The sequence below is a fragment of the Mastacembelus armatus genome, chromosome 11 (genome assembly GCF_900324485.2).
Source record: "Mastacembelus armatus chromosome 11, fMasArm1.2, whole genome shotgun sequence".
Lineage (NCBI taxonomy): Eukaryota > Metazoa > Chordata > Actinopteri > Synbranchiformes > Mastacembelidae > Mastacembelus > Mastacembelus armatus.
Genome location: NC_046643.1, coordinates 4,338,278 through 4,410,366, shown reverse-complemented (window position 1 = coordinate 4,410,366; position 72,089 = coordinate 4,338,278). Strand labels below are relative to the sequence as shown.

The following is a 72,089-nucleotide window of genomic DNA, read 5'->3' as shown; positions in this document are numbered from 1 at the left end:
GAGCAAAACCATACAAGTGATACCCACTGACAGCTGGATGATGAATTACAGCAGTTATCTGAACAAGGTCATCAACTTTCTACAAGGAGATGGGTATTCTGTATGGTTCATCCATCCTTGTGTTTTTGTTTTAGAAGGGAAAAATGACATTTAACCTTTTTTGTTATTCTTTTAAACTCGAACTGAATTGCAAGAGGAATTTGGAGTTCAAAGTTCCATGGATTTAAAAATAGGTGTCATAAATGTCATGAAATCAAAAGCAAGACTGGTTTGGGGCCTCAGATGGAAAAATAAAATCCAAAACAGCATCAAACTACTGAAGCTTGGAATTCAGGAGACTTCTTTTCTGCTCACCTGTCTGACTTAGATGGTTGGTGTCAAGCCTGCGTAAAAGCCATTGAGCAGAATCGCTGCAGAATGACCCACCTGCCACTGAAGAACACTGTGGGCAGGCACTTTACAACATTTCCTTCATCTTATTGGTTTAGAGCTGAAACCAATTATAGAATCAAGGAACATGTCTCAATTTGGATTGAGAGCAACTCCATCACAGTGTAGATAGAGATATCTTGCTTCAAGGAAATTATTGATCTGCATTTTAAACAAGCAAAGAGCCTGTTATCTGTCACACTGAGTATCTGGAGCACATTTAAGAACTACTGAATGTCATTAGCTAGAGCAGTAAATTATTCTGGGTCATTTATTTACTCCAATGGATTTTGACACCAGACAAATTAGAGAATCAGAATCAGAATCAGAATCAGAATGAGCTTTATTGCCAAGTGAGTGTGCACACACACACACACAAGGAATTTGTTTTGGTACGGGGGGGGGGGGGGGGGGGGGGGGTACTCCAGTGCAAACAGACATAAATACAAATGCTACAAAGGGTCAAACAGTAAACATAAATGCTACAGAAATGCTACAAAAAACTAAAAGACTAAGAGAAAAATGCACAGATAACCTGAGAAACAGGATGAAAGGGGAACTAATTGGTGTGCAAAGAGCAAGAAGGTGCAAGTGTCATAGTGCAGGTGGTGGAAGGGAATGGTGGAGAGCTACGAGTTTAAGAGTTGGATGGCCTGAGGGAAGAAGCTTCCTTTGTGCCGGGCTGTCTTGATGTTTGGAGCTCTGAAGCGCCGGCCAGACGGTAAGAGCTGGAAGAGGTGGTGACTCGGGTGGGTGGCATCCAGAGTGATTTTCCGAGCTCTTTTTCTCACTCTGGAGGTGAACAGGACTTGGAGGGTGGGTAGGGTAACACCGATGATCTTCTCAGCGGTCCGGACTGTCCTCTGAAGTCTTCGGATGTCTGATTTAGAGGCAGAACTAAGCCAGACAGTGATGGAGGAGCACAGGACCGACTCGATGACCGCTGAGTAGAACTGGGTCAGCAGCGTCTGTGGAAGGTTGAACTTCTTCAGCTGGCGCAGGAAGTACAACCTCTGCTGGGCCTTCTTCGTGATGGAGTCGATGTGGAAGTTCCACTTCAGGTCCTGAGAGATGGTGGTGCCCAGGAACCTGAATGACTCCACTAGTGCCACAGTGCTGTTCATAATGGTGAGAGGGGGGTGGGTGGGGGCATTTCTCCTGAAGTCCACAACCATCTCCACTGTTTTGAGCGTGTTTAGCTCCAAGTTGTTGTGACTGCACCAGCGAGCCAGCTGCTCCACCTCCTGTCTGTATGCAGACTCTTCACCGTCCTGGATGAGACCAATGACAGTGGTGTCATCTGCAAACTTCAGGAGTTTCACAGAGGAGTCACAGGAGGTGCAGTCGTTTGTGTAGAGGGAGAAGAGCAGTGGGGAGAGAACACACCCCTGGGGGGCGCCGGTGCTGGTGATGCGGGAGCCAGAAGTAAATTTCCCCATCCTCACTAGCTGTTGCCTATCCGTCAGGAAGCTTGTAATCCACTGACAGGTGGAGTCAGGAACAGAGAGCTGGGAGAGTTTATTCTGGAGGAGTGATGGGATGATGGTGTTGAATGCTGAGCTGAAGTCCACAAACAGAATCCTTACATAAGTCCCTGGTTTGTCCAGATGTTGCAGGATGTAGTGCAGCCCCATATTGACTGCATCATCCACGGACCGATTGGATCGGTAGGCAAACTGCAGGGGGTCCAGGAAGGGTCCAGTGACGTTCTTCAGATGGGCCAACACCAGTCTTTCAAAGGACTTCATGACCACGGATGTCAGAGCCACTGGTCTGTAGTCGTTGAGTCCTGTGATTTTTGGCTTCTTGGGGATGGGAATGATGGTGGAGCGTTTGAAGCATGCAGGGACTTCACACAGCTCCAGTGATCTGTTGAAGATCAGAGAGAAGATGGGAGCCAGCTGGTCAGCACAGGTTCTGAGGCATGATGGTGAAACCCCATCTGGTCCTGGTGCTTTCCTTCTCTTCTGCTTCCTGAAGAGCCGACACACATCGTCCACACTGGTCTGAAGTATCAGAGCGGGGGAGAGGGGGTTGATGGATGGAGGTGTTAATGGTTGCTCTGGAGGACAATCAGAGCGGGTGGGGGGTGATTCAAATCTGCAATAAAACTCATTCAGATCGTTCACCAGCGTTTGATTGCCTATTGAGGAGGAGGATGGAGTCCTATAGTTGGTTATTGTCCTCAGGCCTCTCCACACTGAAGCAGAGTCGTTAGCTGTAAACTGGTTTTCCAGCTTTTTGGAGTAGCTCCTCTTAGCTGCTCTGATCTCCTTATTCAGTGTGTTCCTGGCCTGATTATACAAGACCCGATCACCACTTCTGTAGGCATCTCCTTTGGCTTTACGAAGCTGTCTGAGTTTTCCAGAGAACCATGGTTTGTCGTTGTTGTATGTTAAGAAGGTCCGGGTGGGAATGCACATGTCCTCACAGAAACTGATGTAAGATGTAACAGAGTCCGTGAGTTCATCCAGGTTTGTGGCAGCAGCTTGAAAAACACTCCAGTCAGTGCATTCAAAGCAGGCCTGTAGCTCCTGCTCTGTTTCCCTGGTCCATCTCTTGACAGTTCTCACTACAGGCTTAGCAGATTTAAGCTTTTGCCTGTATGTTGGTATGAGGTGGACCAGACAGTGGTCAGAGAGTCCTAAAGCTGCTCTGGGGACGGCGTGATATGCATCCTTTATTGTGGTGTAGCAGTGGTCCAGAGTATTCCCCTCTCTGGTGGGGCACTTGATGTGCTGCCTGAATTTTGGCAGTTCGTGGCTCAAGTGTGCTTTATTAAAGTCTCCGAGGATGATAAAAACAGAGTCCGGGTGTTGCTGCTCCGTGTTTGCGATCTCCTCAGCCAGCTGATGCAGCGCGTCGCACACGCGCGCTTGCGGGGGAATGTAAACACTGACCAGAACGCACGAGGAAAACTCCCGCGGTGAGTAGAAGGGTTTACAGTTAATGAAAAGTGCTTCCAGGTCAGGACAGCAGATCTTCTTCAACACTGTTGCATCTGTACACCACCTCTCATTGATGTAAAAGCATGTCCCACCACCGCGCGATTTCCCCGTTGCGTCTGAGTTGCGGTCCGCTCTGATCAGCTGGAATCCGGGCAGATGGAGCGCGCTGTCCGGTATGGCTCCATTAAGCCAGGTCTCCGTGAAACACAGAGCAGCAGAGTTCGAAAAGTCCTTGTTTATCCGGATAAGCAGGTGTATTTCGTCCATCTTGTTGGGTAGCGAGCGGAGATTCGCCAGGTGTATGCTGGGCAGCGCTGTCCTGAGGCCGCGCTGACGAAGTTTCACCAGCGCACCAGCGCGCTTCCCGCGTTTGCGCTTTCTGAGAAGCGCAGCTGCTCCGCCAGCTAAAACGCTCCACAAAACGTCCGAATGTGCAAAAATTGGAGGAAAAATATCCTGGGAGTGCTGCCGAATGCTTAGCAGTTCAGCCCGAGTGAAACTTAATAAGTTGCAGAAACAAAGTGCAGGACAAACTAACAAAAATAACAAAACAACTGGAGAGCTCCAGACCGAGGCAGCCATCCGCGGCGCCATCTTGAATATATCCAGACATCAATCACTGAATGCAGTGAAGTTAATTATCATTTTAACTTCATACACCACATGAGGTATGTCAGAGCTAATAATGCAGAGTTAATAGGAATTGCTCTCAAATATGGCTAAATGTGTGTTGATGTGTAAACATGATGGAATACACCACAGACTAATGTTCAAACATAGTGGGTTTTGAGAAATAAAACACATGTAAACAAAACGTGAGTTAAGAAGATGAATGACAAATTTGGAAATGTTAATAGTGGATTTGTAGATAATATGAGCTTTTGCATTTTAACAAATGTTGCCTCAGTCACATTTAAAATGACTGTATGTTGTACCTGTGATTTTGTACGCTTTCTTCACGTCATGGATCTCAGTGTTTTATCACAATGCTTTAGACTCATGTAGTTCAAATGGAAAAAAACAAAAGAAAATAAGGAGAGACAACACAATGCTTGGGGATGGGTTTATTCTGTTTACAGAGTCAGACGTTTGTATGTGGGTTGACTGCTGAGCTGGCAGATGGACAGATACAATAAATAATTGTTTCTCTTAACAGTAGGATATATTCCTATATATTTTCTTACATTGGCTAGTCATTTAAAGTGCGTTGCATTGTATATACCTGGTCTCTGGTTTGTCTAAGTGAGGCATCTGTCAAGTGTGCAGAATATCTCTTACTTTCAAAAAAATCAAGCTGTATATGGTCAGAATGTAAAGAATTAGTTTTCCACAGGTAATGACAAAGGAGTACAAGCTATATTTTGACAAAGGAGCAAAAGCTAATTATGTCTAATGAACTGTTAGAAAAATGAAACTCTGCGTGCATTCAGGGTATTAAAGTGTGCATGTATTTTCATTTAATTATTATATGGGGATGGCTAAGTGTAAATATAAGTCATAAAAACCTTTATCAAAACTTTTTTTGTAGGGTACAGAACAAGATCATCACATCAGGAAACATCTACCAATGTTTTTTGCAATGAAAGAACTCAGGAGGATCAACTGGTTCCTGAATTACAAGTAGTTTAGCCTTAAGGCTCTACAGAGAACTTACATAGAAGTATAATTGAATAGATTAATCTGTGTTGTGATTATTAAAAAGACAAACATTAATATGATGTTAGTGACAAAACACAAACTCAGGTCTCCTACATGAAACAGGCTACTTCCTGCATTGCCATGTAGTGAAGGCAATGTAAATAAATTGTGCTGAATTACGGATATAATTCCAGGGATACTGTGTTACATTTCTTTATTTTTTTTATCACAGTTAATCATTAAATCCAGTTTTTGTCACGTTACAATTTAAACTGTAGTTTATGTAGTGATTACTATGTGTGAAAGTGTTTATAGGTTGTGTGTTTGAGGGGTTTGGGTAGAAGACCAGAGGCTGTTGCTCAAAAATGTCAAAGAGGATCCATGTGTACAGGACGTGCTGAGTTCAATTACTGCTACCAGACAGTTAAGATTCCTTGATTGTGCCTTTAATTTGTCTCCTTTGTTCAGCTCTTGTTTCATTTTGTAGCTTTGTAATTACTTTGCATTAATATTGATGACTATTGCCATTTTTCAAATCCATACACAGTTGCTTTGCACTGTGAACTAAATACTGAAACGCCTGTGTGAATATCATATGTACATTTGTGTAAATTGTGCTAAATTGTTGTATAGACCACTGGCTGCAGTACTGTGTTTACAGCAAGTACTTGACATTATACTAGTTTTTTGCAATGTTAACATGCTACTTCTTTCTTAGCTTCTTCATGTGAACCTGCTGTTCTGAAACTGTTCTATTGCAGCAACTGTGTTTCAAACTCAAATTACTGGCAAAAATGTATCAAATAAAATTAAGCTGAGAGAAAACTGCATACACTCATTTCTTTTGAAAAGTTTTGCTTTACTGGAAACAAGAGGTAATGAGATACCACATGATTTTCTTGAAAATGATTGAGCTCATAATGGAATAATCGATCTTACATGACCATGATTCAATTTAAAAGTGGAAACTGCTTCAGAATAGTCTGTACTGACATCAGACTGCAAAGTGCATTTCCACCGACACTCAGACAAACACGAGATTAACTGAGGCTGCTCTGAGTCCCAGACTGTGCTATACACCACTATCAGAAAATTAAACATACAACTCTGCAGCTCCTCTGCAAAGACAGACCAGCATCTTGCAGTCACCATGGAAACTGACAGCACCGCAGATTGCTCCAGCGGGAGTCTTTAAATTTAATTATGTAGGTTACTGTCAATAGCAGCCATCTATCAATTACCCTCATTTCTCTACCCAAAACAACAGAGAAAGTGCTATATATATATGTATATATATACATATATAGATAGATAGATAGATAGATAGATAGATCAGTCTTAGAGTGATAGACCAGTTTTTCAAATGATCAGATATCATTTGAAAAAATGTTGCCACTGGACTTAATCAAAGCTGCAGAAAGAGGGTCCTTGAGTCTAATGCCTTCCAGAGCCATTTATTAGCTGCAGGTATGCGCCTGTGAGCTTCAGTGAAAAAAATCTGGATCAGAACTTGATTGAAAACATGCTGTACAAATGGTATTTTGCTCTTTTCACTGTGTGGAAATTAAAGAATAGCCGTGGAGAAAAGACTACAGTATTAGCAAAAAAGTATAGTGTTAGAGGATAGGAGAACAGAAAAAGTAATGAATAATGTATGTCCAACGTGTGAAAAATAATTCTACATATCCATTCTGTTTCAGCTACCTCCCAGTTGTGTATAATCATGTATTGTGATATAATGTAATTAGATGTTAAAATAAGCCAATACAACACACCAGCAACTTTATCACAACCGTTAACATGTCCCATTAATCTCAGCTTCATTCTCAAGGGGTTACTGCCAGGTATTAAATTTGCACCATAACTCCTTGTGCATCTGAACTACCTGCCCCCACAAATGGATTTGTTAAATCCTGGGCAAGGGATTTTGTTTTACTTGTTATGAGACAAACTTTTACCTCAAACCTTTTTTCCACCAAGTCAGTTTCTCACTCCAGTCCAGTGAGCTGGCTGACCACTTTATATTGCTGCTTTGCAGAGCCATGTTAACAAACACATCAATCAGTAGTAGTAAACACCATATAATTGCAATAAAAGAATCAATACTTATTCATCTAAGAACATCTGTTCTGTAGTAGTCCAGTTTTGTCTTAATTTGGGTTCACTTTGGTTCAGATTTTTGCCAAAGGAGCAAAGGCCTAATCAGTTACAAACCCCAAACTGCATGTCCTCCACTGCTCTTCCAAGCTTCTACATGTGAGGACCAGCATACATTTTGTTTATTGGGCAACTAAGGCCGCAGAGGCCTCAAGATATTGTAAACAAATAGTTGTTTTGTATGTTACAAACCCATTAAATACCCATTATCAGTAACCATCACCTTATTTATGGTCCACAAAGGACAGATTAGACCTACAGGTACCAGTGAGTTATTAGGTTACCTCTAGTGGAGCATAACATGGGTAAAAAGCAAGAAGGCATGCATAGAAAGAAACAGTGACAGAGTCCACATAGGGAGACGCTCTTGGTGGTTTGGTGGGGCAGTAGTTGTAAAATCACTATCCATTAAAGTCACTCATTTCACATTTCACTCTTCTGTGAAGCTCCTAAAGTATGAGGACAGCACCACAGTCATTGGTCTGATCCAGGACAGTGATGAGTCATATACAGTCATACAGGCAGGAAGTGGAACAGCTGGGCCACTGGTGCAGTCAGAACCATCTGGAGCTGGACCCAGTCAAGACTGTGGATTTCAGGAGAAACCCCCCAACAAGAAAAGACTGCAACAGACAGTCTGGTCTGCAGAGAGGGTCATCAGGGCCGATCTTCCCTCTATCCAAGACCTGAACCGGTCTATGGTCAGGAAACAGGGAAGGAGCATCTCTGCAGACCCTTCACACCATGGACACAAACTGTTCAGAGTCCTCTCCTCTGGTAGGTGCTACAGATCACTGTAGCCCAAAGTGTCAAGGAAAATTCTCCAGCCAGGGCCAAGTGAAGCCGTCTTAACTCCCACAGACACTTTTTTTATATACATGACATTAACTCTAAAACTATACTATATAAAACTAACTATAACTATAACTAAGTATATAAAATTAAAAAGAAGACTTTAAGGTTACATAATAAATACATATATTTCAGAGTTGCGCATTCAATATCCCACAAAACCCAGATGGCACAGAGACAGTTTCTTCCCCCAGGCTGTCACTCTCATTAACTCTAATGTCATAGAGGGGCAGAGACTACACCAGTGTAATAATGTTCATCCATCCACCCATTATCTATACCTGCTTATTCCTGTTTAGGGTCCCAGGGATCTGCTGGAGCCTATCCCAGCTCTCTTTGGGTGAAAGGCAGGGGTACACCCTGGACAGGTCACCAGTCCGTCACAGTGCACAATAATCAATGGTTACATATTTGTACATCTTTACCTTTCTAGTTAAATCCTTTTCTAGGCTTTTTATTTCTTTTTCCTTTCTTTATTTTAAGCCTGTCTTCCTTTCTTAAAAAGCTGAACTTAATTTAATTCTTGTACATAGATAGAGCTTAGTGAACTGGAGTCAAAATGTCTTGTTTCCACAAACTTGGCCAATAAAAATGATTCTGATTCTGATTTTTTTTCCTGTTGCCACTACTGACCTATCCTGGGCTAACCACTGCTCTCCATTAACGGCAGATATAAAACAAAATACAGGTATGTATTAGTATTGATATTAATATCTCATTGTTTTTTCACAAACTATTTTCATTAACTAAACATATTAATTGAGCCACACGACATCAATAAAGGTTCTGTTCCAAGTATAAGATTAAGGCATGAGATTGATTTAAGTTTTTTTTACTTCTGACAAAAAAACTGGGAGTTTGAGTTTTACATCTATTACACTGCAAACACAACAGGACAGGACAGAAACCCTCTCTGAACCTGGCGGAGACACCCATCATGGGCGCTGGCTTGCATCATCTTTCTGTTCAAGCATTCATGCTCGTGATCAGGACAAACTTACTAATGAGTCTCTGCAGCCAACTGAATATGCTCATCATGTGAAATCATTAGACACAAACGAAAAAAGGAATTCAAGTGTCGAGCCGTATTTTGTCACAAATGGCTGCAGATGAGCTGGTGGGAGTTGGGGGAGTTGGAGGAGGGGGGTGCGCCACAGCTGCTTGTCCATCAGAAAAGGTACTGAAGGATTTTAAAGATGACACAGACAAGAAGGAAATAATGTCTGTATTGACATTTAGAGTTTGTATTATTATGAAAGTCCACCTGGTCCATTAAAAAGCCTCCATTAACTTCCACCAACATTAAGTCATTGTGCTAGGGTTTTTATCAGGTGTGTAATGAAACGAAGCTTCTAATTCCAGCTATATATTGAATAGATATGTAGGATTGTCTATCACAGTCAAATGAGGAATGAACTTTTAATAAGTTTTAATCCTCTATTGCATGTACTTCCTTAGATAGGTTGGACAACCTTCAGAGCAATTAGGCTTTGTTAATTCCTCTAGAGTATCAAAGTTAAGACTAACTCACTGTTAAAATTATAGAAGTTTCTTAGGGCTTACTTTTACCCATTCAGACATTTATAATATGGAAAAACGACTCTCAGAGAGCTCCATATTCCTAGAATGTGCAATTGTGAATATGAACATCTCTGTTAGTATATTAGAAGCCATACTGTAGCCTAATGACTGAAAAAACACAGGTGTACTTGTAAAGTAGCCAGTTCACATGTTGATATGATATTTATTTACTCACATTCATTTGTGCTGGTAATACTAGTACTTACAGTATCTGTTTAATATTAGGAGAAAAATGCCTGACCTTTCATTAGTCAATGCGAGTGCTGTCCGGTCTATTTAAGTAGCTTAATGTTGTGATCACTTTCATTCCTGACATTACTGTGTTCATTGGGGGATGTGCGTGCATCTCTAATGAGACAAACATTATACCTCTAAAAATAATAGTCATTTAATATTTTCCTTCTACCCTTTTTGTCTTTCCAACATTTTATTTAAGAAACTCCTAAGGAGGATCAGAGGAGTGTTCACAGGGGCTAATATATTTTGTAAATAACTTTCATCTTCACCAGGATGCTCATGTCAATCCCCTTTCACAGTCATGACAGAATACAGTAGGGGAGAGTGGGGTGAGTTGTGCCAGTTTTTACTTAAAGTGACTTTAAAGTGAGGCCATGATAGTAAGGTCTCCAACTACAAAACAAACTTAAATTTCAGGATGTGGTGTATCTCTGGGAACAATCACTTTTGACCTGAAATATAGTACTTAAGAAATATAGCTTTCTGAAAAAAAGTGGTCTTGTGGCACAACTGGCCCCCGGAGCGGGGTGAGTTGTGCCTTTGAAGAGAATGCATTGGGGTAAATTGTGCCATTGATTTTTGAAGTAAAATGGTATATTTTGATCTCAGAAACTGTAATACTTTGTAAAAGCTAGACAAATTCAATACAAAATTATTCTTATAACGTTTATTTAAAGGTATTTTACAACATCAAAGGTCAATTTTCTGAAACAAGGCCTCGCGCTTCATGAACAAATTAGAGTTTAGTTCAAAGTTCAAAATGAAAACTTTGAATGCAATCCTTTTTACAGATCTGGGCTACTACATAACATCCCACTTGTCAATGCTACAGGGGAATATAAATTTCTGCTCCCTTCTGGCTGTGCCTCCAAGTTTTTGTGGTGCGGGTAGTTTCTTACGCACATCTTTTCTAGGGATGAGTCCTTCATCATTTTCTTTGAAAGTGACGATGGGTTTTCCATCCAAAGACTTCTTACTACTTCGCCTTAGAAACTTTGCATCGATGTCGGCACCATCTACCTTCTCAACCAATCCAATGTAGTTGTAGGATTTGGTTTTGCCTGCAAAGTTCACAATGACAAAGTCCCCAGCAGACAGATCCTTGTCACCATCATCATCATCATTCTGGACATCTGAACTCTCAGTCAGTGGTGTAGTTAAGTGGAATGGAAATGTCACTATCTTCTGAGCTACTGGAGACAACCACTTTCTTTTTTGGTTTGGTTGGTTTATTCCCTCTCTTGTTGTTTTCACTGCTTTTCTTCTTTTCACCCCTTTTCTTTTCTCTGTCATGTGTGTTCTCCAGGTCATCCCTGCTTCATCATTGTCAGTGGTGTCATTAAGTGGAATGGCCATGATGCTTTCTTCTGAGCTACTATACACAACCGTTTTCTTCATTTTCTTGAGTTTAGTTTGATTTTTTTTTGAGAGCCATTTTCATCTGCCTTTCATTCTTTCTTTTCCTTTTCAACCATTTTATCTTCTCTTTCTTTTTGTGCCCTCTCCAGTTCCATCGTCTCAGGTGTGTCAGTTATGATTTTTGATTTTCTTTTCTTTCTTTTCATTCTGGGCTTTCTTGCTGTGGCTTTTGGCAAGGGAAGTATGGCTTGTAGAGATACATAACCCAATTGGGCAGCACCAGTTAAACCACTTGAAAAATATTTATAAGTTGGGTTAAGTTGTGCCAGGCCCTTTGGCACAAATCACCCCAAACCCACCATTTTGGAAAAAATGCATCACCCAGCAGTTTTGAGCTAACATCATGCTAGCTGTATAGACTCATAGTGTAGCTTACCAAAGCACTAAAACATGTGTGAAATGTTTTCAAACTTGTCTATAACTGTTCAAACACGATAATCAACAAAACATGATCATAAAAATTTTACTTTGAAAGGCAAAAAACAGTTTTTTGAGCTTAAATGTGTTTACCTCCCATGCAATAAGGTTCTCAGGATGAGTGAAATGGCTGAGTCTTCAAAAAAAATTGATCACATGATCAATTTCTTCTATGGTTCCCTAGAAACAGGGGGTGGCACAACTTACCCTATGGCACAAATCACCCCACTCTCCCCTACTCATGAAATTACAAAATGACTCCAAGGGCCCATGGCTATTACGCCTGACTTTATTTACACTCAAATGTTTTTATGTCTTTATTTGTGTTGCTTTCATTTGTTGCATTTGTTAAATTTGATCATTTTTTATTGTTTACATTTGTAACTCGACATAGTAACTGTGAGCCAGTCTGGTACAAATGAGAACTTGAGTCCGGTCAACCAACTTCAACTTCCAGAAGACTGTTTTAGCTTGTTTGTTCTGTCATCATGTCATGCAGATGATCAAGGGACACCTCTATACTGTCCAGCATGTCTGTGATGTTTATGTATGAGCAGTTAGCATTTATATAATACTATATGTACATATACATATCCATATATACATAGTGCACTACCTCATCACTTTTACACACTTTACCTACACAACACCTGTATAAACTGTTGTACCTAGACTGCTTTGCTATTCTTCTTATTCTTACTAGAAAATGTCTATGACCTATAACATCAATACACTTGAGCAATTATTTCATACATAAAACACTTTGATATGTTATTTTTGAATACATTGCCAAAGCAGTAGCTGACGAGACGCATCTTTAGCCCCACAGGATTCTATTGTATATTAATATCATTTTAAAACCTTGCAAAAAATCACACCTTAGTTACCCAAAGTAATAGCACACTTCTGAATGAACTGCATAATTTGATATTCATTTGATTTCACTCACACAAACCACTGAGCACAAGTTAGATGCCGGTGATATGTGCTATAATAAATAAAGAAGAATGGTTGACTAGAATCTCAACGCTGCCCCAGCACTCACTCAATGGCGAGGCAGATCACACCCAGCTCTTTCACTCTGCACACAGATGAAGTGCAATTGACAGTAACAAAGACGAGTGAAGTTCATTGAAGCTGAAGATTTGATCATTTTAGGGGAAGAGTTTGGGACCCCGTGGCATAGAAGGGCACAGTCGCAAATAGTACTTTATTTATAAAAGCTCAACATATCTGTCTGCATGGATTGACAATGATAAGGCAGAGTTATGGTATGGTATCAGGGATTTTAATTTGCATGAGACTGTTGTTTAACTACCATAAAAGAAATGCCTTTAGTTCAGGCAGGCCCTTGTACTGGCTGACAGATACTATACCATCTGTTTTCAATATGCTTCACAATCATTAGTCCAGTCACACTTGTCGAGGCAAAATGTAGTAACATTAATTAAAAATGATCACAGAAATGTGTTCTTTTGAGGTAATTTCAAAATAGTAAAAAACAAGCAAAGATGCAGTATTTACTGCCAAAGCTACAATTATCTGTAAATTGAAAATATCAGCTTTGATGTACTGACATTGGTTATTGTGTTATTCCACATATTTAAATAAGGCATTAGATATCTGAGAGAACTTATTTTTTTGGCAGATTCTACTGTATTAAATGAAGCTGATCCAAAAGCAGCACAGCATCTGCATTTTTTAAGTATTTCCTGGGTTCTATGGCAGTGATACAAAAAGGACATAAAATGAAAACATTACAAGCCTTAGTATCTGTTTTATGGTTAGCAGTCCATCTTGAAAACTTTAAATCCTTTTTGGTCATCTCCACTCATGTAGTTACTGCACCCTCCCTTCACAGGACAGCACAGCTGTGCGACTAGTACCATCAAATAATATTCATGAAGGTGCAAAGTACTGGCATAATAACCTGACAACTTAAAACGCTGTGCATTAGCTTGAAACACTCACACAAAATCTGTTTGCTGCCAAAGTTCCCTCTACCTCATGCGGGACCTTGGTGGTGTTGATTTTACTAAGCGTTCATAATTGTTTATAAAGAGGGTGATACAGCGTATTCTCTCAGCAGAAGCAGACCCTTTGGGGGATCCCTCAAAGAATCTGATCCTCTTGGGCCACATATAATTCAACTATGATGAATTGCTATAATTGGTATACCCTTTGACGTGTTGTCGCTCATAATTAAATATTTCAATACATGATTAAAATATGTGCACTGACTTATTCATTCAGAACAGTGAATTACAGTAATAAGTCTCTAAAGCTGTCTGACTCACAAAGAACAAAAAACTAACCAATATGCTGCAGTAAATATTGCATACTGTTAACATGTAGGAGCATTTCATCTTGCAGTAAAAGCTTTTTCCTCATGATGCAATGATTTCCTGCACTTGACAAAGATACAAAGATGATAAAGCTCTGTTGGCATCAAGCCGCACACTAATGTACAGTTGCTGTATTGACATACACATACATAGATTAATGCATCAAGTGCATTCATCCTTTATTGCTACATTTATTACATTGAGTGTTATTAGAAGAGTGGTTAGAAGGCTATCAGCTTGGGGATTGATTATTGAATTCTGACTGATTAAAAGAAATATGCATTCAAAGTCTGTCCTAATCTGCTCTGTGCATCCCTATTAACAATCATTGCTGGTGGATGGCGCGTGTGGTGCTGCTACTGCGACGGCCAATTATGGGTGCAGGTGCTCAGGGAGATTGTTTTTCTTTTCCCACCCCATTTCTCTACAAAGAGCTTTATTTGTTGCTGCTGTTAAGTACAGATGGAGGAGAATACAAAGAACAATTTTAGTTCACTATGAAGACAAGACAAGCCTCACATGGAACCACTGAAAACCACTGCTATATTAAACTCATTAAAACCTTTACATACAGCTTCATTTTTACATTACTTTTAAAAGGCAGTCATAAAAAGTGATTTACAGCACCTTTCTTTAGATGTTTCTTTAGACCTAATCTCTCTACTGTGTAATGTCTCTAAAAGAGTTGTGCCCAGACTTTAAACTACAAACTGCTATAACCCGTACAGATTCAGAGCCTAACACTGGTCTTTGCTCATTGTTGCAATGTGGGCAGTGACTCTGTTCTAGTTGAGGAATGTCCTTACAAAAAGGGGATTTCATCCTTTATGGATTTGAAAGAGGCTATCCATCTTTTTTATCATCTCATTTGGATTTCTGGAACTCATTTTACATTCATTCTTCTTTGGAAGGCAGTAACAAAGATAAATAAAGAGCTTCATTGCACTGATTACCAATGTTGAGAATTTATTTTGAGACTTTAGCTTGCTCATGCTTATTCTTGTAATATAAAGTAATGGTACTTTGTATAAGATTGCTAAGAGGTTTAATGAAATGGGACGCATAAAATCTGTGAACACAATTTAAAATATTTGCTCTATAATGCTACTAGTAGTCACAAATGCCATTATTTTTGCTGCCTTTTTCATTTTGCTTGTGTGGGTTTTCTCCAGGTACTCTGGTTTCCTCCCACAGTCCAAAAACATGTATGTCAGGTTGATTGGTGACTCGAAATTGCCCATAGGAGTGAGTGTGAGTGTGTGAGGTTGTTTGTCTCTATGTGGCCCTGTGATGGACTGGTGACCTGTCCAGGGTGGACCCCTGCCTTTCACCCAAAGAGAGCTGGGATAGGCTCCAGCAGATCCCCATGTGTAATAAATACCAGTAGACACAGAGGTAAGCTGAGTTCGAAGTTTTACTGACTGATATAAAGACAGGAACAGACGAGGAACAAGGAAGCAGGATTGCTTAGATGATTGTGGTGATGAGGTGCAGGTGATTGTGATTAGAACTCAGGTGAGGTTGATCGTTGTGATTGTCTGATGTGGGAGCCTGGCCGATCCGTAACACCATGACCCTAAATAAGAATAAGCTAGTATAGAAAATGGATGGATTAAGATGACCAAAGTGGTAGTTTGTATACAATAGATTTACAGCTCCAGTGTCAGTGAATATCCTGTTTATTAAAAATAATCACTAACACAAATTTTTTAGAGCCATAAGGATGATCTAATGCAATTTATTTGTTAAGACCCAGAGCAGTAGTATTTGTTGTGTTCGTGTTTAGGATCTAACAATTCATCAGCATGACTATATACTTTGAGACGTTTGCATCCTCTCTGGAACTCAGCCCTCAGCCTACTGGTTCCTACTGAAGAAACAAACAAACAACACTTGAATACTGTACATACTTACAGATGGGTACTGCTGTTTTCAATTAAACATTACTCAAATAATAGGAAATAGTGTATTTGTTAAGGATTATTTTTAGATGCAGACTTTTAGGCATAGGCCACATACAGGCTTGTCTAGGGTACCATCAACTCTAAGGGTGTTTTTTTATGTTTAACAAATCCTTTATCTCCATGGCACACCTTGTGCATATTGTCTTTTTGAATAAATCTGTTGGCACATACACACATAACTGAGCTCTGTTCTGCCTCAACTGCAGTTAAAATGAAGCTCAGAGAGGACAGGAGCTGCCTGCACTGACTTTGGAGAGAGATGCTGTGTGAGGAGGGAGGGGAAGCACTGATAGACAGCAGAACATGGACAGAGCAGAATAATACACTTTTACTGCTCTTGTCAATAGTTGGGGCAGCAGGACAGTATGTGGATTGAGTCAAAATAATCCACTGGAAGTATTCAAGTATTGAGCCATTCTAATAAAACAAGAAAGTAAATATGATAATTGGCTGGCATAGCATAAAATCAGTGGATTCTAGAATTACAGTTTTTGCTCATTGTCACCCAGAGAATTTGAAAATTTACAGCATACACAATGTTTTATCAAGGGAAACCTCAAATTAAGCAGCAGACACCTTCTTATTCCTGGCGCAGTCAACTGTGTGTATTGTGTTCTGAATTTCTGACACAGCAGCAAGAACATTTTGTGCTGCCAGAGAAATTATAGGCATTTTCAGCTCAGAATACATTCATAAAGGTCAATAAGCTGTACGAAAACATAATGTTTTAAAGAGCAGACCTGAAAAGAACACAAAATCCAAAGATCTCATACTGTGTATGTGACAGCAGCTCTGATTATTGCTAATGTAACTACAGTATAGTCATTAATAAGGTATGTTGGTGCAAGCAACAGGTGCAGTAGGGTGTTAACAAGCTTCTGATTTATGTTAATGATAGTCAGCAATGAAGTCTTATATCAAATATTCATCGTTTTACCCTTGATAGTTTATTATAACCTCTACAGGCATTACAGAGGCTCTCATCAGAAACACTCATTTGGATAGCAGAGCTACAGTCAGTATGTATGCATTTGTATGCCTTCATACCTTGTCCTGTATATATTCTATTTACATCTCTACAAACTGATATACACCCATTAAGGTATTTAATGTAACTGACTATCATGCATTTTCATCCATTAACAGGTCTGAAATCCAGGGAGGTGGGGACCTGGAGATAAATCCCAGTTGATATTGGGCATCATACTAACACCTACTGACAATTCAGCATCAACAGTCAACCCAGCCTGCATGTGACTGGACTGAAGGAGGAAGACAGAGTACCTGGAGAAATCCCACGCAGACACAGGGACAACATGCAAACTCCAAATAGAAAGGACTTGGTTGGCCATTGGTTGAAACCCAGAACTCTGTTGCTGTGGGGAAACAGACATAACCACTGCTCCACGGTGCCTCCCAGGTCTGAAATCTGCAGGACAGTAGAGCATTAAAATGATGAAATGCAGTAATGTTACATACTCATACAAAATAGCAGTGATAGGAAGTTAGATACACACAGTCAGGGATTAACTATTGAGTACAGCCAAGGTGTTTAGTTCATATGCAAACAAATCTTTACCAGCACCAGCAAATTTTACCCTCAAAGTGACTCATTTTATCAGTGGAGCAGCAGCCATTAATTCCAGTCAAGTCATTAAATGTCTGGATGCAAATTACTACATGTCTTGAGTACTCCTGTAAAGTGATACACTAATATTTGGGTATTTTATCACTGCAAGCTTTAAAAGGTCACAGTGAAAATGATTTTCTACTGTGACAATTTTTCCGTCAACATTAGAAAATGTCTAAATGACATTTTAAAAACTGGCCCACAGAAGAATCTGCTACCACTGGCCATCTGTGTTGAAACTCAGTGACATTACTTAGAAGGCGCAGACAAGACAACATCATAAAATCAGTTTAAAGGTAATGTAATGTGCATTGAGCAAGAGAATTAATCATTCAATTAACATGTTGCATGGACTTAATAGATGCTAGTTTACGTCAAAGATCTTTACCTTTACTTAATTTTATGATATGAATTCAGCTTCAATATTGCTTGCCCTAATTATTCTGCTGCTGTTTTATAACTGGTTTGGTGTTTTTTACCCCTATGATGTTGTGTTACCACATCAAGCTGAATTCAGTCCTTTGCAGGCTGACATATTGTAGGCTAGCAAGCAATACAAGATCTTCAGTATGGCAACTACAAAGAACATTAAAGCAAATCATCCATTCACCTCCAAACAAATGATCTGTTATTTGTTATTATGGGTCAAAAGATCAAAATACATCTTACTAAGTACATGAACAAAACATATCTGACATTAATGCAATATAGAAGTCTTGTGACAATGAGGAAACACTTGCAGAGAGTTAATGAGAAAACCGATACCACAGTCATATGTTTCTGTAAAGGTAGCACCACAAGGTGGTTAGGTTATCTTACCTTAGCCTACAGACTTAGAGTGTGGGAAGGAATTAGTATTTAGTTTAGCTTCACATTCAGACTGAGAGCAAGAGCCTGTCTGGTTCTCTTTGAGGGTGAAAAGCTACTGGGCTCTCTGATGCTTGGTAACTAAAGGAGTGTCACATTTTCAGAGACATGCTTAATGCACTCTTGCTGAGATTTAGATCAGTACCACTGTTATATCTGTAAATTACAGCCAGCTGCTTAGACTGGAAACAGCAAACCTGGCACTGACATTTTGTTGCATTTGGAGTAAATCAGGTTAGCTGTTTCCCATGTTACCAGTCTTTGTGAGAAGCTAGCTTACTGTTTATAGTAGGTTGATATTTACCAGATAGATGACTGGTAGGCCTCTAGCAGAATAAGTCTTTTCAAGCAGGAAACTGAAAACAAATTGTTCCTCAACACGTCAATGAAGCAAAGGGGCAATGAGAACTCCCCCCAGGAATCTGAGTATGCCTGCCTGTGTGCATTGTCCCCAAGGATTCACCTGTTGGCAGCACTGAGAATATTTTAGACATATAACAGTGATATTTTATCAGAAGGTAGCTAAATGAAACACTTCCCTTTTTGGTACTGCACTGTAATATAATAAATGTGCTCTTATGAATGTCTGCTAAGAATTATTGATCTACTATATATCATGATGACTGGAAATCGACTGGCGCTGAGGATCAAATCAGTATTCCCTAAATTTGAGCAGGTGTGGGTTGTAAATGACAAAATGAAAGACTGTCTGACTCTTGCAAATCAATGCATCTCCATCAGCCCCAGCTAAAACATACTTAGTCAGACATATTGAAGGACACTGATGGACAGTCCTGTGATGTTGTGATGTCCATTAGAAAACAGAGAAAGACAGTTGCCAATAGGTGTAACTCAGCCATGGCCAGTTGGAGGTTGGGATTTGGAGAGGAGTTCATACATGCAGGTACTATCAAACCAAAAATGTGTTTACATATGGTGAGCATTTTATTCACATCACTGCTCAGCCTGAGTGCTTGCAGTGAATCTTGTTTACACTGTATGGTGAGCCAGACCCATCACCAGGAGCATCTGCCCTGCAGTCTTGAACTACGGCATCGCTGTCGTCCGAAGAGATAGACTTCAAAACCTCAGTGCACCGGTGACAGCGTCCCTGCTGAGGTTCCACCCAGACTTCCAGAACCTCAGTGCACCGACGACAGCGTCACAGATGAGGTTCCCGTCCTGCTTTCAGAACCTCAGGGTGCCGACAACAGCGTACACACTGAGGTTCCCTTCCAGTCTTCTGGAGTTTCCAGCAGGCCTCTCACCAGAGTTTCTGGCTAGCTCCTCGCCTCAGTCGCCAGCCAGCTTCTCGCCTCAGTCACCAGCCAGCTCTAACTGAGTTTCCAGCTAGCTCTTCGCCTCGGACTCCGGCAAGCCCTTCGCCTGAGTTTCCAGCAAGTCTCTCACCCGAGCCTCCAGCCAGCCTTTCACCTCAGTTTCCGACAGGCTTCTCACTTAAGTTTCTGGCTATCTCTTCATCTCAGTCTCTGGCCAGCTCTTCACCTCAGTCTCTGGCCAGCTCTTCACCTCAGTGTTCAGCAGGCCTCTCACCCGAGTCTCCAGCCAGCTCTTCACCTGAGCTTCTGGCAGACCTCTCACCTGAGTTTTTGGCTAGCTCTTCGCCTCGGTCTCTGGCCAGACCTTTGCCTGAGTTTTCAGCAGGCCTCTCACCTGAGTTTCTGGCTAGTTCTTTGCCTCAGTCTCCAGCCAGCCCTTCACCTCAGTCTCCGGCAGGTCTCTCACCCGAGTCTCCATCGAGCCTTTCACCTCAGTCTCTGGCCAGCACTTCACCTGAGTCTCTGGCAGGCCTCTTACCTGAGTTTCACAGTCCACAGCTAGCCCTTTGCCTGAGTTCATTGCCAGACTTTTGCGTCAGTCTCCAGCTCTCCTCGGGGATCGTCCTACTGAGCAGTCCTAGAACTTTTGGTGCCTGAGGGGCTGACCTCCAGAGCAACCCCAGATATTCAAGGGGTTGCCCTCTCGGTCCGCACTGCCTTTTGGGCCAGTATGGGGGCAGACCCCCAGACCTTGGACTGTTCCCCTCCTCCCGCCCTGGATCGGTTGATGGACTTGGGCCGTTTGAGGGTACTGTCATGATTACCTTTTGGGACTTCCTGCTGGGGACCTTTAATTTGTGTTGCGTTCCTCTTTTCCCTGCACTGGTCCCTGGCAGCTTTATTAACCTTTATCATTTTACCTGTTCCTACTCTGCCTTTTGTTTGGCTCCCTATAAAGACTTCCCTCTCTCCTTTATGTTTGCGGGAGCATTAACTGATGACACTGCTTACCAATTGCTAGTTTCTTTTTTTTTTTTTTCCCTGTGCCCTGATGATCCCTGGAGGAATAAAGCCTTTTTTTGTGTCCAGCATCTGGGTCCTACGCCTCTCCTTCTCCAGCACACCACCGCATCATAACAAAACCTGAGTAGTATTGATCTTCTCATTTAACTTTTAACAAGAAAGTAAGTACACAGATTTCCCAAAGTGTTAAATTATTTAAAATTTAATGAGGAAGGCTACTTTTGTATGTCTACTCTTTTATTTTTGCTTTCAACTCAATCACTTCCCATTTCCTTGACAGCCAATCAGTTTTTGCCACAACCTATGGTATCCCAGCAGCTTGTTGCTATCAAAAGTTCATATGGTTCCTTTCTCTGCTCCATTGCTTTCATTGAAATTACCCAACTGCATCCTTCCATTTCCACTTTATGTGAGCCAGCCTTTGGATACCTGCCCTCGTGGTCCAGTTAATTCACTAAAGGCCACCACGACAAAAACGAGGCCTCAAAGTAATCTCAAAAGGCTTGTGATACTCATCCCTTTACAGTTAGATACATTTTCTATATGCAGAGATGATTTAGCAGTATGCTCAGAGAAGAGTACCCTCGTTACAAAAAGAAAAAACATCCACATATTATGGTGCTTGATTACATGGGACAGTGTGTCAATGGAGAAAGCCTTTACTCAGAAAAGAAGATAATTAGTACATGGCTGAAATTTACCTAAGTTTGCAGAGGGCGCATCATAATTTGGGGCTGCTTTGCTGGCTCACATACACACACACACTATATTTTATGTCCAATTAGTGCAGAAAACCAGACAATTTGAAAGGGTCTGCATGCACTGTAAAATAATTTAATGCATGCTTGTCTTTTCAACTTAATATAAGTACATCTTGTTCATTTCAAGTTACAAAATGGCTTCAACTGCTGGACTTGTACATTCTTGTCAAAGGAACTGATTAATTAAAATTAAAATTGTCAAAGGAAAAGAAATCCTTCTGTACTGACTGTTCATGTCATTAATTTTACAACATATTAAGGAACTGTAACATAAAAAACTCCCAGAAGAATCAGCAAACCTCCTCAGACATTCAAAACAAAGTCAGGAAGTAGTTCTGTACTCTGAAATCAACTCTGCATGAATGTATAATTAACTATGCATCCCAAATGTTGAAAGCAATACTGTTTAGCATTGAGTTATTATGTTCATGCAGATAAAAAAAACAAGCTGAACTCCACATCTTCCTGGATATGAGCATTGAATATTTATGACTGCACTGGGGCAATGAAAATTTTATGTCTAATTTGTCTTCCTGAGGATTAATCGATTCATTGAGGTCTGGGAGCTACATTTAGATAACACAACTCCATTCGAGACAATTCATAATCTAACCACAATATGAATGTTTTACTAACATTTAATGTGATCACTTTGCAACACAGGTTTTGGAATGAACCATTAAAAATGTTAATTAGCATTTATGTGAAAGTCACATCCCAATTTCTAAGGATTATAGTAATAATAATAATCAAATCCTAGATTGTTACAGCAACAGCACATACTTCATTCTGTCCACCCTCTGCCCCTGCTGACAGAGCACAAATGACTGGTTGCTGTAAAGACAGCATCTCTGGGGAAAGCTGTTTTAGAAGCAGCATGAGATGGATTGTAAAAGAAGCTGGGGGGTGCAGGTGTGTGTGTGTGTGTGTGTGTGTGTGTGTGTGTGTGTGTGTGTGTGTGTGTGTGTGTGTGAAGGGGGAGAGGGGCATCACTGAATCATTAGAAAATCCCAGGAGTCTACAAACAGGTGAGAAATGCAAGACTGTAATTACCTTTCCTGAATATTACAAGGGTGATCTGGGGATGCCCTGCTGGTGGTTTTTGTTGCTTGTGCCACTCATGGATGTAGATGCTGCAGGGCCTCAGACCAGCAGAACTTGTGGTGGAGGTTGATGGCAGAAGAAAGAGAATGAAAGACTAAGAGCCTAATATCAAAACACAATGACAGTTTGAATAAGAGGCATATATTCAACATTAATACAGTGCAACAGTGGGAAGCACTGTCTGTGTGTGTGTGTTTGTGTGTGTGTGTGTGTGTGTCTGTGCAGTGCTTTGCTTCCACTGCAGGCACAGTGTGCGTATTAACTGTTTTTAGGCTCACGCTCTTTACTGATTGTTGGGGCCTTGTAGACGAAGCAGATGCACAGAGTGAAATATGGCATTAATTTGATTGTGTAGTCAGGGAAAGCCCATGGACGCTGTAAAGTCCGTCTGTAAAAAATGTTTCAAACCAACACAAATGGAGCCAACACATCCAACTTGTTAAAGCATCTTGCTGACTGACATTCTGACTTGTACAAGTAGAAATGACAGGATTGCAGAGAGATAACATATGCCAAGTCAATGGAGTGTGATTTTATTTTGTGACAAGCAAACCTTTTTCACCATCAGAGTTTGATGGGGAAATTAAGGGCAACTGAGATATTTAGCTATTTATTGGTATATTAAAATAGTTGGCAACAAATGTATTTATTGGTTAGTTACTGTAGGTCTAATGATGTGGCTGTTTTGTGATGACACACTGTGACACCATGAGCAGCTGCAGAGATGAAACTGGCCAAAGCAGAGAAGAGTGAAAGTCAGATTTTCCATAGTAAACAATTTTTACACTGTTATGTGGATAGTGGTGGAGCCTTCTTCTTCTAGTTTTCTGTTATGAGGTGAGAATAATCAGTTATCCAGTAAAATGTTTACGCTTCTCAGGCCAATGGACACAGTAACTTGTACATCTCACTGAGCAGACAGACTGCTGTTTTATCTGATGGCAGTCCACAATGACTCATGTCACCCTTAACATCACACACACACACACACACACCACTGTTTTGATAAATCTGAAGGTCGGAGTCAGTGTGGACTAAATGTTTGTTTTCACTCCAGACAGTGTCATGATAATCCAGAGATCGTCTGGAGCTGTCCTTTTAACTCACTCAACACACAGTAGGAGATTGTCCGAGTGAGACGCATTCTCACATGGGGAGAAAACGAAGTTGATTTCAGTGAGGGGCTGTGTTGCCTTTGTAGAGCGTCAGGAGACACAGCTGACTTTTTATAATGAAGCTCTTAGGAGAAAAGTCCAGCTAATGTCTGGTCCATGTTCTTCAGACAACTGCGTTTCTAAGTGCAGCTCACCAGGATGTCAAACAATGTTTAAGTGTGTGTCTGAAAGCATGTTGCTTCATCAGGGTTAATGTGCCACAAACTTTGCTTTAACTATAAAATCCTAGTAAACAACCTCCTTTTTTAAGTGTAATAAAATTGAAGATCTGTTTAAATGTCATATAAAAATAATTTGAGTTTGTTTTAAATTTTTTTTTTTTTTACATTACTTTGTTTAAGATTGTATTTTGACACTAAAATGCTGGAAACAGACTTATCTATATTCTTTTGTAAAAGTCTGATTAATCAATTAATTGAAAATATAATGGAAATTAATCGATTAATCGATTTTTGTTGCAGCTCTAATTGGTATCAAAGTGATAGTTTTGGTATTGTGACAACACTAGTGTGTTTTATTACATTCCTATACACTCACTACAGGCACAGGTGTGAAGATGTAATAGTGTACACGCTTTTAAAAGCTACGTGTACAGGCAGATTTGTAATAGTCAAACTATCAGTGCAAAACAAAACAGAGACTTCAGCATTACCAGCATATACGGACCAAATGTTGATGACCGCTCCTTCTTTCATCCATTCTTCACCTCACTCTCTGCTCACTCTGAGCCAACATTTATAATAGGACATGACCTCAGCAACACAGGTTGACAGGCTCAGTACAGCAGTAAATCAGCATATCTGGCAGTCTGTAGACATTTTAAAACAATACATGCGTAATTTTGGTCCCTGCAGCCTCATGTTAGGGAATACACATCCTTCTCACCAGTTCTCACTCATGTTCATATTAGATTATTTCTCAGTCAGTAATTCAATCATGCTGGATATCACAAACACTCTGATTCACCCTATCATTATCAGTGATCATGCATCAGTCTCCATTCGTGTGACCAGAAAAAGAGATGCACCGTTGAATAGATCTTAGAGATTTAATACATCATTATTCATTACTTAGAGACCAAGATTTTATTAACTGTGAGTGGGCAATATTTCTGGAAGCTAACGACCTGCCAGAAACCTCAGCATGTGGTCCCTGGGAAGCAGCAAAGGCAGTTATGAGAGGCAAAATAATCTCCTACTCGTCACAGTTGAAACGCAAAGAGAGATCACTAGAAACAGAACTGGAACAAAAAGTTCAAATGTTAGAGGTTGCTTATGCTGCTTCTCTAGAAGAGAATACACTGACCAATCTCAGAAAGTTCAAATTTGAATGAAATGAAATAATTGAAAAAATGGACCCAGTTCCAAATGCAAAGATTACACCTAGAGAACTTTGAACATGGCAACAAATCTGACAGATATCTTTTGCTAATTAACTAAATGAAATTCAGCTGGGAATATCACACCTGACCCTGAAGAAATAAATAAAACAGTACACAAAGACTTATCAATATAACAGACAAGCCCACCATTAATAAATCAGAAACTACTATTATCTCTTTAGATGCAGAGAGGGCATTTGACAGGGTTAATTTGGTAATACCTTATTGTCACATTACAAAAATTAGATTCGGAAACAAGAACAAAAAATAAAACAACTTGAAACAAGATCTACCAAAAAAAAAACAGGAGAAATTGGTTCAACACCTCTGAGAAAAGCAGCTCTGTTGGCTCATCAAGGCATCCAGCTGGACAGGACAGGTATCTTGTAAGTAAAAAGTAACATAAAATGAAAATAGAGCGCTATGCTTTTAATAAAAAGCTAATGTCAGCGAGCTAACATGGTCATGGAGATAATATAGTCATAGAAGTGTCTTAGCCTAGCCAGTTAGACATGCTATCTTTTGCCAACAGAAACCCAAAGTTGAAGCCTAAATGACAGGTTCTGTTCAGGCAATAAGAAAACAACAACAAAAACATACAAGCTAATGTTCATGAATTTGCTAATAACTACAAATATGTTAGCAATAGATACAAGGTACGGTTGAGGATGATGAGATTGCAGCAGTGAGTAGTGGTGAAATAGCTACAGTGTGTGAAGAACACATGACATAAATATTGAGGTTTACCACGGTGGTTAACAGACTGCTTTCTGAGTCACTTTGTTATTCTCTGTAACTTTACCCACAGTGACATGCCGCAGTACAGGTGACGCTTAAAAATGCTTACGTTAATAGAAGTGTAAAAATATATTATTATACTGATATTTAAAAAATATCATATATAGCATCTCCATTGTGCAGCTTCCACTTGCTTCAGTCTTCACCTGGCTGCTGAAACCGAGCGCTTTTTGGACTCTCTCCTGTTTGCACTGAGAGTCCTTGTGTGAAATTGCTTTTTTACAAAAGGAATGGGAGCTGCACAGAAAAAGAGAAAGGCAGTGGTGGTTAGCATATGAAAGCTAGAAATGAAATGAAATAGTGAGACGTAGGCTGAAGCACTAAAAGCTGTGTTTATACAGACTCTCCCTCCATAAAGGCTGCACTGCCTCCAAACAAAATGGATCTCCAATGACAACCTATCAGCTCTGCTATTAGGTGGGGAACAATTTGCTGCCCAGCAGTACAAATTGAATACATTTCACACAAGTGTAAAAAGCAACTAATTTCATCTGCTTCGTCCAGCTGAGCTTTTTCACAACACAGCCTCTAGTTTTATGCTCGTATTTGTTTGAGCACCGTAGTAAAATCTTCACCCGTGAGCCTGAGTGTGTTAACCACCCACAATTTAGTGGCACTGATGAGCCCCTCTGTCCCCACTTTAAAATACCAGGGGAGCTGCAGCAAGGAGTTGAGCTCTGGTTCAGTAGCCATGATGATAACTGTGGTGCAATTAGCAGAATGCCACTGCATGCCCAACTACCTAGACTAATTAGCAAAGCTTTACTGAGTCCTCATTCCTTAAGGGCCCCACACGAAACAAACAAAAAATATGCTGAGGGCTAAAGCGACGTATAAATGTTGTTGATTCACTATCTGCTTTGTGAGTGACGCTTAATGTGGCTTTGTATGCCAGGTTCATAAGCACATACTGCAAAACATAAGACTTTTGTAGAGCAATTAGAAACTGTACTGTTCCTCAAACTGATCTGTCTAAAAAACAGGAATGTTTATTTTCATCTGGTCCATATTGTTTCTATTCATTTTAGATTTAACTGATACTTGTGTCACCTTCCTCTGCAGGTAACGAAATGTAAATGTCTTTTTTGAAGCTTATATTTTATTTAAGAGAAATCATGGGTAAGAAACATCTTTAATTTCAGGATTCTACAGTTTTCAGGAGCAAGGGGTAAAGTCAGCTTTTCAGTAGTGATGATGTTTGGCAGAGTGCCATATGTCTACTGTCTGAACATCACCTCTCAGTCTCAATAGGAAAGTTCATCTTTCTGTGTTGCTGAGATTGAGTTTTTGAGTTACAGCTTTTTTTGCTGCGGCAATACAAACTCTTACAATGTGAAAGATACGTATCATTTCCTATTATCTCACAGGGCAAGTCATCCAAAGAGAACGTTAAACAGGCCCTCCCCTTCTCGTCAAAACAGTGACTGAAATTATAAACATAAAAAAAAACCCTTTGGCAATGAAAAACACGTCAGGAAAACGAGAGGATACTTCTTTGGCTCCATATCCTGTATGATTTACCAAACAATTTCCCAAAATGTCTTGATATTTGATATTTTTGCCCTTTAGGAGTAATAAAGTTCATGTGTTGGTGAGAAACACTGGCTGTTCCTCTGTTTCCAGTCTTTGAGCTCAGCCAAAGTAACAGGCTACTGTAGGGAATCCATATTATATTTAACAGTATGGCTCCTCTTAAATATTCAGACCTTCATTTGTTCAGATAGCGGTGAACATTTAGTTGCTAACAGTAATGTATTGTAGCTTACTCTGTCTACCCTGATAGGAGATAAGATCTGGATGCTATCATCCGGATTTAAATCTGAAGTGGCCCCTAACATCAGTAAAGTGCTCTCTGTCGGCCCTGTAGATACATGTCAGTACAACACTGAAATTAGTTGATCAGTTCTCTTACTCAACTCTTAGCCAGCAAGGACTTTCCTGTTTGTGGGAGGTACACAGAAAGCATATCTGTAAATAGGCTATACAATGTACCAGAATGTGTTATTTTTCTGATTTACTTTTTTTAATACACGTGGTGTTTACCACGTGTATTAAAAAAAGATGACTGAAAAATGCTTCCTGTGTAGAAATGGTTTTGCATTTGAACACCGGACTCTAGCAGGCTTTTGCGTTGGCCTCATCCACTTTTTTTTTGAAACACCATACTGCTCATGACAGTTGTAAGATAAGTAACATTTTCTTTATTCACTTCACTTCACTTCTACATGAATGCAGAGCCATCTGTGGGATTTAAGGAGTACTGTGAGGGCAGCTGGTTTCCACTCCATCTCATTCTTCTGTTCTCTGTGAAATACACTCTGTTATTGAGGCATGAGATCAGTTTTGGCAGTATAAAACTTATCTGCATGTCCCATGATAATGAAGCTGCTGTCATTATACCATTTGTCACATGTCTCAGTTGGCTCCCCATCTCCTGTTGATCATCGCTGTCTGCACGTCCCAGGTCACGTCACTATTATAGCTTGCGCTTCTTTCCAACTTCAGTCCTTCAGGATCATAGGTATTGCAAAAGGAGGAGACTGCTTCAGTTACTACTGAGAAGTGTTGTTTTAATTCTTCTATTTGAGTTTACAGTTTCGTGATTGATCAATGATCCTTCTGCCTGTGTTTCCTTAGACAATTAGTCCCTCAGACATTTAGACTCCACTGAAAGGATCCATCATCCACCCTCTGGCTCTTGTCCACCACCACTCCAGGGGGCCATGTCCTGTCGTCTGTCTCTATTGGGTCCAAGGCTTAATGAAGATGTTTTTCAATAATGGATTTTAATCACTAGAACCTCTTTTGCTAGCTCAATAAATATTCTCATATTCTCCCAACTGATCTCTACTTACTGAAAGACCTCACCTATACTATTTGTCTTTGCTCCTGCTGGCTATATTTTTCACATAAATCTGCATTTGATATTGCATAGCCAGTTTTGATTGATTGATTGATTGAAGTATCGATTACTGATTTGTTTAGCTACCAGACATATTGATCTGATATGTACCTGTTTGCTTTGTCAGGGGTCATTTTGCTCTAAGTATTGTTCTTTGATATAATGCCTTTTGACCTTTGTTTTCAGTGAGGTTGACTGTTGGTTTTAGTAAAAGGTTTCCAAATAGTGATATTAGTGAAAGGCAGAGAGAGGATGAAACAATAATATACTCTAAACAATGCTTTTGCTGTCTTACACACTGTCTAACCACACTGTCTAGTTTGTGCAGATAAAATAGGTGTTTTATTACTTTGGCCCTGCCTCATCACACACATCTGTACAATGGTATGCCAAATTAACAGTGACATAAGATTCAAGGTGCATGTTCAATTTCTGAAAGCTTGTTCACCTACAATCAAGCTGAAAAGCACAGAGCCTTACTGATGGCACAGAGCAAAGTGAAAGTGCTGTTCAGTTAGTGCTAAAACTATTATGTGTGTGTTATTATTGCATTTCCCTACAGTTTATTTTTCCTGTTAAACATAGAGATACTAAAACAATATCTAGGATTTTGCTTTAGTATGTAATAGTTTTGATGTTATATATGCAGAAATATAAAGAAATATCATGTTTTGACCTAGTCAACTAACATACAAAGCTTAGAACCTACTGTATGGTAATAGTCACAGCACCTACGCAGTGTGTGCTTTCTGTTTCCCCATTAGTTCTTAGCAAAAATCTGAGCACCCAGTGCTAGACAAAAGGTAGCAATAAATAAATAATAATCACTATTTAGCTGCACTCTGGCATTAAGAGAAATAGTCAGGAGATTCAGCAAATACCTTTTAGTAAATTAGCTCTCAAGAACAATGCCCATGCCTTGGTACTGGGATTTATGTAATTTTACTCTCCTGCTAAACATCAAAGCCTTTAAAGTACCTATCTTAGAGAGGCTGTTTCTCAAATGGTTTTAATTCTACCCTTTTATTTAAATGTAGTCAGCAGGAGATGACATATATTTAAAACCAGAGTGTGCCCACATACTGTAAATAAAAGTGAAGACAAGTTTGCAGTGGATTTGAATATTTAAAGGAGGGACTCCTATATTTTCCTTACTATCTGCAATGTACAGCACTGTAAATTAAGCTTAAACTTGCTGAATTATTGTAGAAATTGTCCTTGTTCTGTTAAGTAAATAATATGTTATGAGGCAAACAGCCTTAAATACTTCCTTTATTTGCTTTCTCAAAGAAATAAACTCAAAGAAGACTGTTAATCCCATTAAGGATGCTCTGCACCCCAAATGCAATCCTGAAGAAACAAATAAGTAACTGTTCAATTAATCAAACATCTCCATGTGTGGTTGTATCTGAAGTGTGCAGCGGGTGAATCCAGGCAGAGACAGACTGTTATGAAGCAGCATGACACAGGAGGGAGAGGGGAGGCAGGAGACTAATGCAGCAGACACACCATTGGTGTTACTCACAGCTGAGTGCCATCATGGCTGATGATCAATCACTGCGCCGCAGTGCACTCTTCATCTTCACTCTCACAGAAAAGCTGTCTCAAATCCTCCGGTCCTCTTTCACCTGCTTACATAACGTTCTCATCAGCAGTGGTCTGGGTCATTTTTAGGTTTGCATGACACCAACATTTCTCATGTCCCAGTATCATGGAGCACTGCTCAGTAGCTGGATGGCAGGTGGGGAGTTTGCCACTGGTTGCTTATTTAAGTTATTTGGCATTTTCTGACCTGACACTCTAAAGACAACATAGTTTGCCAGTGTCTTCTGAAATGCTTAAAAAACAGCAAACTGTGCTCAAGTGAAAGGTCTGACTATTTCTTCAGCCACTGATGTTGATGTGAAGTGAGTGATTTTAGCTGTTGGCTACAGCGAGACAATCTATTTATGGACACTTTTTGCAATGCACATATGGATGTAGAGACAGCACAGTGACAGGTTTAGGGAGTAAATGACTCAATGACTTATGCAAGTTAGCCCTTACTGCCAGGGCTGCTCTGATGGGGCTGATCACTGAAATCAGTATCGCTGATACCGATCATGCAGAGTCTATTTGAACTTGAAGCTTGCTTAACACTGTATATTAATCATAACTAAATTAAGAGATTAGAGACTATCATAAATTGACAATTTTATTTACCAGAATATGCAACATTACACTGTCCAGACTCAACTTAGTTGCACAACTAATGTACCGTTCTGTAGAAAAGTGAACAATGAACAATTTTGTAGAATAAAATAGCAATATGTGTATAATCTGTAACATTCAAGGCTATCTTTAGTCAACTTCAACAAAATAGCTGCCAAGGGCTGCTTTAGAACAAAATGTATGTGTTCAACAATCCACCAAACCACCACCTGCATTTTTAGCTGTTAGCTTGTTCCTCTTGTCATCCACAATATTTCATCAATCCATCCAGTAGCTATTTGCAATTTTTCCTGCAGAGGGTCACAGGTACGGGTGGAGGAGCTGGAGCTGATCCTATCTGACATTGAAAAGGTTTGGGTACACCATGGACAGGTAACCAGTCTAAGGATGAAATATGTTCATTGAAATAAAAATATGGGAAACAAAAAAGGCAAAACTCCTGCCTGTTGTCTGCACCTATGAGCAGCCTTAACAATAGCTAATCCAGCTGCAGTGCAGAATGTGTACAGGAGCCACCTGATTCACCTGTGTTTATTTGTTGTTTTGTGTTCACATAGGGTCAGCTTACCTGCCTCACCAGCTTGTTTTGTTACCTGGTTCTCCTGTCATGTGCTTATTCTACATGTGCTTCCATGTTAATCTTCCCTGTAGTTTCCCCCTCCTGTGCTTGTCTTTTCTTGTTCCCTTTGTTCCTCGCTTCACGTTTATTTTCTGGATTCCTCTCCCAGGGTATGTTTGAGTTCTGTATTTATTTCCATTTCCATTCCCTGGACACTTTGACTTTACCATTTGGTTTTAGTTAAAACATGTCAACAACCCCGGGCCCGTCTGCGGGCCGAAACTGTATTTCCAGATGTATTTCCAAAGCTCCTCAGCCGAAATTGAAAAATGTCAAACAAACTATATATCATATGAAAGCAGAAAGTCTCATTGATTCAAATGGTATACATTTAGGATTTAATTATCACAGTGACAACAGTTCCTTAATGTTTAACAAGAGTACAAATACAACAAAACAACACTTCTTACCTTTGCTGATGTGGACAGATGGACATGGACATGGACTGAAACAGCAAGTGTTGCATATTAGTCTTATCGTAAGCTTTAATCCCGTTTGTTTGATTTCACCATTTATTTACCACAAATAAACAAACAGACGGTATATTTACATTCTGCAGGCTCCTGTGAATAAAATAAGCTCACAACCAAGCATGTCCTTCAATCAGTACGAAAACCAATGGCAGTCACGACTCACAGGGAGTATAACAACTTCTAATGACACTCACATTGTTTGTCAATGATGACATATGTTGTAGCCAATGAAATAACGTTTCCAATGACACACCATTGCCTGCTATTTTTGGACTCTACAAATGGCACAATAAGGTCCACCTGGACATAGTCTTACAAAAAACAATGCAGAAAGTTGAATTTTATCTGATTTGTGACAAAATCTGGACCTGGACTGGTCCACAAGTGTGACACTCAGTCCATTTTGTCACTAGGTTCACCAGAACAACCTACATTTAAGGCTTTCTAGTCAAAAACACACAAAAAAATTTTGGGTGAGGATTATTCAATTTTATAATAATTTTTACCAAGTTTGTGTCTGTGTAAGTTTAGTAAAGTATAACCTAGCCAAATTCTGACTTTTTCACAATAAACTAGAAAGTGTTTCCTTTCCAATGATACCAAGCTCATCAATATAACCCTTAAAATGTAAGGACAACAGCTAGTTTTATTTGGGTATGCATTTTTCAGGCTTGTGCACAAAAAAAGGAGCAGGTAGGTAATAAACTATTGTTCTCTCTACCGGCTTTACCTCCTGTGGTCTCCCAGCATTTTTGAGCCCTGCCTTGACTACCTGTTCAAAGAAATCATGAGTTTTTACTGAAATAGGTGTGAAATCCTATGAATCATTTTCAGCCTTAGAAAAATAAGTTCGCCTAACAAGATAAAATTGTTCAAGGAACTTGAGCAACCATATTCAGTTTAACTTGAGATATCAAGTTTAGTCATCTGTTTAATGTGTTATATAAGTACATAATATATCAAAGAGTAGTCCAGAATCAGAGCTGGCTGCTGCCATGACTGCTCTGTGCTCACAGTGATTTTACTTCCTGCTAAGCCAAACAAACAATTCATTAATCATTACAGTTTTAGTAACTACAGTCTCTTACACTACAGTTGGTTTGCAACCATTCAGTGTACAGCTCCTAGGATACCATGTGGCCACTGTGGCTTAAGTGTCATTACATTACATAAGAGAAATATATAGTCATTTAGCTCTAAGTACTAAACCTAATGACTAACCAACACTGTCATCTGCAGAGCAATACAGCTAGCCTGGTCAACCTCGCCCTGTGAGACTGTTGAGGCATAGTTAGCTAAGGCTAACCTCAGAAAGCAAACAATGTGAAAATGCTGGTGTTATTGATAATTCATTTTGCGGGTATTTGGACAAATGCATGAACCTGACTCAGCTATTGAGGTAAAATGAGGTGATCACCAAAGTGAATACAGATAACCCTGGTGAGGGCATGAATAATGTGAACGTCACAGTGGCACTGGAGGAAAGTCAGGAACTCAGCAGACTGTAAGATTCATCCTCTCGGGACGGAACCAACATTTAATTGGATGTCAAGATATTTCAGTCGTTTCAGTGTGTACTGAGGTGGTGGAGCAATCCACTCACCCTGTGACATGTCATGTTGCTAGTATGGCTAAAAACAAGACAAGGAAATATACAAGTGTACTGAAGTCCTTCCGCATTTAGGCTACCCACCAAAATGTCAACAGCTCTAATTAGTTCCACAAATGTGCATTTGTGAAAATGAATTGACAGTGTGATAACAAGCTAACCAAAATACTGACCAAACCTGACAGGCTGCTTAGAGTTAATGTATTTATGAGACTCACTGAGGCCGGTGCAGCATTAGACACCTTACCAAACCTACACGTTGACCTGGTACAGCTTACTCTAAATCAGGGCACACCTAACAACTAATTTTAAAGCGCTGACGGCTCCATTTTGTCACAGATGGCTTTATGGATTTGCATTGAATCATTACTAATGGTTTGACATTACTACAAATGATTGCTGTCAGTGGGATTCAGTACGTGACGCAAGATGACACGATTGTCAAAGCCAGTGCCTCTCACTCACTGTGGTATATCCCTGGAAGTCATGCTGCCAGTAGCATGAGAGCAGAGTAGAATAGTCCTATCTATATAGATATTTCATTCATATTGAATAACTCAAACTACACCATCTATCTTACATTTTGCATTGCACATCAAAAAGAAAGCCATGACCTAAGCATTCTTTAGGTCAAAAGCCCCACAAGAGCAATGTACTGTAATGGATTTTGAGAAACTTTTTTCTTCTCTGCTGTTCCCAAGGCTAGGAACAAACTTTAACAATACTCTACCAGAGTCCTTAAGAGTGCTCCAAAATCGTATAAACTCCACACCAGCAGTAAGTAAGATTGCTTTGTTAGCTGAAATCTTAAACATATCAAAGATATTGGCAATCATTCCCCAAACAGTGTTTTCATGCTAACTTGCAGCAGCAGTAAAAAATAATTATAAAATAAATTAAAAAAAATAAAAATCTGTTATAAAAAAACTTTGGAAGATATCCACTTAATGCTGAATCCTCATGCTCGCTTCTATAAACCTATCAGGCACTTTGGATTTTGTCCATTCCTTGCCATGGGACAGTGTGAACAGAAGGAATAACTTATTTATATAATAATTCACACACACATACAAATATGTGTGTGAATCACATTGGCACTTAAATAATAGCATATGGGCTCAATATCATTCTGAAATAAGTTAACAGTCATGTTAATGAGCATTTGTTAAAAGAAATAAAAAACAAACAGTAGCCTACATGTACTACTTTTGCACAAGCATCAGTACCTGGGTAGCTCAGGATAGGTACTGTGTGTGCATATGGTACAACCACTCATCCATCCATCCATTATCTATACCCACTTCATGGGGCATCTGCTGCATTGAGGATGATGAGTTAATGTTAGTGCTGAGTAGGATCTGAAGGTGTAAAAAAAAAAAAAAAAAAAAAAGAAAAAATGAACAGCTCGAAAATACAGTTTTAATCATCTGATAATCATTTCACATCCAGTGTCTGAAGGCTAAGTGCGGGCAAGCTAAAGACATCCAACCACAAAGATCCAGCATTGTTTAAGTAAAGAAAGAATCATAGATTTCTCTGGCTTGGACCATATTTTTGGACTGAGGCTCCTAAATGATCACCGCTTTGTTAATTATAGAACACTGCCCTCATCTGGTCACTTTAAGAAGGCATTCACTTAATGTACCATTTACTCCAAACATCAAATTTATTTCTCCAGCAGACACGATTACAGTGAAGAAACAATCACACCATGTTGAAATGAAAATCACGTATTTTAATTTCTGAGAAGAGTCTATACAGTGTGGTTTCAAAAGTTTTAAAGATCTCTGTATCAAAAAAAATATTTTGTACCATTACTGCTTAGAAACAACATCTGAGATATACTTTACAATTAAAACATGTCAGTATTAATGTAGATATACAATATAAAGTCAATCAAGTCTACATATTGAGCTATACAACTGCAGCCAATTACTGACATATAAAGTATCATAAAACTGACAGGAAAATAAAAATATGTACACCTTCCTGTTTGGATATTTCAATTATAAACAGAGGCTCAAAACTTTTATATTTTCTATACACCCAATTAATAAAGATAAGGTAACTCATTAGAAAACAAACTATGATATGTGTGATATGTGCTCCATCAGAATCATTTTATCGAAAATACAGTAAAATGCACATTATGATATAAGGTTGGAATCAGAGCTTTGCAGGTCTACAGACAGAACTCAGCATTGTATAAATAAGAAACATATTACTCTGCCGAAGTATTTCACTTGTAGTCTGACCCTTAAATTACACAGATCATGACGAATAAGGCTGATGCTGTGTAGCACCTTTGAATAGATATTTATACCGCAGTACCGAACAAGCATATAAACACCTTTTACATCCAGATCAGTTTGGTGGTACCATAAAAAGTACTGATTGGACCTACAATTCTCTTTTTGTGCAGCCTCCCTGTTCTGCAAGAAAGGGAGAAAATACAGTATATTACAAAGGCAGGTAAAGGTATAGTGTTTTCCCCTGAGGGAGACAGTGTGATAACCCTACAAGAGTTATCCTTTCAGTTTCATCTCTTTAAGCCCCCAAAATAGAGGTGGAGGGGGAAGTCCTCATTCCTTTAGTGTTGGCACCAGGCGCCTCCAACATGGATGCACCAACATACTCCTCCAGTCCTGAATTCCACAGTTTAAGAATGGGGGTATGGCAGAGAACCAGCTGTGATTGAACTATTCTGTGCCGTTGTTTACTTTGGTTCCATTGGTGTCTTCAGCTGAAGCTGGGCAGCAGGCTTTCACCAAATGAGCCACCATTTACAGTTCATGGTGGGCTGACCTCCTCTCTTGTCCCAAAGTGCTTTACTGGTTAACATGGACAGTTAAGGTCGATGGAACCTGGAGAAAAAAGGTTGAGGTAATTTTAGAGGCTTCAATGCTACAAAAACAGGGGGAAAAAACTAAGGTGTTGATGATTCTGCAGTATAACTAGGATAACAATGGTGGTAAATCGTCAGTGGGTGCTGTATACAGGCCTGACCGGGTATAGATCCTGCTGTCTTCATGAACCTCCATCTCTGAACTCTTAAATTCATTGAGCTCTTTGCGGATGGCAGCCTGAGTGGAGACATGAAAGAAAGAGCACTTCAGTGGGAATGACTTTCTTTGTTTACAGCAAGGCACAAAAGAAGAAAGGTATGTGAGTAAAGCTCTGTACATTCAGAATATTTTTCACTGTTACTATTGCAGAAAACCTCAGAAAGGGACACTTGGTTAACTTGTACAACAAATTTAGCGTGTACTTGAAACTATGTCATTCCCACCATTACCATACATTTCACTTCTGTACTTCACTGGAGCTGATGATACACTTTGTACAACTAAAACCAGCCATTTAACAGTATCTTTACAGCATTCCTTCAAGTCTTCCCCGATACCGATCCTGCCTGGAATACAAATTCTCTTGGAGCTGACCAAAGTAAAAGACGGTGCTGTTAAAAGCACTCTGGGCTTAGGCTTACTCTTGCTAACGAGCTGTAATTCCGAAAGAGTTCTGTTTATATGAAGCAATGTATCGAAAGTGTTTGTGAAGGCAAGGATCATTTGAGCATCACCTTGTCAGCAGGAGTGAGTTTGGTCCATGGTTTATCTGCTCGCCGATCGTAGTCGTGGGCTTGGGTGCTCTCAACATACTCATGGAAACGCAGGATCTTCCTGGCCTGCAGTTCAGCCACTGTGGGTCTCTGGGACAGCTGAAGGTAGAGTCAACAGGAAAAGTGAAGCCATGTGGGAGTTTTTACTTTGAGAGTAAAGATCATAATTGACAATTCTTGTCAAATGTATGAGGCAGTTGCGGTGTTGCATCGTTACCTTTCTGGTGAGCCGACGTTTGATCTCAGATCTCTCTAGCCGTCGATCCAATTCATTCTTGGCTGCAGGAGGAAAAAACATTCTATGAGAGAGAAAACACTGCAGATTTCATCTGAGCTGCAGTACTGGGAATCTTTAATTGCTGCTCGCTCTGCACAAGGTGCTTCATTGTTTTAATGTGGGTGTGAAGCATCTTCTTGGCCCAGGCATTTGAGGACAAGTGAGACTCTGTGGGGTACTGTTCAAATCCTGGATCACAGCTTGTTGACAAATTCGGATAAGTATTATTGTAGTGGGCTCTACTTTTTAAACATTACCTAAAAAGGACAGCTTAGTCTTAAATTGTGTTTTAGTTACGTAGTTGAGTTTATTTGCATTCATTTAAACAGGGTGTCAAATCTATGTACAGTCAAGGAAATGACTTAAGCAAAATGAATATATATCAAAAACTGTCCAAAGGACAAGAATCCCCACCCAAATACTTCTACAGCCAGGGTCAGACAACACCTTCTCCGTTGTCATTTCTCTTCCCCCTCATGTGGGGAAAATAGCTTCCTTAAATACCCCCTTAGCCCCTCCCATGGGCAAACCATCCCAATATCCTGTGGGGTTTTTTTTAAATAAGACTACATTTATTTATATTTAGAAACCAAAACTTAATACCACCATGTCATCAAATGATACGATAACAGAAATGCCCTTCATATGGCTTTAGACCCAACACCTCAAAAGAAAACACAGTAAATATATAATGGGCCCATCCTTGGGTCACATGACCACCAGTAGCATGCAGAAATGCAATATTTAGGCTGTGACTATGAGGTGCCCAGTTTGGCCAGACAATCCGGGAGTGACACGACCGATAGCAGCTTATTTGCTGTGTGTGCTTGTGATTGTAGCATTGAATGTGCACCCTCGAACACGCTACAGACTGGGGACGAAAAAAAAAACCAAAACATTTTTACCTAAAATTTATATACAGATGTCGGGGACATTAGTGAACAGCCGTGCACTTCCTGGAAAAGATTGTGTGGCACGGCTCAGCGTGGTCTTAGCACCTGCTTCTCCTGTGGCCGAGCGCACGGGAGAGGAAGAGGCACAAGAGAGCCCGGTGAGTGACGAGGCATTAGAGGTGCTCCGTCACAATTATGTTCATACTTTGTTGTAGCAGAGTTCTTCTACACTCAGTCTGCTGGTGCACTCGGCTCAAAACAGTTCTGTTATTTTTACATTTATTTGGTCCACCTGAGGCCCCAGGCTGCTTTCACAATCTTTGTCATCAAGACAATCCAGAATGTACAAATGCTTCATAAAAAAAATTACTGAATGAAAAGTGGGGTGTGGCCACATCACTCTTCTACTGTACCATGGATTTTTAGTAAAGTCCAAACCACTGAGTATCAAGCATGTCTCCTGTTTCAGGACAATGTCCAAATACTCAGTCAGAGTTTAGTTTAGTACAGAAACACAGCTGCACTGTTTATGGAAATGTTATTCTGGGCATGTTTCCTCACTTTTTTTTTTCCTACATTACCTTTTTTCCAACTAGTGTTGCCCTCACATCAACATTAGCATCAAGAATAACAGCATCAAAATTATTCTGATGGTACATTGACTTGTAATATGGGGAATTCCTGCTACTGCACTATGTAACTTTGGTTGACTGAGCAGGACACCTCTGCTGAAGACAGATGGTGCCACTTTTCATACCAGCAACTATGTATGTGTGTATATGTGTGGGATGACTAAAATTGCTGCTGCAACTAGCTAATTTCCTGTCAAGGTTTAATAAAGTTATATTCAAAGCCAAAGATAGTTTCAGAAGTCATGGGTGACCTCGGGTCCTCAACCAGTGGCCTGGGAGTTTGGGAGTTCTACGTAGTATCATAGCTGTAACTAGAACCACAGCTCCAATAAACCACATGTGGCTCATATCACACATTGTTTATGAGGTGTTAGAATATTATAGAAAGCACCTTAATAAAGTGACATCACCAATGCTGCACAGTGCCATATGGTTATTGACTATCAAATGCCTAATGCAGACTACTGATTTTAGCAGACATAATGAGAATAAAAAGATGTTTTTTGACCTTGTGGTGAGAATTTAAACCAAATAAACACAGCTGGATGAAGAAACTGGGAACAAATATAGGAAGAGTGTTACCCTGAAGGATGTTCCTCTGCTCCAGCTCTTCTGCCGTTGGTCTCTGACTGAGCCGCCTGAAGATAGAAAACACTGGTGACCAAACATTTTTAATGCCTGACATGGATCAATCTACAAGAAAGCTACCATCTTGACAGACTAAACAGGTGAGCATTTTATCCTTAGGTTTGATGGAGAATCTCATACAGTATGGATTACACCATAAATAATGGATGCAATCAGTTAAACTGTGTGACGGCTTTAAGATCGGATGGATGACACTGACTTGACACATTCTATGTCATAATAAGGATATATACTGCATCATCCAGTACACTGGTTTGCTGATATGATGAGAGTCCTATACCGTGTCAGTGTTGTGCCGATCTTGTTCCTCACTGCCATCCACTGCTCCTTGTTGTGCCAGCTCATGCCATCATGGTTCTCCTGAGAATCCCTCACCTCTCTGTCTTGTCTCTCCAGCTTTAAGGCCAATGTGTCCTTCCGCTTCACACGGCTCGCCAGACCGCCTGTTATACACATGATCCACATAGTCTTGCATTTTTATATATTATATTGCATCATTATTATTACATCAACATGAGTAGATTTTTACAATTTGTAGTCAAATGTAGTAGAGCTAATTTTATTTTAGATACTGGCTGGCTTCAGGCAACCCTGAACCATCCCTTAGTTAGTTATGCTGCTATAGGCCTAGACTGCCCGAGGACCATCGGTGCACTGAGCTCCCCTACCCTAACCCCCCCCCCCACCCCCTTCTCTCCCACCTCATGTATATTCCACCATTGAATGTTACTAACCTTGTGCTCTCTCTCTCTCCCCTAGTTTGTGCTCTCTCTCTCTCTCTCTCCCTCTCCCTCTCTCTCTCTCTGTACCTTCTGCAGGTGTCCCTGGTCCTGGAGCTGTATGTTGCTGATGTGCAGTTACTGGCCCCACCAACTTGCAGTGTCTATCTGTTGTTTATTGTTGCTGTTCTTTTCTCTCTCCTCTATCCACTCACCCCAAACGGTCGAGGCAGATGGCCGCCCAGACTGAGCCCGGTTCTGCTGGAGGTTTTTTTCTTCCGTTAAAGGGAGTTTTTTCCTCTCCACTGTCGCCAAGTGCTTGCTCATAAGGGAATTGTTGGGTTTTTAGTTTTAGTTTTTGTAAAGTGCCTTGAGATGATTTGTATTGTGATTTGGCGCTATACAAATAAAATTGAATTGAACTGAATTGAATACTGTGGAGTGGCTTCATGTGGCAAAGTACTAGTGGTGAGGCATAAGTATAAAGTACTAAAATTTACATACTGTAGTTTGTAAACTGCATGAAACAGTTCTTGAGTAAATTTACTTATCTACCTCTCACCCCTGCAACATAGACATCATAATTAGAAAAGAAATGAGATGATGCATAACCTGAACATTGACCATGAAAGTGGCATTTCAGTCAGAACATAATCGGCTCAATGATTTGAGTTTAGCTTTATTCACAAGCTAAACTCAAATCCTAGATTTTTTTATAGATTACCTTTGATAACTCAAATATCAATTACAACTACAATGATGAAAGTAAGTTTTAAAAATAAAAACAGTTTCTGATTGATCCTACATCTATGAGTTTCCTTAAGATGACTGACTCCTCCCTCAGTCATTTGTTTTTATCTTATCTTTATCTTTTTACCTAAGTTGGTTTTTTGAAAGGGGACTCTAACTGTTTGTCTTGCACATTCACTCTGCTCCAAAATTGTAAAGTATCTGACAAGTAGTAATTATTAAAAATATCACAAGTGTGCATCACAAATTCCCAGAACCAAATCTTAGAATAGCCTGTTTTACCTGACCCACTGTCCTGAATTGTATGGTGGTATAGTCCTTCTTTTCTTTATGGTTTTTGCTTAGGTAGGGGTTGAATTTAATTTATTGGGTTTTATATGAAGGACGCACACTTATTGCCACCTGTTTCTACACATTCCTAATGCCTGATCTAGAACATAGGAAGTCTACTGCCAAATCCAGTCTAGGTGTGACTACCAGCTGAAATTGGTAAAAAGATATTTTTGGATAGTTTTCTTGACCAAGATGACCTTACAGTGCAATATTAAAAAAAGACCAACTTACTTAGAGGGACTTCCTCTTCATCATCATCACTGCTGTCTCTGTACAGGATGGGGCCATCTGAGTCTGACTCCTCGTCATCGTCCCCAGGGCCTCTATCCTCAGGGATGACACTGACTCTGGTGTCCACAATCAAACCCCTCCTGCTACGGGGTTCCAGCTTTGGCTGTCGGGGAGGCCTCTGGGACTGAAGCTTCTCCATCTCCTCCTCGATGTCAAAGTCATCATCTTCTGGCCTACAAAGAAATGCAGCAGCTGTGAGAGAAACGAATAAGCTCACATGCTCATATTCAGTCACTTTTAAATATGACTACCTTTTAGGTTTCTTTAAACCACAATGGACCCTAATATTCAAATGCGGTATACAGCCAAATATTATTAGGTACAGTAGTAGACAATTTGCAACCCTTTGCTTGGGTGAAGGTAATTAAGCCCATTGTTTGATGTAGAAATGAACAAAAAGTAATTGTCAAAATTGTAAGATAGTGTGACTTTTAGCCATATATATTAACCTGCAGTTAGTTCCTATTATTACCCGAGTGTGAGGCTACAGATAAAGTTACACACATTCATTCGACTATTGAACATTTAGACTTAAGACAAACTGCAATCTAAATGTAATCGCTCCTGTTATGTCTACTTCCTAAACTAAACCATTCTTAAATTCAATTTGACTGAAGTTCTGCTGCTTGATTAACTGACTGATGGTTTTAGTGTAAGGGATTATAGTACACATTTCTAACACTGTTAGTCAAAAAGCTAACAGAAAGTAAAACTATAGGATGTTAACTATCAAACAAGAATTGCTGAACAATGAATTTTTGTTATACAAACATACTGTAATATATATATAAAATATACATAGGATGCTTACAGTCTAAGTGGTTCAATGGTGACTGGAAGAGAGTGCCGTGAGTTATTCCCTGTCTCAGCGAAGATATCTGATGGGGACTCAAACAGTAGCGAGTGGGCCCTCTGAGAGCCATCTGGGTTAGGCTGAGTGGGACCTGGGCTGGTCAGGGCTCTCTTGATGAGGATGTGTAAAGGAATGGCTGGAGGCTGGCTGGGAGGCTCAGTGATTGGGCTGGGGGGATCAACTGACATAGCAGGCACAGAACCAGAAGAGGTGGTGCTACCTGGCTGGAGTGACTGAACCCTGGGAGGAGATGGAGGTACATGGGAGGGTGGTGATGACAGAGTCTCGGTGAAGGCCTGAGGATCTGCTGCTGCAGCATTTGTCTTGTCTTCACTGTTTTCTTCCTTTAGGACAGCACGAGGCACCACAGCAGGGGTAGCAACCGGGTCAGTGGTGACAGGCTCTGAGACCTGACTGGGAGGCGACGGATCTGCAGAATGACGCTTGGTGACAGGAGTCATCCTCTTTGGTGGGGTTGGTGGGGAGCGTTTTGCCAGTGCCGTGACTATGACACCGCTGCCAGGCTGTGAAGGGTCTCCTGGTGACAAAATGAAAACCTGCAGTCAGAATATGAACTTGCACATTCAATCTGTAAAACTGTGAAGTTAGTTTGAACAAAAACAAGGGGTGGGTGACGCACGTATTAGACAACTGTATCAATAGAATTAAATGACATTCATTGTTATGAACAAACAAATTTAGTGCACACTACATATCCATCCAACAGTGATGCGTAGGGATGGGAATCTCTACAAGAACCGGTTCAGGTTCGATTCCTAGGAATTGTTACTTGTTACTGTGCTTAATGATCCCGCTTATCGGTTCTGCAGACACCATTACGCATTTGCATAATACTGTATTTGCTGCATATTTTGGTTTAGAAAAAGTCCAACATGGTGTTGAGGCCGTAGCGCTCCACAGTCTGGTTGTATTTTATTAGAAAGAAAAAACACTAGAGCCACTTGTAACGCATGCAGAACTTTCATTACAACAAAGGGGGGGGGATACCTCCAACATGCATAAACATTAAGCAACACAGCATGCAATTTGCACAAATTAAAGAATGAATACAAACAAAACCATTTTTACTATCATTTATTCCCTAAGCCAATGAGAATAGATAAGGAATCTAATCGACTAGTAAGAATTGATGAGGATGAGGAATTCCCATCCCTAGTGATGCAGCGTTCAGATTAAGTTAGCTGAGCTAAAACAGCTCCAATGACTGCAATACACATGCAATGCAGTACTGGTGTTAAAATGTGACATTATAGTGCTGAATCTAGAGCATGAGTCTGCATCATTAAGACAGATTGAGATACAGCACTCCGCTGGGTACCTGAACAGGTCTGGCTAGCCCTATGCTGCAGGTACACAGGTAGAGAAAGGTAGAGACCAAGCTCACTCTGCCGTTTCCAGCTGGTCCAGTAACAAGGCTGCCTGGCCTTAGAGCCCCTGTTCAATGAGGAAGCTGGCAAAAGTGAGTGGAGATGTCAGGGATGGTTCTGTGTTTACATTTCAAGCTGGGAGCTTAACACAAGAGACTTGTTGCACATGATGTTTACATAAGTTTTACACTGTCCAGAAACAGAGCATATACTCTTCATTATGTGGTGAGATAAAAACTGCACTTTATTAGCATAATATAAATACTTTTGTTAATTCTTCCAATTACATTGCAGCATGGTATTTCACTTTGACACAGACTTTCTTGATCTTTTATGATGGCAAAATTACTCTGCCAGTGAATTAATCACAGAAAAATTGCTTGTTTCAGTTTCTTTGTTTTTTTGCCTCTTTTACAAACTATTAGGTCAATATTAGCTTTTTAAAGATATATTGCTCTTTATACATGTCTAAATAAACAGAAATTGCAGTGCAGATAAGCCAAAAAGTAGTTTTCAAATAGAAAAAGTGACAAAAAAAAAAAAAAACTACAAGCTCCACAACAAAATTATGTGTTTATGAAACACCTAATATACCATTATCCAACTACTCTCACATACTGCTATATGTTTCAGGCTCAAAATCCAGCCTCAGTTATAATCCCCATCCAACATTGCCTTAAAAAGCTCTTAAGAGCAAATATAAGCTGATGGTATGCAATATAAATGTAGTATCCAACACTGAAAAGAAAGGAGAAAAAAAAAAAAAAAAAAAAAAAAAAAAAACATGAATTCTACAGGGATTGTCTGCATGGGACATGCAAGTGTGTGAACACATAGCATACTCTACAACAGACACTCTTTGCTGACAAAGTCTATTCCCAGTGTAATTTGAGACAGCCATCAAGAAAATGTGTTCTGTCCAAACAAACACCTGGAGACTGTCTATGCAACAGTGTCCAACCAAATGTAGTAACATATGTACAGAAACCTCATCCAATGAACGGCAATGTATGTATCCTGGCCACAGATACCACTTGTAACAGACTGTACTGGAACAGGCTGTAAACAACAGCAGCTGTGACATGCTAGGAAAAAGGACATGAAATAAAAACTAATCCGTTTCTATCTACTCTCCAGAAAAGCGCTGGCATTGCATAAATGATTCAAAGACAAGCTGGTGCGTGTCCTCTCTCCAGAGATTGATGGATCTGCAAACTAAAACTGCACTCTAGCAACATAGTGGAAAACACCACCACAAAAAATGAGCTTCAGCTCACACTTAGATTTGGGAAACAAGTGAACGTAATTATAGCCTTGAAAGTATCCTATGTGGGTTTGCATTTTTATTTTTGAAATGGTAACAAATAAAAATTACATATTGCTTGGTGTTTTCTCCTTAATTTTACACTGCAATAAATGCATTGCATTGTCTAAAACTTATTGCACCAAGTTTGATAAATAAGATCAATGCATTTTACAGCTGAAAAAAAAAAAAAGTATTAAAAAAAAAAAAAAAAAAAAAAAAAAGCTTTCTCTTACTGAAAGACAAAGGAAAATAATTTCGTGCTTGGTTATATTATTTTTACTTTGTTCTTTTTTAAAAACGTATTGTACATTGAAAGAGTATCTTGATCCACAACTTTCCTTTTTCGTTTATTCACATGCCTGAATCTTTGAGATAGGTGTGGGTACAAACCTTGCACACCCAGCATACTTGATAAAGCCCGACCTTAACCGACAGCTTTTGTCATTTCGGGTTGGAAATTTGACCTCCCTGGTTGGAAATGAGGTTATAATTGCAATACTGTTATGCAGCATTTTGCACCAGTACTAACAAAATTTGATTTGTTTGAGGGTAAAGTCAACACCAACTGTTACAGTGTACCTGATTAGGTTCACACTGAATTAACCACTTCATTTAGTTGCACCATCTCTTCTTACTCTAAAACTTAGAGGTTACAATAACCAGAACATTATTTCAGAGAATCCAGTGTATTCAGGTAAAATGTGAGAGAAAATCTAGCAGGGGGACAAAGTGGCATTCACACTCCTTTAATCTTTGACTGCCCTGTGTCAAACCTTTATGGAAAGAATTTTGAATTATAAGAAATTGTCCAGGGATTTGCATTTTTACAGGTTTATTATGTTATTTTTTTTCTAATGTACCTGGATTAAATCAAATACAGGCAAGCTTATTGATTCCTGGGTCAGAATAGTGGAGAATCTCTCACGTCTAAGAGGTCCAGTGTGTAAAAGCTTGTTGCATTCATTAGCTCGAATAACCTCATAAAAAGTAATGTTATTAAAGAGATGGAGGAAAAGATAATTATAAAGCAAATAAAGCTGTGTTAAACATGGAGTGAATAGGCTTAATGTATTTTATGTTTGTGTGTGTTTTATGTTTTTTTATGTTTATGGCCTAACTAGACAACTGGATATGTAGACTAATAAATTATAGTGTGACATAATAAATTGCAGTCCTGGCACTTTGTAGAATAACTGAAAAACATGGCCATAAAGAGATGATGCAAAACATATTTAAGAGAGAAAACATAATTCCTTATCCATGGTGGTTTGTGTCACAAGTAAATGCTATCAAGTGTAAACCAGCTAACATGATACAGCACTGCAACAACGCTTACTTGTTGCCAGAACGCCTAAATGGTCTATGTTTCTCTGTGGAGGTGAATGTATAAATCCAACCTTCTGTTACCACTGATTATCACATTCACTACACAGTTTCTCTGGACCTTAGGAAAATCCTCCAAAGCTGAATTAGCTTGCTTGGACATTACCATAAAAAGGCCACACAAAGATCAAACTAGTTGTTTATATGAAACATTTTAAGCATGCAATAAAAGTGCAAAATTAGATGTTAATCTCACCTTGCAGTGCTGGATTGCTGTTGCGGTTGGTGGGTTTGGGTGGAGGGACAGGAGGCTGCTTGGCATGGGGAGGGATGGGAGGTGGCATGCCTGAGTCAGCTGAAGAAGGAGCAGCAACGGAAAGGCGAGGTGGGTTGTCAACTATCAGTGAGACTGTCCTTGGTGGCTTGGCTACAGCTATGGGAGCAGAGGATGAGGATGAAGAGGATGAGGATGATGAAGAGGTGGAGGCTGAAAGGGAGGAGGGGGTTGGATTCTTGCCAGACTCAGTGGAAGGTCCAGTGAGGAATTTTGGGGGAAGCAGTGCCTGCTTGAGTGGGGGAAGATCTTGCTGAGAGTCTGGTGCTGGATGAAGGTCAGAGACGAAGCGGACACCAGTAGATTCTACAGAGGGTTTACACAGACAGAGACAATAAAGAAGAAATCCCAATGACAATAGGTTGTACAGTTGCTCTTAAGGGGAAAAAAAAGCAGAAAGGAAACAAAGGGCCATCAGACCTTTGGGGTTTTCTTGTATGTGATGAAGGAAAAACTAAGCTGAACCTTGGAAAAGTAACAGATGATCAGAAATTCAGGCATAGCAGGCAAAGTCCAAACAAACAGGGGTCCAAATAATTTGTTCTTGTCTTTTTTGTGTCCCGTACAGCCTTTCATAAAAGCCTGATATTTACTGTTTCAGCCTTAAATCCCCTTTCAGAGTTCTATCATTTGCCCAGCATACCCTTACTCCATCAGTGCTGGTAACACTCACTTCTTACTAAGAAAATTGGTAGGTTGATAAAGAGAGACACTTTCCCACTGAGATCACAAAATAGAAAGTCACCTAGGTTCCTGGAAACGATGTTACTATTACTTTTTTTTTAATCTGCATATGGCTTCTATGCAATGTTTATAAACCTGACATACCTTCACTTTTTTCTGTATGTGCACATCAACTCAGGCAATATTCCAGTGTCTCTACACTGACACAGACAAATGGCAGGCTTTGGTACTATGAATCCAGTGATACTCAGAACAGCTCTAGTATCCAAGCCATGAATACAACCAAGTTTTATTCTTCAGGACAAACAACAGCCAGACAAATACCATATTTTCTGGACTGTAAGTCTCACCGGAATATTAGTAACTATCAGCAAAAACAGCCTTGTTGAACAGAAAAAAGATATACAAGTTGCTTTGGTGTATAAATCACATTTCTAATTATAGTGATTATAGTGTGAATGAGCCTATGAAGAACATAGGTTAGGTAAAACAACAAGCAGAAGTGCTTAATGAAATTCATTCATCCATGTCAAGTAATGTTAAACAACTCTGCCAACATCAGGGAGAACACGAAGCAACGTCTCCTCCTCTCAGGTTGCCTGAATGCCAACACTCAGTCCAAACTGTGTTTCAGCTGCAGACTTTATTACCTGCACTTTGAAGTCTGCAATATAGCTCTTTCTATTGGGCTGCATTTTCACTTGTGTTACACTAGCATGCATTAGTGTGAACATGAGCGTTCATACACTGGTACAATATAATCTTCAATTGAGTCAAGAGTGCCATTTAACGCTAGTGACTACCCAACCGAATGACAGTAAATTAACACACATAAGTCGCAGGACAAGCCTGAGCACTTAAAAAAGGCGTGACCAGTCTAGAAAATTTGGAAAAGTTTAGTTCTCTCATAATAAGAAATGGAGAAAATTGGGTCCAGTTTCACTGTCACTCAGACTCTGAGAACCATCAGCGTTTTACTAGCAGTTTTTAAATTACTGTTTCACAACTTTGACGAACTGGCAGGTTGAAAATTAGGAAACTTATTAGGCAGGTAGGATTAGGTAGTATATTACAGTGGAAAGGTCAAAGCTGATCTTACCCGATCGTTCTCTAAACTCTGTTACTGGGGTGTATCTGGGCAGGGTACTCCTCCGGTCAGCCTCTGAGGCTGGACGAGTCCTCATGTCATCTGAGGAACTCTTCTGTAGAGAAGGCCGCAAATTCATCTCAGAGACAGGCCTGGCTATAGGCCAAGAATCATCTGGTTTTTCTCTCCTCTCCTTCTCCTCCTTCCTTTCCCTCTCATCATGTCGTTCTCTTTCATATTTCTTCACTCGGTCATCCCATCTGTCCCTTTCCTCTCTCTCAAGTCGAGCATCTATCTTCTCCCTGTCTTCTCTATCTCTGTCATCTCGGTTCTCTCTCCTGTCCCTCTCATATCTCCGATCCCTGTTATCTTCTCTCCTGTCTCTGTCATCCCTCCTTTCTCTATCCTCTCTGTCCCTCCTTTCCTTCTCATCTCGACCTCTGCGCTCCCTCTCGTCCCGCTCCCTTTTTTCCCTCTCGTCCCAATCTCGACGCTCCCTCTCGTCGCGCTCCTTTCTTTCCCTCTCGTCCCGATCCCGACGCTCCCTCTCGTCGCGCTCCTTTCTTTCCCTCTCGTCCCGATCCCGACGCTCCCTCTCGTCGCGCTCCTTTCTTTCCCTCTCGTCCCGATCCCGACGCTCCCTCTCGTCCCGCTCTTTCTTTTCCCTGTTGTCTCTGTCTGTCTTTTCATCTCTCCTCTCACGACCATCTCTCCATTCTCGTGGGTCAACTGCCCCATCCCTGTCTCTGTCTCTTTCCTCTCGCCGTTCCCTTTTGTCCACGTCTTCCCTGTCCTTCCTTACTCTGTCTTCCCTGTCATCTTTTCCATCTCTCCTCTCTTCTCTGCGGTATCTATCATCTTGAGGAGGTCCTCGGGGTAAAGATCCTCCTCTTTTATCTACATCCGATGGCAGACGGCTTCGTCTGTCTACATCCACAGAAAGTCGTACGTGAGAGTCCACATCAAGAGGTGCCCGGTTACTTCGGGAGGAATCAGACGGCACCCTGCTTCTACGTTCCTCTCCCTGGGGGAGCTTGACAGGGTTCACCTTCATGTCAGACTCCCCTCGAGACACTCGCAGCCCTCCTTCTGAGACGCGGTCCAAATCAGGTGGCACAGGGTGTCCATTTTTCACTGGTGGAGCTTTGGAGTGATTCACATTGTTGCTTTCTGTCACTTGAAAACATAAGCAAAGGTAAGTCAAGGGGGCACCACTTCTAATAAGGAAAATAAAACAACCAAAAGTCTACTTACCATTCTCTGGAACGTCTTTTAGAACCCCTTTCGCAATGAGCTCTTGGCGACTTTTTCTAACAGAAATCTTCCTTTCCAAAACTGAAAGAGGAAGATTAAAATCAACCAACCATTTAATCTCAAACTTAGGCTCACGACAGGTGGAATCGGTCATACCTATAGACGTTTCAGTGAACTTCTCACTTGGCTTTTTCTTTTTCCATTTCCAGGGTTTAAAAATATTTCCCATTTTGGAGAATTTGCCTTTGTGTTTGCTTGGAGGTGTTCCCCCACTGGAGTTTCCTTCATCAGCCCCTGTTGTGCTGTGTTGCAGGTCAACCTCATCAGCTGCAAAAACAGGACATAGTGACAAACAAGAGACTCAAAGTTTGACTTAATTTACTTGACTTGTGAAAGGTGTTCTTTTCATTGAAGGAAATATTGCACATAACCTAAAACTCCAAATTTTGAAATTGACGAAGCAGTAGCCCTAAAAAGTTTTCTTCTTAGCAAAAACTTTAACAGAATAGGGTTTTTAGGATACCAAAACCTGGAACTCAAACCTGGGAAAACCATAAGAATAAAATTTTTTCTGGTCAACAAACAATTGACTTTATTTTAGGCAATATTTTGCCAGGGGCTGTTAGTCTCCATGTACCCAAAAGGTTAAAGCAATCTCAAAGAACTTAACAGATAAATAGATGAATACACACTCTGAACAGTCACACCTCCTTACAGTTGCAGATATTTATAAAGCTCTGGTTGAACAATTCACTTTTGCACTCTGCATGCACATCTGATTCACACATTGTTTTCTTTAAAAGAGTACAGAACAATTTATTCTGCTTATGTGAATGTAACTGATAAGTCCCTCCCTCTTGTACTCAATACATAACCATTGCAGACAAATTCTTTAAGCTTACCACAGAACTATTAGCAGCTTGTTTAAAAACTGAGCAGTAGAAGGTAATCTGCAGACTAATACATGTGGATGATAGCTACTAGTGGCATGTGATGATACCAAATATTACAGTTTAGGAATCTACTGTTTGAAAGCAGGGAAAGCATTAATTGGCACAACGGGAAAAGGGTGAGGGTCACATAAGCACTATGTTAAAATAAAAACATTCTTAAGGGCTTTCTGTAGATCAATTCAGCATAAATTATATGCTAATGAAACATATTTTCATTGGCCTTTTCTGGAGGCAACAGTCCTGATCAAGTCAGCATCTCCATAAATAGGGCAGGGGTCAAGCTCTAAGTTACTTTCTCTATCTGTTGCAATAAAGGACCAAACGTTGAAAGGTTGGTCCAAATTCCACACTTACTGTCTGCTCAGCTGTCTCGCTTTTCACATGAAAGCCAAACAGGAAAATATCAGGTCTTATTTTTTTACAAGGTGATGTGAATTAATGTGATTTTTGCCACTGTAGTGATGACTACAAATGTAGGATCATGTAACATTGTCCAGTTTCAACATCGATATCAAATGTTTCCATAGGGCTGCTTTAAACCAGAATAATCTAAATGAAATTGCAAGAAAAGGTTCAAACTAGGAAAAGACTGGCAGATAAAAGACTGATGGCAGAAACCATGACTCACAGCTGCTCAAATGCTACTAAAAATCTAACACCACCAATAACTGGGTGTGAAACAACTATTAATTCTCAGGTGATGAGTCGCATGGCAGCAGTTACACAACACTGAGAAATACAGCAGTTAAGTGAAGCTGAACTGTTTCGAAGGCCAGTGGTATAAGTGCAGGCAGGAAGGTGACCTACCCACAGTTTCACTATTAAAGATACAGGAAGACAGGTGAGCTCATTTTCTCATTACAGCTGTTACACTTAGCATAATGTGACCCACTGTGGAGGTGTCATGCTTTATGAGGATAACACCGACACAATCAAAATGAAAATAGAATTGTGTACAAAAAAGGTGAAACCTACAATTATGTCATTCTCATAATACTACTTTGCCATTGTCAAAGTGGAAGTTGAGGTTAAAAATATATAAAAGTGAAAGCATTGGCAACAACCTAAATAAAAAGGAGGCAAAGGGGGCTGGGAGGAGACATGAGGAAAGGTCCAAGACAATGGGAAGATGAGATCCATGTTTCCTTTCACAAACATTGTAATGGACTGCTACTAAGCAAAATTTACTAAACAATATATGACAGTGATGGACCTTTTCTGTATACTGAATAGATTTGATAATTCATGTATGAGCTCTAAATCACTTACTAGAATTAGATCAATCAGGAATGTAAGTGTGGACATACTGACATTGCTTCAGTCCATCAGTGGCTGCCATCCAATTTCCATTCAGCTGAGAAAATGTGCAGCATGCACAATAGGCAACCACATGCTGTGGACACAATACAAGCAGTTCTCCATATGCCAGGTAACAGTTCGAGTTTACCCAGACTACAGTAAGGTCTTGTCCTGCAGCTCTTCATTTAACCAGCAGCCTAAAGCTACTGCTTCTACCATTTATTCCTAGAATATTATCTCACAACAAATTGAACAGCCAGCTTCGATCAACAGTAAGTTATAACGCACCCCCATCCACAAAGAAAGGCAATGTTACCATGGATTTGTTCCACAGCACTTTCATTCAGACTGAAATAACCTATTTTACATTTATATTTTGAGACATAATGACTTTCTCAGTTGTAAAACAGAATTCAACTCACCACAGCAAAGAGGTATCAAGTGCAACACACAAATTAGCTGGTGAATTAGTTACAACTTGTGGAACAAACATGACAAAAGGTTTACAAAATATTGCAATAGTACATTGTGTCATGTAATGCAAGGCAGGACAGGAAAGTGTGTGCTCCTCAGCCTTGACCTCCTTTTTAAGAGGCTCTGTCTTCAGACCCCTCTACTGGGAACAGACAAAAACACTTCAAAAAGGCAGTCCAGATTAGTTATATGTCAATATGCAATATTTTCACTGGTCCGATGATTTCATTTAACATGTGGGGCCACTGTTTCTCTGTCAGAGTAATTTGAGTGTTCCGCCAGACAAATAATTCAGCATTATTACTCTACTCTGATAAAGGAATTGCTATTTCAGCCACACTGTTTAAACTAAAGTACAGATGTTTTCTGTTTCCATTTTCCACGACACCTTGGGCTACATGAAATTATAGCTGGCCCCAGTCAACAGGCTCCCTCATCAGGCTCTGTTGAGTTATTTAAAAAGGTATCATACAACTGGTCAGCTCTCTTCTGTCTGGGCCTGAGTGCGCCTTGGAGCTGCACAAAACCAGTTCTAACAATCAGAATAAATGTGAATCAGGTGATTAATAAAACAGAAGGTTATAACAACTATAAAACAACACTACTGCTGACCTGGCAGACCATACACTGCTTAATGCTCTGGAACTCCCTGATGGTGACCTGTTCTTGTTCCAATGCCAGTACCCTTCCTGTCTGGGTTATTTATTTGTTTACACTCCCCCCAACCTCACACATTCACACCTAGTCATAGCTTGCTGTCAGCTTTTTTTTTTTTTGATAGGACAGAGTTGAACACATCCAGAAAAAAACACGCTAACACAGTGCCATTGCACAAAATCCAGCTGTAAATGCATACATTCTCATCTTCTTTTAAAAATGTCCTGCATCCAATGTTCCAATCTTTAGTTTCCATCCATCCATTTTCTATACCCGCTTATTCCTTAACCAGAGGCACAGGGATCTGCTGGAGCCTATCCCAGCTCTCTTTTGGGGGAAAGGCAGGGGTACACCCTGGACAGGTCTCCAGTCCATCACAGGGCATCTTTAGTTTATGTCCTGTATTTCATTTTGTTTCACTGATAAAACTTATAATTGAAAATAGTCAGTTGTAAGCCGAGCACAGATCATTTGTTAAAACACGCATATTTAAGTGTTACAACAATGTTTGTTCTTTGAAAAGTCCTTATCCAGTCCTTTTCTACCGACTGGATGTATGTGTGAAATCCCATGCCGAAATGCAAGCATACAGAGGTCAGTAAACTCTGAAGAAGAACTGGCCCATGCAGCTATTTCTGACACATAACGCACTCACCAGCTGGTGTTAAACTGGGAGGGATGTGCTGGCAGTGAACTGACTGCAAGACAATCAAAGTGTGATGTGGTAGCTTTACAGCACGGAAGCAGAACACAACAATCTTACGACGACTGCTTTTCATTACACTACAACAGATGATGTGAAGGACAGTCAAGAGCAAAACAAAACATCTTACAATGCTCAGACTGCTAAAGGTCTGCATTTATAAACTTTAAAACACAAATAATACCACCAACTTCAGCTATTTAAACTCTTAAAGGACTACATAAAGGATGTAAGCTACAATAACCAATATTTATATGGCAATATCCTACACTCCTCTGGCCAAGCTGTCCATATGACTCATGCCAATCACAAAACATGTTGACGCCAACCACACAAAACAACACACCAGGGTCATAAATACATGTTGCAGAGACATATGTATCAGAAAGGGTGTTCTTATGTTATTTCTGTTATGTAGGTAAGAGTGTCTGAAGATTCTCAGGAGTTATTTGGAGACAGTCATTGAATGAGCAGTGAAAACTAAACCTAAAAACTGGAAGTCCAGTTGCCATGACACAACCTTTAGATGTAGTTGAGAGTGTTGGAACAGCAAAAATCAGAGCAAATATTGATCCAACAAAGACAGTTGGTGTCTGTAGCTTCCTTTTACCCCCAAACCTTGTTCATCAGTAAGGCTTCTACAGGGGGACGTAGCATACAGGCAGAGATGTTTGTGTGGTTTGTACATTTCACAATCACCACATTCCATCTGCACGCATTCTTCAGCACCTGTCTGTGCCTGCTACCTTCCACTTCTCTGGTTTAAAACACTTGCTCATTTATACACTCTATCCTCTCGTTGAGTTTTCAATATTCAAAAATGCAAACATACCCGTCAAGCTGTTTCTCCATTTTAAAACAGGTAAAAGTTGAATGTGTGGCCTTGGGTTTTGGACTCACCCGTGTTGTGATGCTGTGGTTGCTGGGCCACTGTCTCACTGCTAGCACTGTGTCCCATGCTACAGTTCCTGTCCCTGCTGGCCTACTGGGCTCTGCCTCCCCTGAGGCCCAAGGCAGAAGGGGAAAACTATAAGCCACCTCGTTCTTCTCCAACTAAACATAGAGCTTCTATAACTAGACTGTCTTGACTGCTTACTCAGTTTGTTCAGCCTCTCGTCTCTGCAGTCTTGCACTCGCCCTCCCTTTAGCCTGTGTTTAGTCTCTCCCTCCTTCTGTCACTTTAAAATACAAACAGCCATTCAAGTCCCCTCCTTTCTTGAAGGTCTGACCTCATGAATAAGGTATGCCAATAAGGTAATCCAGCAGTCTTACATACTTGTCATTCCTGAGACCAGATTTTTTTGGGGGGGCCAAAGTTCAGCGCAGGCAAACTCTAAGGTTTGTTGTGACACAGTGTTACAACCCCCCCCCCAGCACAATTTCACAGCCTGGTAAAATACTACTCCCTGAAGGGCGAGGGGCGGGCTCTGGAGGGTGAAGTAACTTGAGAAGTGGAAATTAAGCCAGGCCAAGGTGGAGCTCAGTGGCAAAGAAGAGGAAGCAACACAGTGGAGGTGCTCAATGACTCTTCAAGGATTGTCCTTTTAAACTACAAAAGGACTGTGCAAACTGGTACAGCTGGCACAATACTGTGACCATACCAACCATGTCCCTCTCATTTGGACTTTCATTACACAAAATTATTTGCACTTGTTTTAACAATAAAAACTGTAATCATGACTTTAAAAACTAAAACAATCTACAAGTCTTTGCAGGAAACATGCATTTAAAGTTTCACCATTTCTGCACATCATTCTGCTTACTCCAAAGCACATGACAACTGAGCAGACAAGGCTACTTGTCTAGGTCTTAGTCTCAGATACACCCCCTTTCTGCTGATAATCAGACAGAAGTATAGCATACAGATGAAGTACACAGTACTTGCCTGCTCAAAACACCAGACTACAGTATGAAACAAGTGTATGATGCTCCACAAATGGGAGGGGAAAGAGAAAATTAATAGCTTTGTATAAAATGTAGTCAAAAAAGGAAAATATTGCTTTTATACATTATGGTAAATTAGACTGAAGCTTAAACTAGTTAAAAATGTGACGATATGAAGAGGCCTGTGTTCTCAGACATTCAATATATCCTAAGAAACTCTCTTCTAACACTGCTATGTAAGTGTTGCTCCCTCTGCAGTCCAATTAATGCTACAGCACTGAAGGACAACCCTGACACAGGAATGTGTGGAATGTCACAAACCAGCCTTTTTGGTACAAGGACACTGATCCGGACAACAAATCTTGAACTCACTGGTCAAACAAAAGAGATGCCACCCTCGGACATATGTTACTTTTTGACTTAATTCTCTTTTAACCATTTCCAAAGAGCAGCAGCAGATGGAGGTAAACATATTTTCCAGGCTTTTATAGATACCCAACTAAGAACATGAGGCCCAGCTTAAAAAAAAAAAAAAAAAAAAAAAAAAAAAAAAAACAACACACTGACTCAAAAAATATTATTTTTCTATGTCATGATGAAAACATCAAAACATACAATATAACAAAACAGCCAATATTCGGGATGACAAACCATGCAGTTGCTCAATGGCCATGCCAACTGTCAGAAACATCATTACCAGAATAGAGCTGAGGAGGAAGTCCAATTATTTTTAGTGCCTGACCAAAAGCCCATGCAGGGATGACTAGATCAAGCATACTTAATCTGTTCCTGCCTTGACCCTATTTAAAAAGTGCTCATGGAGACATGCCCTATTCTATCTCTGCATTTCAACAAACTAAAACAATAACTGATACTGCCTTACTCAAGTTGTAACATTTTTTTTTCCTATCAGAAAAATGGGCTACATTTTATAAGAACAAAAAAAAAAAAAAAAAACTCAAATAGAAATTTAAAAGTGTAATACTTAAATGTACAATTACTAAATTTTATCAACAGACAGAAAGCAGGATTACTCACAAATATACTCATACTGCACAGCCATCCCAGGTATTTCACACAGATGTCACAAACCCACTACAAAAGTTCAGCCTGTAAACAAAGATCCTCTGAGCAACGACAGTGTACCCGCGATACTGAGGATATTGAGGTTGTTATACGATAGATGCCAGTGGGGAAATAGACAAGGCAATGTGTGGCAGTGAGTGAAACCGGTAACTGTGCTAATCTACAGGTGTGTCCTCTCACTGAGGCCCAATCAAATAGCTGTGTAAACAGCACAATACGTCATAGGGTCAACCCCTTCATACATGGCCTAGCACTGTTTGTTGACTCACCACTTTCTGTCATCGTGACACTATGGCTGAGATAACATCAGTGTCACTGTAGTCCACATATATACAACAATAAAACCTTTGAAAAAATATTGATGGTATATTTCAATTCCAAGATGGCATAAGGTATGAAAAAAAGTGTTTTAATATGTTATATATTGTTGCTGCTTTTTTAATTTTCTGACATATTACTCTTGCACAACACAATCAAAACTGATGACAAACTTAAACTACAAAGTTTAAATTATTTAAAAAAAAAAAAAAAAAAAAAAACTTAAAAAGATTGTTTTTCCTACCATGATTTGCCATCACAGTATCCGGAACTCAGCAGTCGGCAGCTCCTAAAAGAAATGAATCAATGGATGGGATCATTAAAAATGTACAAGCCCAACACTGTTAGTTTCAATGATATAGCAAATAGCATATTATAAGATCTGAGTGTGTCTAATTACACAAGTTTTTAAAATCTAATCACCAAAGACCATTTTCCATTATTACTCAGGAAATGAATAAATGACTCAATACAACAATAGATCTGATGTTCTCTGCAGCTAATTGGGGGCAGACTGAAGCTGAACAAAGCTCTGCTGTGTTAGCCACAACAAAACACTGCATTAATTAGCTCACACACTAACAGAAAATCTTTTAACCCTGCTGAAGAAATGTATCAACCAACAATAATGTCAAGGAGAATGGGAGGACACTCATTCCAACAGGAACAAAAGTGAACAAAGTGCACACTGAAATAATACACTTTTCATGTGAGAAATGTATTTATATATTATATATATATATATATATATATATATATATATATATATAGGCATGATGTGTGCAACAGTGCTCATCACATACCAACTTAAGTGTAAAATTTTAGACAAATTAGTTATTAATTACACCAAGTATACAACTACCTAAAGATTTAGAAATCTACTTAGTTGCTACCGTGTGAGAGAATAAGTCAACACGTCTGTTTATTTTAGGTGCCTCTAGTCTTGCGTTGGGACTTCAGACTTCATCATTTTTACTGGGAACAGCCAGCTCCTGAACTGTACTGAATCACACAGGATAATAGAAAATATAATGCATAATAAACTGCAGCCTTCGAAATGAGCACAGTTGAATCAGTGCCTCTCTAAAGCCTTTTCAACAACAAAACTGAAGATTGCCATTGGGATGGAGAATTTATTGTAGTACTGTTGGATTTGACTATTACATTTAGTATTGTGACAAATTTTAACATGTAAAAAAAAAATATATTATATGGATAGAAAAATATATATTATATAGATGGAAAACATAACTGGAGGCTGACTAAGACATAAATTTTATAAAAATGGCCACTGAAAGCTCACACTCAACAGACCCATATTTAAGTCCTGCGTAATATGTAATAGCTACTAAAACGTTATTTGAAACTGCCCAAGACCAAAGTTGACTGACGCTACACTGAGCGAGTCAAGTGTAGCAGGACTGTTGGAAATGTCCTACAAACGTCATCATGCTGTTTATTTCAAACAGTAAAACAGTGGTCTCCATACAAACAACTATCCAAGCTTCAGGAAGCTTTATCTTGAGTTTTGAAATGGCAAATGCTCTTTAGCATTAAGTTACATTTGCCTGAAGCTATGTATTCATCGGTGAAATATGTGTCATTGGCAAGTATCACTGCTAACAGCTAATTTGGAAAGCTGAACAACAAAGTGTTTCCAGTTTAGCCATTTTATGATTTATGTCCAAATTCTGTGTCAATTAAACAATCATCCTGAAACGGTTAAATCTGCTTAGTTTGTTATACTTGTAACAAGTAGGAGCAATTGATTAATTTGCTAAAAAATAAAAAGGCAAAAAAAAGGCAACACCACTTAGTTAAATGTCCTATAGCTTTAAGACAGAGAAGCTGGGCTGAGGACTGAACATAGCATCAAGAGCAGGATTTCTGGTCACCTGACACTGACAAAGACAATCTGTACTGCTCCTCCCTGTGAGCTTAACTTTAAGTTACTAATCAAATGGTGGCTCTGTCTGTTGTGTGTTATAATCAGTAGGTGTGGCAACAGTATTACGCTGACAGGGGAAGGTCTTAGCAGTATCAGGCTGCACTTTGGAATGTCAAAAGTCTTTTGACAACAAACTGGCAAAAATCAACCTGTGTAGGTTGCGCAATGTGTACACGGTAGGAAAGAGGGTAGCCTGACATACATGTATTAGAACTTCTTATCACATGGTCTAGGCCTGACTCTTACGGCTAAAGCTCACTATGAATTCAGTTTCAGGACTTTATTAATAATGAAAGCAAAATACCACAGTCAAAGTTACTCTAAAATGCTAAGAATCTAAATCTAAAATCCTCTAACCTACTACTGAAGATCATTGAGCTTCAGTGAAATCTTCCCCAGAAAGTTTGTCCTTGTAATTTGACAGTGACGTCTAGATCTGGTGGGACAACTTAACAATAAAGTGATTATGGCACTCCTGTAAAATACACAAACAGAAAGAATGTAAAACAAGAGTACACAAAAATCAGCTTCCTTCTTGGTGCTGGGTTTCTTAAACAAACTTGAAAACCTGCTGATTGAGCTACATTTATTAATAAGGTTTTAGTAGAGTCCTTTGTAAGGACACAGTCATCACCAAAGTTGTTATGCTACTGAAATTAGTCAATTACCTGGAACTTCTAAATCAGCTACTAATAGCTTTTGAAAACAGCAACCACCCCTTGGCTTGGTTAATTTTGGTTCAGTCCTACTGGTTTGACAAGTTATAGCTATAATGTAGACAAAGCACATGCTCAACAGCTGCACACAGGAGTGTCTTAACTGTACACCACGACAATGTCAGGTTGTCTACAAAAATCATTACAGTACACAGAGCTGATGATTGAGACAAGTGCCCACAAGACTAAAGAATAAAACTTAAAAGAAAAAATAATTATGAACCCTCAGCCTAAAACAATAATTTATTTGATTTATTTCAACTGGGAATAAATAAAATAGTACTGATTGTGTATTTATTTATAATATCTACACATATATTCAAAAGAAACAGTGTGTAGGGAAAAGGTAAACTAATGTTATTCCAGTTACTTCCAGTGATAGCGTGCATGCTGAGCACCATCACTGCTGTTTATTAACCATATTTTTCTGCCTGGATAAGTCGCACAAGAAATTAGACTCACTACGAAATACACAAAATACTTATTACATCTGAACTAATTAATGATAGCTCAATCTGATTTTAAGTTCTCTTACTATTTAAAAAGGCTTTAATCATTGACTACTGTTTCCAAAATGCCCATGAAGAGATAGAAGTTGATACACACTTGTGTAACTCACAAATAATTCACTAGATCAGGTTCAGCAGCGCTGCAACCCAATTCCGTTCTCAAATATCCTTCTAACTGTGAGGATGCCCGGGCGAGATCCAGCTCTAGAAGCAAAACCCAGCTGGTGCTGGCAGCAAAGCAAACACAGCTGTGAATGAATTTACAATATTATGGATCATCTGCTTGAGCTTACCAGCTTCTAAGCTCACAGTCATTGCATTGTAACACTGAAGACCTCAGGAAACCATGTGAACATGCACACAGGTTCATCACACCCAGCCCTGTGGTTTCTTCATAGGGCATCCAAAGATTGAAGAGGTAAAAGCGTGCTCTCTGGGTTGGTTTATGTCTGCTTTCTAGTCATTGCTGCTGGGTTTCATTGTCAATCGGGTCCAATGGAAAATTTTAACATTAGAAAGAGAACCACTGAAAAGCACAGTGGGCAAAATGGCAGCCAGATTTTCAGGTTTGGTAACAGGATCCAACAGCTGTACTTCACTTTCACACAAGTGCAAGTGTACACATAAAACACATAAGGTTGTAATATCTTGAGTAATGTATGAACTTTTAGGACACAGACCAGGATTAACATTTCAGTATAAATACATTTTGAAATATGTTCATACACAGCAGTTGGGCTGGGTGATATGACAAATCTGTTTTTTCAGTGTTATGGGCAATTTACAAATTTAATTCATTTTTTTTTTCTGTCTCCGTGACCTCCAGACCAAAAATTATCCTGTAGCAGAACTAGCTGCCATTCCCCAGTAACTAGGATCCTACGTGTAGTATCAATAGCCAGGCTGTTCCCCTTTTACACTAAAGAATAACAATAGAAGCAAAAGGGCGAGTGTGTCAAGTGCGATACATTATTTGTTAAAAATAAACTGTAAATAAAATAACACACCACTGGGACAATTTTAAGAGCCACCTGGACCTCAACACATTTGTTCTGCTGCAACTAGTTTTCTCTTAGTGTTACGATTTCATCTCTTCAGCTGCTGCAGCCTCCATTACTCAAACTTGGTGAGCTCACACATGCAGGCAACAGGAACAGCTTACATTACTATCATATCTAATTAGGTTTTAGGCTAATGTACAGATTGACAAACAATCATCAGACCAGTTGGTGTATTCATATTTTATGATTCTGATTTCCATGTGTCCTCTTGAAACTAAAACGCTTGATTTCTTATTTTCAGTGGTTCAAATATCAGCACCCTGGCTTCAAACAAAAAAAGCTCATTAACATGTTCTTAGTCCTTAATTTAATTTCCCAATGCATTTAATTTACTCTAACTCATGAATGCACCAAAAAGCTGATGCCGATTATAAATATTTCTTAAAAAACGTCCGAATATGACTGCATATTGCATGAAACAACATTGGGCCTAATAATTAATAACCAAATCATTGTAACCAAGTCTCAAAAACACTCTCTGCAAAGCCAAAGCAAAGTTTGCAAATCCCTTTCATCACTTTGTATCATGCCAACTGGATACACATACTGCTTTGCATCAAAATAAAAGACAAAAAAAAAGCACATTACTTAAGGCTGGGAGTTCACAGTGTTTAATTGCATGAATATAAAAGCAACTCCAAAATCTACGTAGCAATGTCAGCAACCCAGACAGTGATAATTTCTATTTGTTCAGTCCTAATGGAAGTGGAGTGCTTCTGTACAACAGATTATGCCAAACCAGTTACTGTATAATCATATGATGTGTAATGACATACATGTTGCTATTCTTAACAAATGAATCAATGAAAAAGCAGTCTTTAAAATCAGCTGTGTTCGCTAAAGCTTCTAATTAGCCAATTAAAAACTCCCAGTTCATCGGATAGAGGGGACAGAGCTCTGCTAACCTCAGAGCAGCACAATGTGCCATTGTGCCAAGTTCATTCTACAGCCTTGGCAATCATTAAATAAAAAGCCAAGCTGCAGTTTGCTTGGGAACAAGCTGCATGGCTCTCAGTGAGCCACTGTCAACACTGAGCTGATAAAGCCAGACACATCTCATGATATGAACTCCAGCAAAGATCCACAAGATTCAAAAACAGCTTCATGTCAATACATTAAGTGTCAGTTTTCCAGTTGTGTCTGTTCTAACCACCGAAGGCCCAATTTTACCATCTTGTTTCCAAACCTGTATCAAAACAAACCAGGAAGATCATGCATATCTCTGCTAATGCTGCTTCAAGTTTTAAAGAAAACAAAATCCAATGTAAAATAATGCATGTAGACATAGCAATTAGACAAACTGGGCTGCAAACTTTAGCTTTCTGAGTGGGGTAAAACTTACTTTAACCAGCCAAAGCTGGAGCTGCTGTAAACAACATGACATTTATTATCAGAGGGCCCTAAACATCAGGGCCAATACCCTGCAACATGCTCCTTCACAGTCAATCTCACAACCTAACCTCGTAATGCCACTCACCTTTAATGAAAATCAAACACCTCTTCCTCTCAGTAAGTGAAGTGTAATCTTCGACAGACCTAACAACGCGGGACTATCTGTCTACAGAGCCCAGTGACATGACTGACCTGATTACAGTGCAGCCTACCTAGAACAAATACAATAAGCTGCAGCTGCTTTTGTCGTCTCTCTTCTGAGACGCCGTGTTGTCCTACAGGGCGTATTTCTGCTTTCAGCCAGCACTCAAAGCACCGGGTGCTTGTTGGGACAAGCAGACGGGCCTGTCAAAGGAATGCAGAGAATATTTTACAGGGACAAGCTGCGTCCCAGCTCACACCTGGAGCTCCCGTCGGCCTATGAAATACAAGGCCATGCAAAGGTCCGAGGGCTCATGGCGTATAAATGCAAATGCACCGAGTCAGAACAATGACAAAGCAATAAAAACACACGGCCAGAATAAGTCACAGGTGATGTTGGCTCAGTCATGTGAACTACACCTCAACACGCTAACACTGACGGGCTCAGGTAGCGAGGAACACGAGCTACCTGAGGAAAATGAAACGTACTGTCACGTCACTAGTCTCCTGAGCCCTCTTCTCTCTCCCTGTGTTGGTCTTTTCTACTTTAGCCAGCCCGGACCAGGCTCATAAGCCACAGATAGAAACCCTAATCCAGAGCCAGCAACAGGTGGCTGCTGTCCCCGCAGCTTCAGCCTGGTCGGCTAATGGAGACAGACTCGTGGTTTATGGAGCACAAACACGACTCACCTCTTCTAGTACCTGGGTGGAAACGGATCCAGAGGTCAGCAGTCGTGTTTCCCTGTGTCTCTGTGAGCCCAGACTACTTCTGACACTTGTCGCTGTTTCCCATCACAGGGACAGAGCGAGGCGGAAATAGCTTCTCTGACCTGTGGGCCAAACACGTTCACAGCAGTAACTCTCGGCCGCGGCAGGAGGAAAGTTCACAGCACATACCCAGAGACAGGCTGACTGCTCTATCAAAGACACACTGGGCTGCACTTTTCTGTCAAAAGGTGTTAACTGAGTAGGAAGATTAAATACTGCCGCGCATGCGCACTTGGCAGCAGAGCGACTGCTCCCCCACCAGGAGGAAGTAAAAGTGGAGGCCAGAGACAAACCTCAGGAACCACATGGGCTCCACAGCACATGACATCTGTCAGGGCTCGGTCACAGCTGTGGCCAGGGCCAAAACTCATGGTTCATGTAAGGTTGGGGTTGGCAACTGAAGCACTGCGGTCACAGACAGCAAATGACTGGTTGTAGTTGTGACATTTGTCCTCCTTCTAATCATGTTTCACTAATTCTTCACATATGGGCCCACACCTGTTTTAGAACACATAAAATATGTTCTACATTAAGTTGAAATTGATATATTTGTATAGAGGTTTTTTTCATAAAACACTTTTTATGAAAATGATCATTATTTACTTCAAAGTAAAAGTGACCTTTGTGGCCAAACATGGTGACCCATACTTGGAATTTGTGTTTTAATTAAACCCCTCTCAAAGTACACACACACACACACACACACACACACACACACACACCAGAGCAGTGGGCAGCCATTGCTGAGCAGTTGGGGGTCTTGCCATTAGCCGACAAAGCTGAGGTTGACTGTACATTGAATAACATCATTTGTGTCAGACATACGAAAAGCTATTTTAATTTGTTCAGGAGCAAGAATTTAAAGTCCTCAACCATTGAGTAACACGTTCAGCTTCTCTGATATGTAATAAAATACAATATATAAACTTTTGTTCTGATTTCACACTATTCTGAAGTTTCTAAATTCTTTTATTTTCTAAGTTTGTTATTAATGTTGAATATAAAAACAGTTTCTTTCATTGACTAATGAGACAATAGGATGTAGATCAGTTAACTTCAATAGATGAACAAGGTAAACTCAGAGTAACCACTATTTTTTGAAAATCAACAACCTACAGTGCAAAATCATTAATCAACACTATCATTTTAAATATACAAATATACAGCTAAAACACTAAAAAATGAAAAGAAGAAAACTGTCAGAAAGATATTTCATTATTGTGTTAGTGTCTTCATTGATTTGAATAGTGTTTTCTCTTGATTCCTATTTTAAAAGGTCACCTGACATTGTAAAATGCTAGGCCATCTTCGTTTCAAAATGCTATTGCAATACATTTAATCAGTACTCAAAGTAATATGAAAAATGTATTTAAACTTTTATTTTATTTTATTATTTTAACTAGACCCTGAAACTTGATTTTCATTTACTTGACATAATTAATTATTTTTATGGTTTAATATAGTTAAAGCAAAAGTTGTACAATCTAAAGCAGAGCACACCTTTTCCATACTTTAGTTAAAAGTGCATGTTATAATAAAAGGCTAAATAATATAAATCAGGCTATACATGTATTTGAGTGTGTGTTGTATAATAACAAAATTATATAACATTGAAATATTTTACAGTGTTCACAAATAATAATGATATTTCCACATTAAGAGGTTATCGGTGGATTTGTCACCTCTGTCAGAGATAAAACACGACAGTGTTAAATTATCATTACTGAGGAGACGGTGTTGCCACATTAAAGCTGTGACCGCTGTGTTTGTCTAAAATATTTTAAAAACTAAAACTTACCAGAGCATATGAAGTACTGCTGCATTCATCATGCATAGGGCAGTGGAGAGGGCGTTGTTTGATGCATTTATAACCATTATTTGGTGTTTGATACATATGTTTTCTAATTTGTAGAGTTTTTAAAAGGTTTTTGGGGCAGTTTTATATTGTTACCTCATGGAGAGGACAGGTACAAGAACTTTCTAACTACAGAACATACATTTTTAACAAACTCAATATGAACCACAAATACATGAGAATAATGACATGGATATAGACAGTTCCTTTAAATTTAACTCTGTGTGTATATTTTTCATTATACATGTCCTGGTTTTATTTATAAAGATGATTTCTCTGGGTAAGACTAATGTTTTGTCCCAACTCTCAATAATCAGTGATTTATGGACCCTGTGAAAGATGTCAATAGATGAATCTGCAGGTCTCTCTGGTTTTAAGGAGGCTCATAAATCTCTCCTAGCACAGAGGCGAGTTATTTAAGGGTGTGATAACAGCAACAGTAATTATAAATAACATTTAGCTTTCTTTCCTTTTCCTTTCTTTTATTTTTCATTCTACTTCTGGCTTTTCAGCACAGAGTTTGTGAGAAATGAAACCAATGCTTGCAAAAAAAATATTCAATACAATAATCGACTGAGAGGGATAGGGACAGAGAAACAATAAAAAGAGAAGAGAGAAAAAAACAGACAATAGAAAACTGCAGTGAAGCATATACAATATAAACAATAACAGTGCTTATACTGCATCAGCAATACAATGTGAAACAAAGTCTCTGATGTCTTTGAAACAGTTATGAGTCACACAGCTTTTGTCTGCAGAAGGTAGTACTTTAAATGTTGGAACATTGTGATCTCTTCTGGTCATTTGCTGAACTACATGGCACAAGTGCTGTACATTTTTTGTAGACTCTACACCATAGATCAGTGGCAGAGTCACCTGCCGTCTACTGGCAAAGACCCTGTCACTCAGTGTAGACATAAAGATGCTGGACAACACGGGAAAAGAAAACCAAAAATGAATTCAAAGGCACTAAACCTATTCAAGGTCTAATTATAATCAGAGCTATGGATGTTTATACAAAATGTGCCTGTGCTGTTAAGTTGGCATTTAATCAATTTTAAACCAACAAGGAAAAAACACAGGCAAAAACTGAGACTTTTCAACTGTGTTCCCAGACACACCTCTAATGTTTGCTGTAATCCAAAAACAAGGCAATGATGCCAGAGCTGATAGTGTAGTAGTTCAATTCATCTAAATCTGATAAAAAATTTATGAGCCCTTTGTTTGCCTGCTATTAGGAAAAAAACACATCGTACAGTGCTGCCTGCTGTGAGAATATCAGCCACAGCCATACCCAGGCCGGAGTTGTTTTTATGCTGAAGACTCCACATCAGACACTCCTGGGTATGAAGGAAAAGTCACACAAAAGCAAGCCTGCCTATGACCTTTAGGTGGCCCTAGTGTTGCCTTACTGCCATAGACAGGCGATCCCACCCTCCGTCTGTATTTAATTATAGTGCTCCTTATGATTTGAGCCGTGTTTTTGCTGGGTCATTGCTTCAGGCCTGTGGAAGTTGCTGTTGTGGTGAAAGTGCTGGTATAGTTTTACCTATGGACAACATACAAAACATTTGTCTTTATTGATTTTACTATATATTATTCGCCAGTGGTTGTGAAAGAGTTCAAACAGATTTTTTTATCCACTTTGCACAGCTGTATGCTGTTAAAAATACAAAACAAAATAAGTTGCAAGAGCATATTTTGTCTACATGCTGAAATATCACTATAGTTGAGATTGGACTAATTAAAGACGTTTAAAAGGTTCGCATAGCCTACCTGAACACAAAAGGGCAATATATACCAAAAACATGAAATATGCTGATGCTTTGCTTCATGCACAGGCTAAGTATGCAATAGTAAAATTAATATAGATAAAATAGTGATATGCAGAGGTTTATAGGATTCATGTTCTTAATACAGTTAAGCCTTTAGGCCAAAATACACATCTGAATTTCTGATGTTTCTTCTGATTGATTACTCTTGATGGATGCAGTAATTGCTCATTTGGCTTATAATACTAGCCTGTTTTTATTATTGTTATCACAACGTAAAACAAAATTAATATTCTGTAACAAGGCTCTGAAAATGTAGCTTTACTGCAAAGATCTAATAATATATATGAAGTTTTGAATGATCATAGGATTAATACTCCCTGCAGGCAAGACCTTACAGTATGACTTCCTATAAACATGGTAGTCACTGAAACATGTTGTTCTTCAACTTATTGTACTTATTGTTTCCCTCTTTCTAGTGATTTCCCACAAAGGGAATTCAGTTTTGTCATGTGTCATGGGTACATTTCCTCTAAAAAGAATCACTTACCAGTCAGCATTGTGATTTTGCATGGAACACCCTCATATTAAACTTAGAAACAGCGAACAAACAGAGGAAGCCTGCGTCTCTGTACCCTTAAAAGACTGACTATAAATATGCTAGACAGTCTATTTCTTAGTGAATAGAATCTGCACAATACATGTAGTGTTAAATTAGCTACTGTATACACCCACAACTTTAAACCTATACTTAGTCAGCAGGATTAGATGACAGCTATTGCGCTTTTAGACATTTATTATCTGTGATAAAATTTAGATGCTTTGATCATAAATTTTGCAGATAAATAAAAGTGAAAAAGTGGTGATTTATCTGCTCAACTCACGCAACCTACCAGATTTCAGAACATCATAGATTTATAGATACCAGATGGCTCAAGAGGGTTTTTGCTGTGCTCCACTCAAAGTCACAAATGTGTTTTTAGCATTTCTGTGATTTCACTGGAACAAAATCACTGATAGTAGTTTTTTTGTCAGACGACAGTCCAATGACAATACAGCTCAGGTGAACAGAAGACTAAACTTTATGCGAATGGGCTTAAATGTGTTAGCCCTATCATGTCTAGTATGCATTTCCCTGGCTTATGCCCCTGTGTTTCCTCCTGTTTCTCCCTCCTTATATACAGTACCTGAAACATTACAAGCAGATATGGAAAAAAAAAAAAATGCAGACATAGACTGCACTGGTAGTGTGATGATGTTACAGTATAAAAGACTCCCCCTGCTGGCAAAGCCAACAATTGTGTTTAGAGCTAAACATTTTCAGTTCTGCCCATGTGAGCATTTCTATCTATCTTGTAGAATAGACACAAAGAGGCAGTGTAGTAATGCCAGCATGCCACACAGGCTTGTCATTTTTTATGACAGCATCTACTATTAAAACATTTAGGTGGAGTTAATAGGAGTAAAGAGTTTGTTTAACAGAAGAAAATGAAACAATGTGACATGTAATTTACATTTATGCATGTAATAGATCTAAGATAAAATTCTCAGTGAAAATGCTTCCAGTGAAAATTAGTGCCCCTGGTGAAAAAGATGAAACAGCAAAAACACAATTGTGGGTTATATTTGGTAGAATGGGTGAAACCACTGAGCTGATAATAGAGCAGCCTACGTTTTCCTTGTGTCACCCTGCAGGAAACACACAGGAAAACAATAAGTTCATCGCAGTAGACACAAAGGCTGATTATACACTACCCTATCATGGTTTCACTCGAGCATTAGATAAACCAATGCCAAGTAATGCTGAAAAACAGATTTATGGGTGAGTCATGATTATAGCCCTCATTACTGACCTTTAAAAACTTGTATGTCAACATCAGTCCATGAAAGAATGACACTGAATACCACTTCCCTATCAAACAGAGGACATGGACTCAGTATGAGATGTACCTTGCAACATTTAAATTCAAACTAAGCCAATAATGTTATTCACTAGAGTAAATGACAAATCTGCTGATTAGTTTCACTGAAAATTGGACCATAATATACCATAGTACAAATGTTAGCAGCTGAAGAAGATGTTACACAGCCCAAACATTTGTGCTGTGACAAATCAAGTGGAAACTAATAAGATTACAAAGGCTTTAACTATCCCTACAGGATAATTGGGTGGTTATACCAAGAAAAAAACAGGAATACGATATATCAAAACCTAATGTGGTCTTTGCTTGGATGCATTGGTGGAATGTGCTTATTTACTCAAATACTGAATTTAAGCAAAAAAATCAGTGTACTTGTACTTTACTTCAAACTGCATTTTCTTACTCAGCTACATTCTGGGAAATTTGCTACTTTTAACTCCACTAGTTATCATTTTGACAGGTATGTAAGGAAAGTTGGACTGGTCTACCTTAACTAAAGAAGAGCTTAAAGATAAAACTATTCAGACCAATTCTTTGCTGTATTAGAACTACTAAAAAATAAAAATACATAAAAATGAGAAAAATATATATTAAAAAAGCAGCTTAACCACTATACTCTACACAGACTGACTGACATAAATGTGCTACAATTCTAATTGTCATTTTCAAATTTCCAACAAAATTGTCTTGTGCCTTTAACTGAGGGCCTTGTCTGCACATTTGATTCCTGTGTCAAAACAAGTCACTACAGCACAATAATTAAACTTTAGCTTATTTTATCCTTTTAAATTTGTTTTACATTTCAATTTGTTTTTATTGTTTTTTATTTTCCTTAATCCTAACAGTGTATTCTGGTTTCAATGACAATTGTTTTTAGTGCTGTTGCCTAAATGTGATATACAAATAAAGCTGCTTAATTATTCCACTTCCCAAATGGAGTAAGAACACACTGAGCTCTGACCTGTTTGTTGCAAAATAACTGTTATAATTATTTCCTGGAAAAAGCCAGGTTTATGAATAATTGAAAAACATTTCTACCATCAAGTACTGCTGTTATATTATTATGCTGTTATTATACAGTTAAAATCCAAGACTGTCCCAGTGTTTCCATTTCTTCATGGGTGTCAATATGTCATTTGCAGCTCCCGCATATGTTCTCTTTGTGGTGAAATAAGCATTCATTTGACTTTCTCACAGAATGACGTACAGAAGTGTGGCATCTGAGTGTGAGTACATACTGTCTGCAGGATAAAACACCTCTTTATGCTATTGCAGTCACGTGGGCTACTGTTGTTGGATAGGGACCCGACAGTTTGTTAGCATTCTTACACTAAACTTCCTGTTCTGGGCATCTCTCTGTGAGCCAGTCAAAATAATGCAGGCACCAGACAGTGGTTATTTTGTGCTTAGATTACAGTAGCAAACCACCCAAAGAAAGGGGAAGGTGAGATCAGGCTCACAGAGACAGGAGAAAGTGAAATTTGAAATGATGGAATGATTGAAAAACGGTGATGGTGCATGAGACTAAAGGTTTGGGGCTTTTTTAAAATCATGAGATGAGTGAAGGGGTAATTTGTAAACAGAAGGAAGGTCTGATGGGGTGCACAGATAGGACCACACAGAGACGACATTAGATGTTTAGTGACTGGAAAAGTCTCTTGCCATCAGCTGAAATTGCACCACTTATGTTAAACTTTCAACATTACAACAATTTAAATACCTTGTTTTTGGTTTTAAAAACCTTGAGTTTTTGGTTTTTCATTACTTGACAGCTCAAAGGAACATTGCAAAATACTTGTTAGAAAGAAATCCATAACTTCTAAAAGGGTTTGGGAAAAGTACCAAAGATTTATCTCATGTGTAAATTTACACAAAGGTCACAATTAGCAGATGATGTTTTCTACCAGGATTCAACATAGTCTGTTTGTCAGTGATGACACGTTGCCTGTTCACAACCTCAGACATTATACGCAATAGAGAACAAACAGCACAATCAGTTTTATGGCGGCTGGACAGGTACCCAGAAGAATAATACCTTACGACATTGGTCACTGGGAGCAGTTCAGTCATAGTCTAGTCATAACATTGAAGCTCTAGTGTCTGGTTGGAGAAGATCACGGAATGATTGCTAAGCAGACAGTGATGTAGTGCTGAACAATAAGGTCATTAAACATTTCTGGTTTCAACTGCAATATGTAGTGAGTCTTCTTTACAGGTAGCTAATCCATCCATCCATCCATCCATCCATCCATCCATCCATCCATCCATCCATCCATCCATCCATCCATCCATCCATCCATCCATCCATCCATCCATCTGTTAGGGTTATGGGTTTTTAGGTTTGAGCTCAGAGAAGAGGCTTGACAGGAACTCTTGAGTTTTATCATGCAAAGTCAAATAAGGATACTGTTAGTCTTATC

General features: G+C 39.5%; 1 protein-coding gene across 7 annotated transcripts; it reads right to left on the bottom strand.

The window, feature by feature from the left end:
• Nucleotides 1-35,534: 35,534 nt before the first annotated feature.
• phactr4a (phosphatase and actin regulator 4a) lies at nt 35,535-64,369 on the bottom strand. Of its 7 annotated transcripts, none has more exons than XM_026300110.1 (15): nt 64,043-64,369; nt 57,830-57,874; nt 50,368-50,538; nt 50,212-50,292; nt 48,970-50,133; nt 47,109-47,492; nt 44,175-44,306; nt 42,794-43,373; nt 41,923-42,155; nt 40,170-40,332; nt 39,824-39,879; nt 37,657-37,718; nt 37,401-37,538; nt 36,827-36,903; nt 35,535-36,684 (listed from the first exon to the last, which is right to left on the bottom strand). In XM_026300110.1, exons 2-15 carry the CDS (start codon nt 57,840-57,842, stop codon nt 36,669-36,671), a joined length of 3,270 nt encoding a protein of 1,089 aa, XP_026155895.1. In that variant the 5' UTR covers nt 57,843-57,874; nt 64,043-64,369; the 3' UTR covers nt 35,535-36,668. The 7 variants fall into 7 exon arrangements, with proteins under 7 accessions (XP_026155895.1, XP_026155897.1, XP_026155896.1 ...); XM_026300112.1 differs by having other exon boundaries at nt 64,055-64,369; XM_026300111.1 differs by lacking the exon at nt 64,043-64,369 and adding an exon at nt 63,297-63,475.
• Nucleotides 64,370-72,089: the final 7,720 nt, after the last annotated feature.

Excerpts from the sequence above, each read along its gene's own strand:
- phactr4a (XM_026300108.1), bottom strand. The coding sequence starts at position 55,255 with ATGGGACACAGTGCTAGCAGTGAGACAGTGGCCCAGCAACCACAGCAT. Across the intron at positions 39,880-40,169 it reads ATCGGCACAACACTGACACG|GCGGCTCAGTCAGAGACCAA; the intron begins GTATAGGACTCT and ends TTCTATCTTCAG. Across the intron at positions 37,539-37,656 it reads AACGTCGGCTCACCAGAAAG|CTGTCCCAGAGACCCACAGT; the intron begins GTAACGATGCAA and ends CTCTACCTTCAG.